Raw genomic sequence first — 72089 nt, forward strand, 5'->3', positions numbered from 1 at the left:
CTTCTGCTTCTTCGATCAGGGGATAGGTTCCAGGTCGGCAGCCTAGGCTAGCAGGGTGGATATTGTTTGAGTTTCTATTGATGATTCATCCGTAGTCGGATGTTGCTCTGATGTATTGTGATGTTGTATTCGTGGGGCATTGTATGTCGCTTGTATGTATCCCCATCTATTATGTAATGTTGATGTAATGATATCCACCTTGCAAAAGCGTCCCAATATGCGGGTCTATCCTTGGAGGGACCTTCGAGTTCCTTTTGGATAGGGTCGCATATTGGGCGTGACAAGTTGGTATCAGAGCCTCGACTGACCCTAGGAGCCCCCTTGATTGATCGTGTAGTTTGGCCGTTGTTGAGTCTAGAAGAAAACTATTTGCGGAGTCTAGTTATATCGGAGAGTAGGAATTCTTTTTACTCCTCAGCCTCTTCGTCGCTCTGGTGAGGAATCTTGATGTAGGTGTTTTGAACTACTCCTCTTCCCCTTCAAATTTTCTTTAGGATCACGCAGTTGGTTTTCCGATCGTTGTTCCTCAGCTCTTTTTATCCGGTGCATTTCTCGTTAAGTCGACTCGAGCCTCTTCATCTTTGAGTTCAATCCCCAGTTGTTTTCTTTTCGCACCCGCCCACCCTTCTTCTTCTCAAAACCGGAGTCTGTAATCGAGTATGCTTTCTACTCGTGTGAAGTCTTTGCCTTCTTTCCTCAATGATTTTAACTGGTGTTTCCTCTTGAAGTTATTCGTCGATTTCCCCTTCCAGGTGCCTTTGTTTTCCCGCCCTCCCACCCTTTTTTCTTCCCGGAGTCTGACTCTCTCTCGACCATCTATTTCATTTGTGCGGAGGTTCTTCAGCCTTCCCCCAATCATTTCAACCGGTGAATTCTCGTCTCGTTCGTCATTCTTCATTCCTTTCTTTTTCCGGTGGATCTTAATTCAAGTTTTTCGGGTTGATCATATTCTTTCCCTCGGCTCAAGTGTTCTCCTTGCTCATTTGCCTCTCGCCAGATTATCATTCCGGAGTGTTCAAGACATCTCAGGAGATTCGTCTGTGTTCCAATTAATTCAAGGTTGTCACCTCATTCAAATAATTCAATTGTTCTGGTGCATCATCTATCTGTTCAACAACCCTTTTTCAACGGTGTTATCTCTTCAGTGGGCCCTAACCCACAGGTCTTTTACGAGGATCTTACCTGACTCTTCTAATTCTCCCGGAGCTATTCTCAATTCTTTTCAAGTGTCACAGCCCTAGAGCTTGCTTGTAACTAGTGGCATTGCATCCATGCATCATGTCTAAATTTCTTTAAATTTGAAATGAGGAAATTGAAAGCCTCGGAAATCATTTTAATAAAGGGGCAAGAAACCCTAAAATTGCAATCAGTAAATCCAAAATGCCCTAGAAATAGCTCTGACAATTTTGGCAAGAGTTATAAATCAAACCAAAATTTTGGGACATTTCTAAAGAATTATTTGGGCTCTGATTTTAAATCAATATTTTATTTGAATTTGGAGTTATATTCATAATATATAATGAATATATTTTCAAATGCCCTGAGATATTTTATGTTTATGAGGAGTAGACCTTAAGTGACATAAAATTATCCAGGGGAGTTTTGGCACTGTTTTCAAATTTGTTTGAATTTGAATTCAGTGGCAATTAAATAGAAAACAGAACAGAAATATAAAAAAAAGAGAAGCCCAGCCACTTACCTGGCGCCTACCTGTGCGGCCTGCTGCAGAAACCGGCCCAGCCCATCTCCACTCCCCCCCCCTGTCGTCTTCCTCCTCGCCAGAAGGACCGAGGCGTGGCGCGCGCCCGAGAGCCCCGGCCACCTCCTGCTTCGCGCTGGAGGCCGCCCTTCGTCCTAATCCGCGCCACGGAGACGCCCAGCACCTTCCCCCTCACTCCCCCAAACCCTCTGGTGCCTCTCCCCTCTCCCACCGAGCTCATTCCCCTCCTCTGCTCTTCCTCCCTCTCATCACCGAACGCGCCTGCCGCCGCTGACTTGCACCACCGCGGCCATGGCCCCTCCCTCGTCCCCTTGAGCAGCCCAGGAGCTCCGCCTCGACCCCCTCTTCCTCCCCACCAAGCCAAGCCCCTCAGGAAGCTCTGCATCGCCTCCACGCCGTCGTCTTCATCCTCGACCGCCGCCGATGGTCGCCGCTCGATTCGCAGCAACGAGGACGCCCCCAAGCTCACCAACCCCTTCGTTCGATCCGCTGTGAGCTGCTGCGTCGATCCCCTCCCTCCCCTGGCACTTTTTCTCCCGCTAACGCCAATATCCACCGGAGCCGAGAGCTCTTCGCCGCCGGCCATGTCGCCGCCGTAGCCACCGTTGCCTAGAGCTGCAACCGAGCATGCGGCCGTGCTCAGTGCAACCCCAGGAGGTCATAACACCCCTCTTTGCCTCCTGTCGTGCTCCCTAACCCCGAAACCCAGTTCACCCGAACGTCGGCGCCGCCGTGAGCTTCATTCCGGTGAGCTCCGGCCACCCCAGCTCGCCCCGGTTGCACCGTTGGATGCGCGGGATCGCCAGCTTTCCGTAGAGCCCAACGGCGCCTCGAATGGTTCCCTGTATCGCAATCCCGAGCCGCCCCGCCGTTTCTGTCGTCGCCGGCGACAAGTCGCCGGCAGGTTTGACCTGATCGACCTGGGGTTTGACCCCCCAGGGTCGCTGACTAGTGGGGCCAGGCCCTGCTAACTTTAGTTAAATATTAATTAAACCTAATTAGCCACTAACACTGACCAGTGGGCCCCGACCCCCCTAATCCTTTAATTAAGCAAATAACCCCCTCTTAACTAACTGTGACACTGACGTGTGGCCCCCACACGTCAGGTTTGACTCTGGGCGACCCAGTTGACCTGCTGACCTCAGCCTTACGCCATGCTGACGCAATATTCCTTTTCTGGAATTTAGTTTATTTTATAGATAATCAGGAAATTCCAGAAAATTGTATAAACTTCTAAAATTCATAGAAATTCAACCGTAACTCCAAATTAAATAATTTATATATGAAAAATTATCAGAAAAATTCAAGGAATCCATCTGTACCATTTTTGTGCATGTTATAACAACTTATAGCTGCTGTATAGCACAAATCAATTAAATGGCATTTGAATAATCACATATGGAGTTTGAATTTGAATCTTGTATTCAAACCAACTTCATTTAATTTGTTGCTAGTTGCATTAGCTCAAAACACATTCATATTGCCATGTCATGAGCATGCATCATATTGTGCATTGCATTGATGTATTTCTTCTTTGTTGCCGGTATCTGTTCCCTCCCGGTAGACGATGTTCCGACGTTGTGATCGTTGACACTGATGAAGACTCAATGTTATCTTCAGAAGTGCCAGGCAAGCAAAACCCCCCTAGTTCATTCCGATAAAATCCCACTCTCTCGCTCCTGCTCTCTTTTACTGCATTAGGACAACATCGATTCATCTGTTACTTGCTGCGGTAGCTGAACCCCTTTATCCTCTGCATGACCTGTCATTGCCACAGTAAATAGATGAAACCCACTAGCATGAGTAGGAGTTGTTTGAGCCCTGTTGTGCCTACTCATTCATGCTTGTTTGTCATGCCTGCTACTGCTTAGAGTTGAGTCAGGTCTGATTCATAAGGGATGAATCAGAGGTGTGTGAATATGTCCTACTGTGTGTGAGCTAAGTGTGTGAACACGATTTGGTAAAGGTAGCGGTGAGAGGCCATGTAGGAGTACATGGTGGGTTGTCTCATTGCAGCCGTCCTCAGGAACTGAGTTCTGTGTTTGTGATCCATGATTCAGCTACTACCACGCATTGGGCCCGAAACCAATGGACCCTCTCGGCTTCTTAATCACCCTTGTCCTCTGTCCAGGAGTTGCAAGTAGTTTCTGGTGTTTGTAGTATGCTGGAGGCCGTGCGCAGCGCTGACCGTAGGGGTGGGCTGTGATGCGGTAGGCACGTGGCACGGTGTACCGGGCGCCCGTTTGGTGTCTCGGGAACCCTGTTCACATCGTTTGGGGCTGTGAGCGAAACTCCGGCCGGATCTCCTCATGGATGGAACCCGAATAGGCGATAAACCTGGACTAGAGACTCGAGTGTTTAGGTAGGTCGTGGCCGACACCCACGTTGGGCTTCCGCTTGAAGGTTGCCGAGTACATGTCGTGTAAACGACGGTAAGTGGTGAGAGCGTGTGTGAAGAAGTACACCCCTGCAGGGTTAACATCATCTATTCGAATAGCCGTGTCCGCGGAAAAGGACTTCTGGGTTGCTTATATCAGTTCATAGACAAGTGAAAGTGGATACTCTAAAATACGCAAGATAAGCGTGAGTGCTATGGATGGCGTTCTCGTAGGGAGACGGGAGCGGATCCATAGTGGTGTATTGATATGGTGAATATGTGGACTCGTGTGCGCCACCTCAAAAGAGTTACTTGCAGTCGTAGTTCAGGATAGCCACCGAGTCAAAGCTGGCTTGCTGCAGTTAAACCCCACCACCCCTTTGTTGATAATGATGCATATGTAGTTAGTTCTGATGTAAGTCTTGCTGGGTACATTTGTACTCACGTTTGCCTATTTTATGTTTTTGCAGAGAGACTTCGGTCTCGCTAGTAGTACCGCGTGGACTTCGACGTTTAGCTTGTTACCTCAGCTACGATCTTGTGCCTCGGCAGGATCTGGTAGATAGTCAGGCTTTTCAGCCTTTTTCATTTATAGTTGTCTGTACTCAGACATGTTAAGCTTCCGCATGTGCTTTGACTGGTATGCTCTGATTGTTGGGTCATGAGACCCATGTTTGTAATATCTTGCTCCTCGGAGCCTATTGAATAAATTACTTGAGTCGTAGAGTCATGTTGTGATGCCATGTTGAATTTGCACATATCGAGCATATTGTGTGTATGTTATTGAAATGCTTGGTATGTGTGGGATCTGACTATCTAGTTGTTTATCCTTAGTAGCCTCTCTTACCGGGAAATGTCTCCTAGTGTTTCCACTGAGCCATGGTAGCTTGCTACTGCTCCGGAACACTTAGGCTGGCCGGCATGTGTCCTTCTTCGTTCCTGTGTCTGTCCCTTCGGGGAAATGTCACGCGATGAATACCGGAGTCCTGCTAGCCCAGTGCTACAGCCTGGATTCACTCGCTGATGACCGACACGTTCGATGCTGGGTCATGGATGCCTGTCTCTGTAAGTTAGTGCCACTTTGGGTTTACGACTAGCCATGTCAGCCCGGGCTCTTTATCATATGGATGCTAGCGACACTGTCATATATGTGTGCCAAAAGGCGCAAACGGTCACGGGCAAAGGTAAGGCGACACCCGTGGGAATACCGTGCGTGAGGCCGCAAAGTGATATGAGGTGTTACATGCTAGATCGATGTGGCATTGAGTCGGGGTCCTGACAGCGTTGGTATCAGAGCTTGACTGCCTGTAGGATTACCAAGCCAAACTGGTCGATGTTGAGTCTAGAAATTCTTTAGTTATATGTAGGGGAATTTATTGTGGGATGGAACATAAGGCTCTTTTTACTCCTTATACCTTATGCCCTTCTGATCTGAGTCATCTTATCTTTCCTACGGGGATTAAGAACTAGGCTATCTCTTCTTTCTGTCAGGATCACGTGTTACTTATCCGTAGACTTATAAGATTGTTGGACTTAAGCCTCGTTTCAGTTCCTATTACTTCCGTATGTTAACTGTTGATCTCGAAACCTTGGTATTGTGCTTCTGAGTGGTTATGCCACCATTTTGTGAATGTCTCAAATCTTTTCTGAGCATTTACAGCCGTTATGCTGTCCGAGTCATCCCAGGTTTCTAAATAGTCTGATGCATTTGCAAAATCCTTTCCCTCTGGTTTCGATGTTCCTTTATGCCAGCTCAATCACACTAATTGTAAGTTGAGGTACTTTATTGCCTCGACATATATGTTGGAATAATTATTATGACCCTAGGTGTTTTAGGGAGTCACCTAGTAATCTAGCAACGTTTTGTGTTCCCAGTGTGAAGATTCTGGCCTTTATTATCGAAAGCATCCTGTGATGACATTTAGTTAGTAGGCATTCTATTCCTGGGTTCTTGAACCCGAGCTTCACCCTACTTACATCATGTTGATAGTGTTGCTAGTTCCTTTAGGATATTAGTAACCTTTGCTATAGTCCTCAAGGTCCGTGGTACATCCTTCTTCCAATTACCATGAACCATTCTTGGCAGGAGTTCTTCTGAACCAAAAGATGACAACAAGAGTGCTCTCGATGAGTTCTCCATGCTATATTGTGACTCTGCCAGCTCAAACTTTCTGCATGGGTTATCCGGAAGAATTATGTTGAACTTGGTTCGACATACTAATCTATGCATCCACAACTCAGAAAGTTATATGTTCCTTTGAGTTGTCCCTCTTTAGTTGTCTACTGACCTTCTCTATCAATTGATAGTCAAGAGTATGCGTGCGTTCGTTTATCGATGCCTATTACTCTTGTGACCCGTCAAGCTATTCTGTCCTGAATGACTTGGAGAAACAAACTCCAGTACCTCTTCCATATCCAGGATTGGGTCAAAGCAGTTGTATTCCACAGATCAAATGCCAATCCAGCTTTTGGTTCTGTTCTACCTTGGAGTATTACCATCTTTTATATCGGGATTGTTATAGGAATCGCACACCATCCTATGAACTCTTGGTACAGTGATACTTCTTGCCATCATTGTTCATTCCTCGGTTCCTGTGTTATTGTAACCGGAATGCCGACAAATGAATCATGGCGTGTGAAATCAATACTACTAGCAACTCTGTTGCTTGGTAGTTAAATGGACGATAACCTCATTCTTAGCGTGTTGGTTTTTGAATCATCCTTCTAAGACTGATCGTGCTACCTAGTCCTTATTTCGGTGCACCCTTCGATTGATGAGTTAGGATCTTGTCAAGTCCTCACTCATTTGATCATATCGTCTTGCCCTCAAAAGCGAGATTGTTCTCGAGCTTAGTAACATACCGGTGGTTCGTGATTTTCCGAATATCTTCTCGAAAGTATCACCAGGTTGTCACCTGACTGTTATGTTGAGCTCGTGATCAAGTTGGTTTATTCCTGTAAACCACCCCTTCTCCAAGAGTCTGTGTTAGATACCCCTGAGCTAGTTGGTTAAGCTAGACAACAACTTGGAGAATTGGAAGATAAAAGCTTGCCTAACTTAGTTCGTTCCAAAGGGATATTCTTGTGTAGTGTGTGTTGAAGATAGATGATATCTTTATTGGTTGATCCTCGTGATCAATTGTTGGATCTATTACCTTACCCCATCTTTGATTTGAGTGTGGGCTATCCTCAAATCAAGTCAGAACCAACGATGTTCGTAATGTTGTCCTACTCGTGGTTTTTCCTCGAGCATACACCGTTATATTCTTGGGTCTGACCAATGCTATCACCGTGTTCACTTAACTATGGAATTCCTTTTAAAGGAAACCCGGATGAATTGTTGTTGAGCCCATTGACAACATCCTTATCTCCTCCATGATTTTGTTGAACATTAAGCTAGTGTTGGAAACTTTTGAAAGCATTCCCTCATTCTAGTTCATGAAGCATATGTTCGGATGTAAGAAGTGACTTCCTCCAGTTCATGTGCATTGGTGAAAGTTGCCACCGTGAATTTGAGAAAGTTAGTTTTGCTTCCTCTGGAATCATCCCAAGTCAGTCATGCATACGTGCGAAGTATTCTGTGGTCTGGAGACTTGCAACCTTCATTCCATATGTGTCCTGAGCACACCAAGCCACCGATTGATTTGTTCAAGGAGAAGAAGTTCCTTCTTAAGAGCATGCCTTATGCAAGGACTTCGATATCCTTGTTGATGGTTTCCCCACCTGAACTCGGTAGTGTTTTATTATAAGACTACCACGTGGTCATGCTTGTCTGGGACAACGTGTTCACATGTTTGTAGCAGAACCAGCTCATGTTTTGGAGCTTACTATCGTAGTTCATTTCCCGAGAATCTCGCAACGTCATCTCGTCGATTTGTGTTGCAAACTTTCATTTTTCTTCCTAGACTCGATGAGTCTGGAATATCCTGACACCAACCAGATCTGAATCTCAGGCAGATATGATGGTTTGGAACATTTTCCAAGAACTATAATATCGGTCCCTCGGAAACCGGTAAAGTGGATGTCGTGGCCAACACATCCAGCCGGAAGACCTGTTATTATAATATCTTGATTGAGGAAGTTGGCCACCTCCCCATAGGGATTTTTTAGGATTTACTCCCTAGTTGTCCCTATGGTTTTCTGTGTTCCGAAGTTCGACCTTTTTACTTGATGTTCTAGATATCAAACCATATCTATGAATGGGTTACACTAGCACATCAAGGAGAACATTAGAAGCGGAATGCTAAATGTCTCTCGGTCGATCATCCAGATTTCGTCCCCTTGGCCTCGCTAAGGTGAAATCTGAGAAGGTGTTATCTCCCTTTGCATCTGCATCCTCCATCACCATTCATCATGGTAGCAAGTTGTGTTGCCAGGATCCTTGACACGGATATTGGTAGAATCTTGATGATTATGGAAATGCTCAAGTTCTTGAGAGCATGCACAAGCGCTAGGTGTTATCATCGACACTAACTGGATTGCTCTCAGTTTCCTCGGCAATGTTATAACCATTCCAATAGTGGAATAACTCTCTATTGTTGAGCCTCTCCCCAATTACCAGAATCATTCCCAGCATTTGCATTTTGTTCCCAGCTTGCACCGCCAATGGGCCATTCTACCATGGGTCTCTTCCATTTCCGGTGATAAGCAAATTCATCCATTACGTTGTCTTCAACAAGGTAATCCACATCATTCAAGTCCGAGTATGCCATTCTACCGATCCCCTCCAAACGATCGCTCGAGAATTGCCTTAGGATGGTTTAAAGGGTTTCAATGATCTCTGAATCAAAGGTAATTCTTTTCGCCACTTAAGGGGATATTTCTACGAGTCACCTTCCCTAAGGTGCATCGTTATGGTATCATGGAAACTCAACTCCTCACTACGTTGACAACCATTCACCGCCCTTTTTAGCGTGGAATTGTTGTCTACCTAGTGAACCCTCGTCATTTGTTCCACTCCATCCCTCTAGATGTCTGTTTTGTGTCTTAGCTCGAGTGGTGTTACTATGCCTCATTCTGCGAGTTGATCCTAAGTTGTTCGAGCTTCGAGAAGATCGATCCTTCTAGAGTCTCCTTCTTCTCTCGTGGTCGTGTTAGCTGGAGTTCTCAGAGCAAGATTCGAGACAATGATGGTGATCGAATCAACGTTCATTTGAAGTGCAACCTGGATCGTGAAGATTATGCTAGTTTGCGTTTCCCCTTCATCTTACCCTACGCTTGAATCTCGAGACGAGATTTTTGTTTAGTGGGGGTGAGTTGTCACAGCCCTAGAGCTTGCTTGTAACTAGTGGCATTGCATCCATGCATCATGTCTAAATTTCTTTAAATTTGAAATGAGGAAATTGAAAGCCTCGGAAATCATTTTAATAAAGGGGCAAGAAACCCTAAAATTGCAATCAGTAAATCCAAAATGCCCTAGAAATAGCTCTGACAATTTTGGCAAGAGTTATAAATCAAACCAAAATTTTGGGACATTTCTAAGGAATTATTTGGGCTCTGATTTTAAATCAATATTTTATTTGAATTTGGAGTTATATTCATAATATATAATGAATATATTTTCAAATGCCCTGAGATATTTTATGTTTATGAGGAGTAGACCTTAAGTGACATAAAATTATCCAGGGGAGTTTTGGCACTGTTTTCAAATTTGTTTGAATTTGAATTCAGTGGCAATTAAATAGAAAACATAACAGAAATATATAAAAAAGAGAGAAGCCCAGCCACTTACCTGGCGCCTACCTGTGCGGCCTGCTGCAGAAACCGGCCCAGCCCATCTCCACTCCCCCCCTGTCGTCTTCCTCCTCGCCAGAAGGACCGAGGCGTGGCGCGCGCCCGAGAGCCCCGGCCACCTCCTGCTTCGCGCTGGAGGCCGCCCTTCGTCCTAATCCGCGCCACGGAGACGCCCAGCACCTTCCCCCTCACTCCCCCAAACCCTCTGGTGCCTCTCCCCTCTCCCACCGAGCTCATTCCCCTCCTCTGCTCTTCCTCCCTCTCATCACCGAACGCGCCTGCCGCCGCTGACTTGCACCACCGCGGCCATGGCCCCTCCCTCGTCCCCTTGAGCAGCCCAGGAGCTCCGCCTCGACCCCCTCTTCCTCCCCACCAAGCCAAGCCCCTCAGGAAGCTCTGCATCGCCTCCACGCCGTCGTCTTCATCCTCGACCGCCGCCGATGGTCGCCGCTCGATTCGCAGCAACGAGGACGCCCCCAAGCTCACCAACCCCTTCGTTCGATCCGCTGTGAGCTGCTGCGTCGATCCCCTCCCTCCCCTGGCACTTTTTCTCCCGCTAACGCCAATATCCACCGGAGCCGAGAGCTCTTCGCCGCCGGCCATGTCGCCGCCGTAGCCACCGTTGCCTAGAGCTGCAACCGAGCATGCGGCCGTGCTCAGTGCAACCCCAGGAGGTCGTAACACCCCTCTTTGCCTCCTGTCGTGCTCCCTAACCCCGAAACCCAGTTCACCCGAACGCCGGCGCCGCCGTGAGCTTCATTCCGGTGAGCTCCGGCCACCCCAGCTCGCCCCGGTTGCACCGTTGGATGCGCGGGATCGCCAGCTTTCCGTAGAGCCCAACGGCGCCTCGAATGGTTCCCTGTATCGCAATCCCGAGCCGCCCCGCCGTTTCTGTCGTCGCCGGCGACAAGTCGCCGGCAGGTTTGACCTGATCGACCTGGGGTTTGACCCCCCAGGGTCGCTGACTAGTGGGGCCAGGCCCTGCTAACTTTAGTTAAATATTAACTAAACCTAATTAGCCACTAACACTGACCAGTGGGCCCCGACCCCCCCTAATCCTTTAATTAAGCAGATAACCCCCTGTTAACTAACTGTGACACTGACATATGGGTCCCACAGGTCAGATTTGACCTGGACAACGCCCGTTGACTTGCTGACGTCACCGTGAAGTCATGCTGACGTAGTAATAGATTTTCTGGATTTATTATTATTCAGGAAATTTCAGAAAATGCCCTAAACTTCAATAATTCATAGAAATTCAACAGTAACTCCAAATTAAATAATTTATATATGAAAAATTATCAGAAAAATTCAAGGAATCCATCTGTACCATTTTCATGCATGTTTGAACAATGTTTGTCCTCTGTTTTGGACAAAACAAATAAAGGGCATTTAAATAATCATATATGGAGTTGGAATTTGAATCATGTATTCAAACCAACTTCATTTAAATCATAGCTAGTGCATTAGCTCAAAACACATTCATATTGCCATGTCATGAGCATGCATCATATTGTGCATTGCATTGATTGTATTTCTTCTTTGTTGCCGGTATCTGTTCCCTCCCGGTAGACGATGTTCCGACGATGTGATCGTTGACACTGATGAAGACTCAATGTTATCTTCAGAAGTGCCAGGCAAGCAAAACCCCCTTGTTCATTCCGATACAATCCTACTCTCTCGCTCCTGCTCTCTTTTACTGCATTAGGACAACAACGATTCATCTGTTACTTGCTGCGGTAGCTGAACCCCTTTATCCTCTGCATGACCTGTCATTGCCACAGTAAATAGATGAAACCCACTAGCATGAGTAGGAGTTGTTTGAGCCCTGTTGTGCCTACTCATTCATGCTTGTTTGTCATGCCTGCTACTGCTTAGAGTTGAGTCAGGTCTGATTCATCGGGGATGAATCAGAGGTGTGTGAACATGTCCTACTGTGTGTGAGCTAAGTGTGTGAATACGATTTGGTAAAGGTAGCGGTGAGAGGCCATGTAGGAGTACATGGTGGGTTGTCTCATTGCAGCCGTCCTCAGGAACTGAGTTCTGTGTTTGTGATCCATGATTCAGCTACTACCACGCATTGGGCCCGAAACCAATGGACCCTCTCGGCTTCTTAATCACCCTTGTCCTCTGTCCAGGAGTTGCAAGTAGTTTCTGGTGTTTGTAGTATGCTGGAGGCCGTGCGCAGCGCTGACCGTAGGGGTGGGCTGTGATGCGGTAGGCACGTGGCACGGTGTACCGGGCGCCCGTTTGGTGTCTCGGGAACCCTGTTCACATCGTTTGGGGCTGTGAGCGAAACTCCGGCCGGATCTCCTCATGGATGGAACCCGAATAGGCGATAAACCTGGACTAGAGACTCGAGTGTTTAGGCAGGCCGTGGCCGACACCCACGTTGGGCTTCCGCTTGAAGGTTGCCGAGTACATGTCGTGTAAACGCGGTAAGTGGTGAGAGCGTGTGTGAAGAAGTACACCCCTGCAGGGTTAACATCATCTATTCGAATAGCCGTGTCCGCGGAAAGGACTTCTGGGTTGCTTATATCAGTTCATAGACAAGTGAAAGTGGATACTCTAAAATACGCAAGATAAGCGTGAGTGCTATGGATGGCGTTCTCGTAGGGAGACGGGAGCGGATCCATAGTGGTGTATTGATATGGTGAATATGTGGACTCGTGTGCGCCACCTCAAAAGAGTTACTTGCAGTCGTAGTTCAGGATAGCCACCGAGTCAAAGCTGGCTTGCTGCAGTTAAACCCCACCATCCCCTTTGTTGATAATGATGCATATGTAGTTAGTTCTGATGTAAGTCTTGCTGGGTACATTTGTACTCACGTTGCCTATTTTATGTTTTTGCAGAGAGACTTCGGTCTCGCTAGTAGTACCGCGTGGACTTCGACGTTTAGCTTGTTACCTCAGCTACGATCTTGTGCCCTCGGCAGGATCTGGTAGATAGTCAGGCTTCTCAGCCTTTTTCATTTATAGATGTCTGTACTCAGACATGTTAAGCTTCCGCTTGTGCTTTGATTTGTATGCTCTGATTGTTGGGTCATGAGACCCATGTTTGTAATATCTCGCTCCTCGGAGCCTATTGAATAAATACTTGAGTCGTAGAGTCATGTTGTGATGCCATGTTGTATTTGCACATATCGAGCATATTGTGTGTATGTTATTGAAATGCTTGGTATGTGTGGGATCTGACTATCTAGTTGTTTATCCTTAGTAGCCTCTCTTACCGGGAAATGTCTCCTAGTGTTTCCACTGAGCCATGGTAGCTTGCTACTGCTCCGGAACACTTAGGCTGGCCGGCATGTGTCCTTCTTCGTTCCTGTGTCTGTCCCTTCGGGGAAATGTCACGCGATGAATACCGGAGTCCTGTTAGCCCGCTACAGCCCGGTTCACCGGAGTCCTGCTAGCCCAGTGCTACAGCCTGGATTCACTCGCTGATGACCGACACGTTCGATGCTGGGTCATGGATGCCTGTCTCTGTAAGTTAGTGCCACTTTGGGTTTACGACTAGCCATGTCAGCCCGGGCTCTTTATCATATGGATGCTAGCGACACTGTCATATATGTGTGCCAAAAGGCGCAAACGGTCCCGGGCAAAGGTAAGGCGACACCCGTGGGAATACCGTGCGTGAGGCCGCAAAGTGATATGAGGTGTTACATGCTAGATCGATGTGGCATTGAGTCGGGGTCCTGACATCAAGTCTGACGTAAGTATGATTTCATCAGTCACATGCCTTTTCCAAGATCGATTTCAAATCATTCCATTATTGGCTCAACCTCTTCATTTTTCATCCTCCCGGAGTATCTTAGTAATTTTGTGGTGTTTCTCATCCTCATTTGAAGATCGAGGAAGAGTTTTTCCTCTAAATCTTGTCTGCTTTCCCGGAGTTTTGTGGTTCTAGCTTCGTGTTATCCCCTCGTATTATTCCGTTTGTCAGATATTCTTTCTTACCATCCGGAGTTTGTCAAGAGTTGATTTATGTTTCTTTTCACCGGAGGCCATAGTTCCAGAAGAATTCTTCGTCCTCACATTTCAGCTATCGTTCTCTATTTATTCCGGTGCTTCGTTCAAGTATTCTTCAATCAGTTCGCGATCTCTTTGTTCTCTTGCATTTTAATCCCCTCAAGCATTTTGGTTCTTCTAATTCTTCCCGGTGAGTCATTCTCTTTTATCAGTCATTTCCGAATTCTAACAGTGGTTCGTTCAAGATTCTTTTTCCTTGATTATCATTTTTAATCCTTTCGTTCTTTTCAATCCTACCGGCGGTTCATGAAGACTTTCACAAGTTTGTGATATGTCACTTCTCAATCATTTTTCAAGAAGAATAAGTAATATGCAAATATCCATTGCTTGTCATCAATTTAATTAAATGAAGGATAAGAATACAATAAATCTTATTCTTATTTCATCCAAGTGAGTAATCCCTTCCTTCAGAGTTTGTTCTTGATGAATAAATTCTAGTTCCAAGTGTTTCATCTTTTCTTTTTCCCGGAGTTCAAATTTCCTCGGTCATTTCGTCGGAACCTCCATCTAAATCATCGCAAGGCTCATCTTATTCTTTCATCCTTCAATTCTTTCTCACCATCCTTTTGTCACCGGAGTTCTTCATGCTGGTTCTTCATGATTTATTTCATCCTTCAAGAGTTCATCAAGATTTTGTTGGAGAAATTCAAGTATCTTTTCTTCTCCGTTCTTTTCACTCAACTCTTTCAATTCTTTCCAGAGTTTTTGTGCCACGTCTTCTTCAAGTATCATTCCATCTTCTCTAGTTCGTGTTCCATTCATCTCCATGTTTCGACCGGAGTGCTGCCTAAATCCTTTCAGTCGTATTCGTTTCTTTTCTCATTCTAACCACTCCGGTTAGAACGAGTGGTTTCATAGTCTATCTGATTCCGTGAGCTTTCGATTCTCGTCATTCTCGTCGTTCCTCTCTTCTTCTTGAGTGCTCTCGATTCTTTGCTTCTTCTATTCAATTCTTGCTTCACCTTATCCCTTTTATCTCCCGTCTCGGTCCTAAGATCTCGGGACGACATCTCTTGTTAGTGGAGGAGTGTTGTAACGCCCCGGATCCGATGCGCCAGGTGTCTGCCAGTTATTCGCCGTCATTGCCATGTCATGTGCTTGTGTGTTGCATTTTATCATGTCATCATGTGCATTTCATTTTGCATACGTGTTCGTCTCATGTATCCGAGCCTTTTCCCCGTTGTCCGTTTTGCAATCCAGCGCTCCCATGTCATCCGGCGTCCCCCTTTTGTCTCTCGTTGTGTGCGGGTATTAAACTTTCTCGGAATGGCCCGAGGCTTGCCAAGTGGCCTTGGTATAGCACCGGTAGACCGCCTGTCAAGTTTCGTGCCATTTGGAGGTCGTTTGATACTCCAACGGTTAACCGGGTAACCGCAAAGCCCTCTTTGAGTTGCAGCCCAACACCCCTTCCAAAGTGGCCCAAAACCCACCTAACTCCCCTCCATGCTCTCGGTCATTCAGTCACGATCGTGTGGGCGAAAACCGCACCTCATTTGGACTCTCCTAGCTCCCTCTACCTATATATTTGCACCTCCCCCGAAATTTTCGCGGATGAAACCCTAAAACTCCCCTCTCTCCGCCGCCGGACACGTCCGCCGACGGCTGGACACGTCCGCCCCGCTCGCTCACGCCCACTCCCGCGCCGCCACGTGGCACGCCGCCACCCGCGCGCCGTCGCCGGCCCACCGAGCCCGTCCCCGGCCCGCGCGGCCCGCGCCCGCTCCGCCGCCCCGCGCGCTCGCGCCGCCCGAGCGCCGCCGTGCCCCGCCTCGCCGGCGACCGCGCCGCCCTCCTGCCCCGCCGCCGAGGCGCCTCGCTGCCGCCCACCTTCGCCGCCGACCGCGCCCGCGCCATCCGCCGCCGCCGCCCGGGCCCCGAGCGCCCGAGCGCGCCACCGCAAGGGCCCCGGCCTCCCCGCCGCCGTGCTCCGTCGTCGCCGCCTCGCCAAAACCGCGGCCGCGCCGCCCGGCCCGACCGAGCGCGCCGCCGACAGCGCCCCGAGCGCCTCCCCGGCCGCGCCTCCTCGCCCCGCCGCCGGCCGGATCCGGCGAGATCCGGGCCGGGGCCGCCTCCTTCGACATCCCTGGTCGCCTCCTTCATCCTCCGGCGAAGCTCCGGCCAGATCCGGCCTGCCTCGGTATCCGTGCCCACGTTGACTTTCCCCGAAGTCCAAATCCACTAAGTCCCTGATAATTTTGCATAATCATGCCATGTTTGACCTGCTGTATCTCTGCATCCGTAGCTCCGTTTCGTGCGTGTAATATGTCAAATTGTTCGCCTCGACGAGTAGATCATTTCATTCCATTGCATCATTTTCATTTTAGCTCATCTTGATGCCCTAAATGCTGTTGGAAGAGTGCATGTTGATGTTAATCTGCTGAAACTGTTATAACTTGCTCATTTGTCATTTTTGCCATGATTGATGTGTGCATCCTATGAGGTTGATGTCTACATGTGTTTTGATCTATGCCATGCCATCTTTCCAGAGGTGCTATCCATGTATTTTTGTGATCAATGTGGTGACTAGCACAAGCATGCAAACTAGGCATCGTGATGTTGCTGATTTTAGTCCCTGTCTGCTATTATTTTCATGCCATGTAAACTTGTTGCTACAGAGAGATCCATGCTTATTTTGAGATACTTCAGTAAGGATGTTTTGAACATGTGGTTATGCTCTATCCATCATGCCCTTGTTTGCAATTATGGAGTAGTCTAGCATGTCATTTTGGTGCTCTACTTTCGCTTCACAATGTTTCATGGCAGATTGTTTACTTGTTATTCAATTTAGCCAAGCTTGCTATAGTTGATCCTTGCATGCTATGGACTTGTTCTTGCCTTGGTTGGTTACCCAAACATGTATTCTTGATGATGCTATGCTTATATTGTCATGCAATGACTTGTGGTGAGTGAATCGAGCTTGTTTAGTAGTGTACTTGATGTTACTGTTTTGCTAGGCTGAATCAATTATTTCGTGATGCTATGTAAACCTGTTGCTACTAATCATTCTATGCATAATCTGAAGATGTTCTATAAACATGTTTTGATCTACATGTCATCCACTAACCATCCATTCCCCTGGTTGCATTTATAGCTTGTTGTAGCTTGTTGTTATCTTGCCTCAAAGTTGCTTCATAATGTTTCTGTCAGCCTGTTAACATTAAGTTCAGTTGCTTCCATGCTTATTGTTAGTGATCCATGCACCCTATGAACTTGCTCTTGCCATGCTTAGCTTCATAAACATGTCTTCTTACTGTTGGGTGCCTTGCCATGCCATGTTTTGCTCTGTGGTGAGTGTAACAAGCTCACCAACATGCCTTCATAATTCTGTTTCTGCCATGTTTGAATCTGTAATATAACTTGCCATGTTTACATGGGAGCCATCATATCTTCTGATCCTTTTTGTCTAATGGTCAGTAAGGGACTATTGTTCTATGTAATTAGTAGATTCATGCCACGCCTTTGTTTTCCATGTTAAGTTCCTGTAACGTATTGTTTGATAGCTCTGAACATTGCAACCTGATGTTATTTCCTGATAAGTCTTTAACTATTATTATTTGCAATCTTCCCATGTCCTTTTGAGCATGTTCTAGTGATTTCTGGAGATAGCTCAGTGTTCATGTTTTGTTATGCTTTACCTGTACTTCATGCCCATGCCTTTTGTTATTATGTTGAGGTCCTGTAGCTTGTTGTTTTGATGCTTGCAATATGCCTACTTGCTGTTTTGGACAGATTGTTGCTATGACTTGTATAGTGTGTGTGTGTTGAACCGTTGCTCCGTTTTGAGTGTGCTCTATATGAAACTTTCTTGTTTTTGCATGTAGCTTCATATTATCATGTTGCATCCTTGTTTGGGTGTGTTTGCTCGATGTTTGGGTGCATTTTGCATCAATGCCATGTTTAACTTGTTTTGCTCATATCTTCTAGGCCGTAGCTCCAAATCTAATGAACTTGATATGTAACTTGACTAGAATCTCGTGTAGATCATCGTGGTGCATCTTAACTTGCTGTTTAACAACTTGAACATAAGGTTTATTCAGATCTGGACCAATTTCGAAATTTGCATATGAGGACTTACCGGATTTGTTATATGTTGTTCCCGGCCTCATTTAAACTTGCCTTGATGTGTTGTTCTTGTTTGCATCATCTCTTGCCATGAGTAGCTTCATGTAGAATTGTCATGCATCATGCTTGTTTGTGTGTCATGCCTTGTTCATGTGTGGTGTGTTTACTATGTCGTGTGCTTCTTTTCGATAGTTCCTGTTTCGTTGCGATCGTGAGGATTCGTTCGTCTACGGTTGGTTCGGCTTCATCCGTTCGTCTTCTTCATGGACTCGTTCTTCTTCCTTGCGGGATTTCAGGCAAGATGACCGCTACCCTGGATCTCACTACTATCATTGCTATGCTAGTTGCTTCGTTCTATCGCTATGTTGCGTTACCTATCTTTTGCTCATCAAGCCTCCCATGTTGCCATGAACCTCTAACCTTTGACACCTTTCCTTTGCAAACCACTGTTTGGCTATGTTACCGCTTTGCTCAGCCCTCTTATAGCGTTGCTAGTTGCAGGTGAAGTTGAAGATTGCTCCATGGTGACCAGGATTTATGTTGGGATATCACAATATCTCTTATATTATTAATGCATCTATATATTTGGTAAAGGGTGGAAGACTCGGTCTTTTGCCTGGTGTTTTGTTCCACTCTTGCCGCCCTAGTTTCCGTCATACCGGTGTTATGTTCCCGGATTTTGCGTTCCTTACGCAGTCGGGTGCTTTATGGGACCCCCTTGACAGTTCGCTTTGAATAAAACTCCTCCAGCAAGGCCCAACCTTGGTTTTACCATTTGCCTCACCTAGCCCTTTTTCCCTTGGGTTTCCGGAGCCCGAGGGTCATCTTTATTTACCCCCCCGGGCCAGTGCTCGTTGTGAGTGTTGGTCCAAACTGTCGGCCGCCGGTGGCCACCAGGGGCAACTCTGGGTTGGCCTACCGGAAGTCTGGACAATCCGGTGTGCCCTGAGAACAAGATATGTGCAGCTCCTATCGGCATTTGTCGGCACAGCGGGAGGCTTTGCTGGTCTTGTTTTACCATTGTCGAAATGTCTTGTAAACCGGGAATCCGAGTCTGATCGGGTCTTCCTAGGAGAAGGTCTATTCCTTCGTTGATCGCGAGAGCTTATCATGGGCTAAGTTGGGACACCCCTGCAGGGTATAATCTTTCGAAAGCCGTGCCTGCGGTTATTGGCAGATGGGAATTTGTTAATGTCCGGTTGTAGACAACTTGACACCAGATCCGAAGTTAAAACGCATCAACCGCGTGTGTAGCCGTGATGGTCTCTTCTCGGCGGAGTCCGGGAAGTGAACACGGTTTCTGGGTTATGTTTGACGTAAGTAGGAGTTCAGGATCACTTCTTGATCATTACTAGTTGACGACCATTCCGCTTGTTCTCTTCTCGCTCTTATTTGCGTATGTTAGCCACCATATCATGCTTAGTCGCTGCTGCAGCCTCACCACTTTACCCCTTCCTTTCCTATTAAGCTTTGCTAGTCTTGATACCCATGGTAATGGGATTGCTGAGTCCTTGTGGCTCACAGATTACTACAATAACAGTTGCAGGTGCAGGTTTATTCGATGATCATGACGCGAGAGCGATGCTTGCTTGCGTTGAGTTCTTCTTCTGCTTCTTCGATCAGGGGATAGGTTCCAGGTCGGCAGCCTGGGCTAGCAGGGTGGATATTGTTTGAGTTTCTGTTTATGATTCATCCGTAGTCGGATGTTGCTCTGATGTATTGTGATGTTTTATTCGTCGGGCATTGTATGCCGCTTGTATGTATCCCCATCTATTATGTAATGTTGATGTAATGATATCCACCTTGCAAAAGCGTCCCAATATGCGGGTCTATCCTTGGAGGGACCTTCGAGTTCCTTTTGGATAGGGTCGCATATTGGGCGTGACAGAGAACCCCGTTCTCCAGGAATTCTGAGATTGGCAGGGCCCAAGATGGAGCCATCACCACGGCGAAGACGGTCACCAGGGTGGGTTTCGGGTCGGCAGCCCCCGAGCCGGGTTGAGCAGCCCCTGGGTAGGGGATGGCGACGGCCGGGTCGAGGGCGATGGTGGCCGGGTCGAGCTGAGCAGCCTCCGGGCCGGGTTCAGCAGCCCCCGGGGCGGGTTCAACAGCCCCTAGGACGGATTCAGCAGTCCCTGGGCTGGGTTGAGATGCGGCCGGGTCGTCTGGAACGTGGATGGACTCGGAGTCCGGAGACGGCTTGACAATTGGCTTGTGCAGGTGCTCGAGGGAGACGCCGGACGGGATGGACTGCCAGGACGAAGCAATCTTGGCGAGTGTGTCGGCCGCTTCGTTCTCCGTGCATGGAACGTGGAGGAACTCGCAGCCTTCGAAGGACCCGGACAACTTCTGGACGAGGAAGCGGTAGCTTGCCATGTTGGAGTCGCGGGCGTCCCACTCGTTGGAGCACTGTTGCACCACCAGATCCGAGTCGCCGTAGCACAGGATGCGTCGGATGCCGAGTTCGTTGGCCAGCTAGAGGCCGTGTACGAGAGCTTCGTACTCGGCGACATTGTTGGAGGCGGCAAAGTGGATCTGGAGCGCATAGCAGAGTCGGTCGCCTTTTGGGGATGACAGCACGATGCCGACCCCTAGGTCGAGTCGCATCTTGGACCCGTCAAAATGCATGCGCCAGTGCCTCGAGTCTGGAGGCGGTGGTAGGTACTGGGTCTCGGTCCAGTCGACGAGGAAGTCGGCCAGGGCCTGAGACTTGATTGTGGTGCACGGTTCGTAGACGATGGTGTGGCCGGCTAGCTCGAGCGCCCACTTGGCGACCCGGCCGGAGGCATCCCGGCACCCGATGATCTCTCCGAGAGGGGTTGTGCTGACCATGGTGATGACGTGCTCTTGGAAGTACTGCTTTAGCTTCTTGGCGGTGAAATACACACTGTAACACATCTTCTGGTAGTGCGGGTAGTTCTGCTTGGAGTTGGAGAGCACCTCGCTCAGGTAGTAGACCGGACGTTGGACGGCTTGGATCTTGCCCTTCTCTGGTCGCTCGACCACCAGCACCGTGGTGACCGACCGTGAGGTCGCGGCTATGTAGAGCAACAACGGCTCCTTGTCGGCGGGCGTGGCCAGGACTGGTGCGGTGGAGAGCATGCGCTTGAGGTCTTGGAAGGCCTCGTCCGCCTGGTCGTTCCATTCGAACGGCGTCGTCTTCTTCATCAGCGGGTACAGGGGGTAGGGCCCTCTCGCCAAGTCGGCTGAGAAACCGGCTGACCGAGGCCAAGCAGCCTGTGAATTTCTGGACATCGCGCAGCCGAGCTGGCTTGCGCATGCGCTCGATGGCCTTGATCTTCTCCGGGTTCGCCTCAATGTCGTGCTCCGAGACGAATGTTTCCTTCAGGTCGTCGTGGAGCGTGAGGTGCTGCTTGTTCTTCATCACGATGTCGTCCACATAAACATGGATATTGCGGCCGAGTTGGCGCAGCAAGCATTTCTGCATGCAGCGCTGGAAGGTGGCGCCGGCGTTCTTCAAGCCGAACGACATGGTGATGTAGCAATACGCTCCAAAGGGCGTGATGAAGGACGTCTTCAGGGCGTCGGCCGGGTCCAGCTTGATCTAGTGGTAGCCGGAGTAAGCGTCTAGGAAGGACAGGAGCTCGCACCCGACGGTCGAGTCGATGACTTGGTCGATCCGCGGGAGGGCGAACAGATCCTTGGGACAGACCTTGTTAAGGCTGGTGTAGTCGATGCACATGCGCCAGGTCTTGTTCTTCTTCAGGACGAGGATTGGGTTCGCCAGCCACTCGGGGTGGAACACTACCATGAAGAAGCCGACCGCCAAAAGCTTGGCGACCTCTTCAACGATGGTTCTTCTCTTCTCTTCGGAGAAATGTCGTAGGGGTTGACGGACAGGTTTGGCGTCCTTGCAGATGTGGAGTTTGTGCTCGGCGTACTTCCTCGGGATACCCAATATGTCCTTGGGGGTCCATGCAAAGATATCCCGATTCTCACGGAGGAAGTCAACGAGCTTGCCTTCCTATTTGCTATCAAGGCGGGTGCCTACGACAAGGTACTTGCTGCAGCTGGGGTATTCCGGGTTCAGCTTCACTTTAATGACTCCTTGGAGGGCTAGAAGGCGGCCTCGTTAGTCGGCTCCTTGGTCGGGATCGACGCGGCCGAGGCCTCGCCTGCCATGGCAACGATCCGATCGAGCTGGCACCGCTCCTCGGCAATGACCAGCGACTCGGCCAGCTTGGCGCCATCTCGGGCGCACTCCAGGGACTTGCGGTAGTCGCCAGTGACGGTGATGAGGCCCTTCGGACCCGGCATCTTCATCTTCAAATACGCGTAGTGGGGGACCGCGATGAATTTGGCGAGCGCGGGTCGGTCCAGTAGTGCGTGCTATGCGCTGGACAGGTCCACCACCTCGAACCATATCGGCGAGCACCAGAAATGGTTGCTGTCGCCGAACAGGATGTCGAGCCAGACCCGGCCAATGGGGGAGCAGGAGAGGCCGGGAACGATGCCGTGGAAGATCGTCCGGGTCGGCTCCAGGTCCTTGGCCTCGAGGCCGAGCTTGGTCATCGAGTCGCGGTAGAGAATGTTGATGCTGCTGCCGCCGTCGATGAGGACTCGAGAAAACTTGCACGTGCGCCGCGCAACAATGGTGGGTTTGAGGACTAGGGCGTAGCCACCCGGATTCGGCATGACGGCCGGGTGGTCTTCCCGGGTCCAGGTGACCGGGAGGTCCGACCAGTGCATGAACTCTGGTTTGGCCGGGATGACGGTGTTCTCCTCCTACCGAAGGAGGCGCTTGCTGCGCTTGTCATTGCTGAGGCCGGTGAAGATGACGTAGGCCGCGTTCTGGTCTGGGTAGGTGTTGTCGCGCATCGTGCCGCTGGCTGGGGGCGGTGGTGGAGGTGGAGGCAGATGTCCCGCGCCTGAAGCCGGAGATGGAGGAGGCGGGACGTCGCCCCGCATGATGCGCTTTGGTGATGCCACACTGCTGAACCGTGTGCGTGGACAACCTTGTGCCGTTGTGGTGCTTGCAGGGGGCGTCGAGCATCTCTCTGAAGCTCATGGCAGGTTGCCACGCCGTCTTGCCGGTCTGCCGGTGCTTGGCTGCTGGGTCCGCCGCGGGCTCGGTGGCCGCGACGAGCCGGCTGTCGTAGCACTGAGCTGGCTGGTCGGCCTTGCGCTTGTTGTTCTGCTGGTGCTGCTGCCGGCTATTCTCACCGGCCGGTTTTGTAGGGGGAACCGGCTTTGCCTTGCGGGCTTCATCTAGTGCCACCTGGATCTTCATGGCGGAGTTGGCGTTGGCGTACTTGTCCGCTGTCACCATGAGCGCGGCCATGGTGGCCGGCTCGGAGCGCAAGAGCTTGTGCTTGAGGAGGGTGCCGTCTCGGCACCCATTGACGAAGTACTGGATTGCTTGGACCTCTTGGACGCCCTCGCAGCTGTTCCGGAGCTCGGTCTAGCATGCGAGGTATTCACGGCCAGTCTCCGTCGGCCCCTGCAGGCACATGGAGAGCTGGCTGGGGCGGTCGGGTCGCTTGTTGGTCCCCGTGAAGTTGCGGACGAAGGCCTGCTCGAAGTCGACCCACGTGTTGACGTTGCTCATTGGCACACTATTCAACCAGGTGCGGGCCGACCGTTGGAGCATGAGTGGTGCGTAGCGCATGGCGAGTCGGAGATTGGCGCCGGTTATGCCAATGGCGGTGGTGTAGTCGGTAAGCCATTCCTCTGGCTTCACGGTCCCGTTGTACTTGGGGGTGTTGTGGGGGAGCATGAACCTCTTTGGGAAGGGCTCTTACCGGATGCGTGGGCTCAAGCACGCCGGCCCAATGTCGCCACTTTCCTCCACCTCCGGGGAGTGAGCGAGCTCGTCGAGGCGGTGGCGAGCGTCAGTGTCGTCCATGGCGCGTGGGACGAGTCGACTGGCGACCAGGCCACAGGGGACCTGGTCGTTCGGAGCCAGACGCCGGCCAGGCTGGCCGGGTCCGCGCTGGTTCTCCACGGTGGGCTCGTCGACCAAGCCACCGACGGCTGTTGGGGCCAGGTCACGCCGAGTCTGGGACCGGCCGGAGTTTGCCTCGCCAGGTGGAGAGGACGCTATGTGTTGAACTTCGCCGGGTCCGCCGACGCGGGAGGAGCCGGATCCCTCCGGCTTGGCGAGCTAGTTGAGGCGGTCTTGCTGCGCGTTGGCCGCGTTGAGGAGGTCGCGCATCCGCCCGATGTGCTCCTTTAGTTCCACGCCCGTGAGTTGATCCAGCTCGACTGCGGCCGCCTGGGAAGTGTGCATGTTCTTCGCTGGGGTCTCGTAGATGGTTGGGATGGTGCCGAGGGCGTGGCCGATCACACCTCCCCGGGCTCGCACGTCGGTGACCCGGCTCAGCTCGGCCGCGGTGGGAGTGAAGTCGTAGGTGGCGTTGCGCTCCAGCTGAGCGGAATCCAGGCGACGCTGTGTGGCGGCGAGCGTCTCGGTTAGGTCCAACATCTGCTGGCACCTTTCCTCGAGCTGGGCTCGGGCCTCAGCGACGTTGGTGGCGTCGATGTTGGTGCCAATGGGGATGCGGAGGCTCTGCATTGCGGCGCGCAGCGGGTTGGACGAGGCAGCCCGCTCTGCTGTGGCCTTGGCCACGGCGGCCTTCCTCGTCTTGCTCGACGAAGAGGAAGCGTCGGTACTGGTGACGAAAACCTCCACATGGACGTCCATTGCCCCGGCAAGAATGCCACCACCGAGGGAGAGGGGAGAGCTAGAGTAGCTGAGTACCTCGTTGGGGTACTTGTCGGCCGCAGTAGCACTGGAGATGCGCAGTGCGGCAAAGGAGGCGGCGAGCGCGTCGACGACTTCGTCCGCCAGCATGACGGGCTCGTCGGAGTCGGAGAGGAGCCCCGTCTGAAGCATGCTCCCGGCCAGCTCCTCGAGCTGCCCCATGGTGGGCGCCAACTGTCGTGGTGGGCGCACAGCAGATGCCATGGGATGGCTAAAGAGAGGAGGAGGCTCGAGGGCACTGGTGGGCTCGAGAGGTGGGTTTGGCATGAGAGAGCATGGGACACAAGACATACCCAGGTTCGGGGCTCTCTGGAGAGATAACACCCCTAGTCCTGCCGAATGTGGTTTATATGTAATAGTACAGAGTTGCTCCTGGAGCTATATGGAAGAAGAAGGAGAACTGGCCAAGGCTTAGTGTGCTCCTTCTCCTCGGGTGTGTTCTACTGGTTGGTGGCTAACTTCTCTATCCTTGCTTACTTGCTTGCCCATATGCGTGAGGGCTCCTAGGGGGTTTTATAGGCCAACCGCCCAGGGGTACAATGGTAACGTCACAAGATTGTGGGGCCGGGTCGTCAGCGTCTGAGGACCCGGGCTGGGTCCTGCCGGGGGCTTGTGGTTCGCTGGGTTACCCTATGTGCGGGCCCTGCATACCTAGGGGGACTGTGTGCTGTCTTGTCGATCGTCAAGGAGTGGCCGAGTCGAGTCATGTACAGTGGCGCTCCGTCAGGTCTCCGCTTGCTGTCGTCAGCAGTGAGAACGGGGGCACTGTTGCCTCCGGCATTAGTGAATGAAGACTCGTCCCATCGCACGGCCTGGATGGGACGGGAGCTGACCCATGGCTAGGTTGTGGAACACGCCACAGGTGGAGCTGGCTTGTCGGGGAAGTCTTGGTCGCGCCGGGTTCGGTTGTCTTGTACTGGATGTCGAGCCCGAGTCGAGGTGCCTGGCCGGTTCGGTGAGTTCGGCCGGGTTGCGGGGCCTGGCCCGGTCGAGTGACTTGAGGGGCAATGCCGGCTCCATTGTTTTTGAAAAGGATCCGGGTTGTGTTGCCTGCCCGGGGTTCATCCCACCGATAGGGGTGTTGGGGAAGCAACCCTAGGTGCGCCCCAACTGGCCGGCGGCTGCCTTAGGGTGCCTGCCCTGGCCGCCCCCCTTCCATATTTGGGCATGGGGGAACGAAAGCGAGGATGGCTGCCTTAGGGTGGCTCCCCCTTCCTTCCCTCCCTTCCTTGGTGCGTGGGAAGGGGTGGAGGGGCGCGCCAGCCCCCTTGTGGGCTAGTGTGCTTCCCCCCTTTGGCCCATAAGGCCCACTCAATACCAGTAGCCTCCCGAAACCCCTTCTGGCACTCCAATAAATACCCGGTACTTTTCGAAACCATTCCGGTGACTGAATATCGTCGTCTTATATATCAATCTTTACCTCCGAAACATTGCGGAGCATATTTATGATCACCCAATTACGTTGTGACAGTTTATAACACACAAGGTATTCCACAAATGTCCGGGAGTTGCATGATCTCATGGTCGAAGGAATATGTATTTGACATTATGAAAGCAGTCGCAATAAACTGAATGATCGTATGCTAAGCTAACAGATGTGTCTTGTCCATCATATCTTTCTCCTAATGATGTTGTCCCGTTATCAAATGACAACTCATGTCCATGGTTAGGAAACCTTAACCATCTTTGATCAATGAGCTAGTCTAGTAGAGGCTCACTAGGGACACGATATTTGTTTATGTTTCCACACATGTAATTAAGTTTTCGGTCAATACAATTCCAGCATGAATAATAAACCTGTATCATGATTAAGGAAATATAATAATAACCATTTTATTATTGTCTCTAGGGCATATTTGCATCAGTCTCCCACTTGCACTAGAGTCGATAATCTAGTTCACATCGCCATGTGATTAACACCCAAAGAGTTCACTAGAGTCAATAATCTAGTTCACATGGCCATGTGATTAACACCCAGAGAGTTCACTAAGGTGTGATCATGTTTTGCTTGTGAGAGAGGTTTTTAGTCAACGGGTCTGCCATATTCAGATCCATAAGTATTTGCAAATATTTATGTCTACAATGCTCTGCATTGAGCTACTCTAGCTAATTACTCCCACGTTCAAGACGTATCCAGATTGAGACTCAGAGTCATGCGGATCAGTGTCAAAGCTTGCATTGACGTAACCCTTTGTGACGAACTCTTTATCACCTCCATAACTGAGAAAGATTTCCTTAGTCCTCTTTAGGTACCTAAGGATAATTTTGACCGCTGTCCAGTAATCTACTCCTTAATCACTATTGTACCCCCTTGCCAAACTCATGGCAAGGCACACAACAGGTCTAGTACATAACATGGCATACTTTATAGAACCTATGGGTGAGGCATAGGGAATGACTTCCATTCTCTCTATATATTCTATCGTGGTCGGGCTTTCAGTCTTACTCAACTTTACACCTTGCAACACAGGCAAGAACTCTTTCTTGACTGATCCATTTTGAACTTCTTCAAAACTTTGCCAAGGTCTGTGCTTTGTGAAAGTCCTATTAAGCATCTCAATCTATCCCTATAGATCTTGATGCCCCATATGTAAGTAGCTTCACCGAGGTCTTTCATTGAAAAAAAATTCTTGTTCAAGTATCCTTTTATGCTATCTAGAAATTCTATATCATTTCCAATCAACAATATGTCATCCACATATAATATCAGAAATGCTATAGAGCTCCCACTCACTTTCTTGTAAATACAGGCTTCACCATAAGTATGTAAAAAACCATATGCTTTGATCACATCATCAAAGTGTATATTCCAACTCCGAGATGCTTGCACCAGTCCATAGATGGATCGTTGGAGCTTGCACACTTTATTAGCACCTTTAGGATCAACGAAACCTTGTGGTTGCATTTTATACAACTCTTCTTTAAGAAACACGTTAAGAGATGCAATTATGACATCCATTTGCCATATTTCATAATCATAATATGAGGCAATCTCTAACATGATTCAGATAGACTTAAGCATCGCTACGGGTGGGAAAGTCTCACCGTAGTCAACCGTTTTAACTTGTCAAAAACCTTTCGCGACAAGTCGAGCTTTGTAGACAGTGATATTACCATGAGTGCTCGTCTTCCTCTTGAAGATCCATTTATTCTCAATGGCCCGCCGATCATCGGGCAAGTCCACCAAAGTCCACACTTTGTTTTCATACATGGATCCTATCTTGGATTTCATGGCCTCAAGCCATTTATCAGAATCTGGGCTCATCATAGCTTCTTCATAGTTCGTAGGTTCGCCATTGTCTTAACAACATGACTTCAAGGACAGGATTACCGTACCACTCTGGTGCGGAACATGTTCTAGTCGACCTATGAAGTTTAGTAGTAACTTGATCCGAAGTTTCATGATCATCATCACTAGCTTCCTATCTAGTTGGTGTAGGCATCAAGGGAACAGTTTTCTCTGATGTGCTACTTTCCACTTCGAGAGTAGGTACAATTATCTCATCAAGTTCCACTTTCTTCCCATTCACTTCTTTCGAGAGAAACTCCTTCTCTAGAAAGCACTCATTCTTGGCAACAAAGATCTTGCCTTAGGATCTGTGGTAGAAGACGTACCCAATAATTTCCTTAGGGTATCCTATGAATATGCACTTCTCCGATTTGGGTTTGAGCTTATCAGGCTGAAGCCTTTTGACATAAGCGTCGCATCCCCAAATTTTAAGAAACGACAGCTTAGGTTTCTTTCCAAACCATAGTTCATATGATGTCATCTCGACGGATTTAGAAGGTGCCCTATTTAACGTGAATGCGGCTGTCTCTAATGCATAACTCCAAAATGATAAAGAAAAATTAGTAAGAGACATCATAGAATGCACCATATCTAATAAAGTACGGTTACGATGTTCTGACACACCATTATGCTATGGTGTTCCAGGAGGCGTGAGTTGTGAAACAATTCCACATTGCTTTAAATGAAGGCGAAACTCGTAACTCAAATAATCGCCTCCGCGATCAAATCGTAGAAACTTTATTTTCTTATTACGATGATTCCCCACTTCACTCAGAAATTCTTTGAACTTTTCAAATGTTTCAGAATTGCGTTTCATCAAGTGGATATACCCGTACCTACTCAAATCATCCGTGAAGCTCAGAAAATAACGATACCTGCCGCATGCTTCAACACTCATCGGACCGCATACATCGATATGTATTATTTCCAATAAGTCGTTAGCTCACTCCAGTGTTCCGGAGAACAAAGTTTTAGTCATCTTACCCATGAGGCATGGTATGCAAGTATCAAATGATTCATAAACAAGTGATTCCAAAAGTCCATCCGCATGGAGTTTCTTCATGCGCTTTACACCAATGACCTAAACGGCAGTGCCAGAAGTATGTTGCACTATCATTATCAACTTTGCATCTTTTGGCATCAATATTATGAATATGTGTATCACTACGATCGAGATTCAACAAGAATAGAATATTCATCAAAGGTGCATGACCATAAAAGATATTACTCATATAAATAGAACAACCATTATTCTTTGACTTAAATGAATAACCATCTCGCATTAAACAAGATCCAGATATAATGTTCATGCTAAACACTGGCATAAAATAACAATTATTGAGGTCTAAAACTAATCCCGAAGGTAGATGCAAAGGTAGTGTGGCGACGTTGATCACATCGACCTTGGAACCATTCCCGATGCACATCATCACCTTGTCCTTAGCCAATCTTCGTTTATTCCATAGCTCCTATTTTGAGTTACTAATCTTAGCAACTAAACCTGTATCAAATACCGAGGGGCTACTACGAGATCCAGTAAGGTACACATCAATAACATGTATATCAAATATACCTTTGTTTACTTTGCTATCCTACTTATCTGCCAATTATTTGGGGCAGTTCCGCTTCTAGTGACCATTCTCTTTGTAGTAGAAGCACTCAGTTTCAGGCTTGGATCTACCTTTGGGCTTCTACACGGGAGAGGCAACTTGTTTGCCATTCCTTTTGAAGTTCCCTTTCTTTCCCTTGCCCTTTTCTTGAAACTAGTGGTCTTATTAACCATCAACACTTGATGCTCTTTCATGATTTCTACCTCCGCCGATTTCAGCATTGCGAAGAGCTTGGAAATTGTTTTAGTCATTCCTTGCATATTTAAGTTCATCACGAAGCTCTAGTAGCTTAGTGATAGTGACTGGAGAATTCTCTCAACCACTATCTTATCTAGAAGATTAACTCCCACTTGATTCAAGTGATTGTAGTACCCAGATATTATGAGCACATGCTCACATGCTGAGCTATTCTCCTCCATCTTGTAGGCAAAGTACTTGTCAGAGGTCTCATACCTCTAAACACGGGCATGAGCCTGAAATGCCAATTTCATCTCTTAGAACATCTCATATGTTCCATGGCGTTCAAAACATCTTTGAAGCCCCGGTTCTAATTCGTAAAGCATGGCGCACTAAACTATCAAGTAGTCATCAGATCGAGCTTGTCAAATGTTCATAATGCCTGTATCAGCTCTTGTAGCAGGTCTGTCACCTAGCGGTGCATCAAGGACATAATTCTTCTGTGCAGCAATAAGGATAATCCTTAGATCATAGACCAAGTCTACATCATTGCTACATCATCTTTCAACTTAGTTTTCTCTAGGAATGCATTGAAAATACAAGGGAACACTAACACGGGCCATTGATCTACAACATAGATATGCAAATACTATCAAGACTAAGTTCATGAAAAATTAAGTTCAATTAATCAAATTATTAATGAACTCCCACTTAAATTAACATCCCTCAAGTTATCTAAGTGATACATGATCCAAATCAACTAACCCATGTCCGATCATCACGTGAGATGGGGTAGTCATCAATGGTGAACATCTCTATGTTGATCATATCTATTATATGACTCACGTTCGACCTTTTGGTCTCTAGTGTTATGAGACCATGTCTGTACATGCTAGCTAGGCTCGTCAAGTTTAACCCAAGTATTCTGCATGTGTAAAACTGGCTTACACCAGTTGTATGTGAACGTAGAGTCTATTACACCTGATCATCACGAGGTCCTTCGAAATGACAAACTTTAGCACAGTGCATACTTAGGGCAAACACTTTTATCTTGAAATTAAGTGAAGGTATCATCTTATAATGCTACCATTGTTAAGCAAAATAAGATGCATAAAGGATAAACATCACATGCAATCAAATATGTGACATGATATGGCCATCATCATGTTGTGCTTTTGATCTCTATCTGCAAAGCATCGGCATGATCTCCATCGTCACCGGCTCGACACCTTGATCTCCATTGTTGCGTCGGAGTCATCTCGCCAACTATTGCTTCTACAACTATTGCTAATGCATAGCGATAAAGTAAAGCAATCACATGGTGCTTACATTTCATACAATAATTAAGAGACAACCCTAAGGCTCCTGCCGGTTGTCAATATTGCAAAACTTGATTTTCACATACAACAACGTATATCACATCCCGTCTTGACCATATCACATCACGTCTTGACCATATCACATCACAACATGCCCTGCAAAAAAAGTTCCTCTACTTTGTTGTTGCATGTTTTCAGTGGCTGCTACAGGCAACTAGCAAGAACCGTTCTTAACTACGCAAAACCACAACGGTGATTATCAAGTTTGTTGTTTTAACCTTCCTGAAGGACCGGCCGTAGTCAAATTTGATTCAACTAAACTAGGAGAAATAGACACCCGCCAGCCACCTTTATGCAAAACAAGTCGCATGTTAGTCGGTGGAACCATGTGCGTGTACATGTAAGGTTGGTCCGAGCCGCTTCATCCCACAATACCACCGAATCAAAATAAGACGTTAGTGGTAAGCAGTTCGACCATCACCGCCCACAACTTATTTGTGTTCTACTCGTACATATCATCTACACATAGACCTGGCTCTTGATGCCACTATTGGGAAAGTTGCATGGAAAACAAAAAAATTCTACAGAAATGCACGATCTATCGATGGAGATGCATAGCTGCAAGAGAGGAGAGTGTGTCTACGTACCCTCGTAGACCATTAAATGGAAGTGTTTATCAACGTGGTTGATGTAGTCGTACACCTTCACGATCCGCCGGATCAAGTACCGAACGTACGACACCTCCATGTTCAGCACACGTTCCGCTCGATGACGTCCTTGTCTTCTTGATCCAGCAAGACAGGCGAACTAGTAGATTAGTTCCGGCAGCACGATGGCGTGGTGACGGTGGTGATGCAACTATTCCGCTGGGCTTCACCAAGAACTATGAAAATATGACCGAGGATGAACTAGAGGGAGAGGGTTGCCGCACACGGCTTGGGGATCATGATGTGTGTTGCCCCTCTCCCTCCTCTCATATATATAGGTGGAAGGGGTTGGGGAAGCAGCCCTAGGTGCGCCCCCAAGTGTCCGGCGGCTGCCCTAGGGCGCCTGCCCTGGCCGCCCCCTTCCATATTTGTGCATGGGGGCAAGGAAAGGGAGGCTGGCTGCCTTAGGGCGCCTCCCCCTTCCTTCCCTCCCTTCCTTGGTGCATGGGCAGGGGTGGAGGGGAGCGCCATCCCCCTTGTGGGTTGGTGTTCTTCCCCCCTTTGGCCCATAAGGCCCACAAGATACCGATGGCATCCCGGAACCCCTTCTAGCACTCCGATAAATACCCGGTACTTTCCAAAACCTTTCCGGTGACCAAATATCATCGTCCTATACATCAATCTTTACCTCCGGACCATTCCAGAGCTCCTCGTCATGTCTGCGATATCCTCCGGGACTCCAAACAACATTCGTTCACCAACTCACATAACTCATATAGTACTATATCGTCAATGAATGTTAAGTGTGTGGACCCTATGGGTTCGAGAATGATGTAGACATGACCGAGACGCCTCTCCGGTCAATAACTAATAGCGGAACCTGGATGCCCATATTGATTCCTCCATATTCTACGAAGATATTTATCGGTCGAACCTTTATGACAACATACATTGTTCCCTTTATCTGTCGGTATGTTACTTGCCCGAGATTCGATCGTCGGTATCTCCATACCTAGTTCAATCTCGTTACTGGCAAGTTTCTTTACTCGTTCCACAGAACATCATTGGCAATCCCAAAGTGCGGGGAATCATCATAGCAATTTCAAAGGTGGAAGTAATAAGTATGGAATGTCGAACCCATAAGGAGCTAAAGGTAAGATCAATATTCTCTCAAGTCCTATCTGCAACTGACAGAACTCTACGTACACCAAACATTTACTTCCAACTAGAAAGGAGAAATAAAACTATGTTGTGGGTATGAAGAGGATAACTTTGCATGGTATCAGAGAGCTAAAATATAAAAGTAGGTGATGTTATCATAAAGTTAGAATATATTACTTAAGTATTATAAATAGCGAGTGTGGAATAATGATGGGTCAGTGTGCGGAATTTTCCTAGGCAATTGTTAACAAGACCGGTAATCACTATTGCAATTTCATATGAGGGAGAGGCATAAGATAACATACTTTCTCTTCTTGGATCATATGCACTTATGATTGGAACTCTAGCAAGCATCCACAACTACTAAATATCATTAAGGTAAAACCCAACCATAGCATTAACATATCAAGTCCCCTTTATCCCATATGCAACAACCCCCTTACTCGGGTTTATGCTTCTGTCACTCAAGCAACCCACTATAAGCGAATCATCAATGTCTTGCAACACCCTACAGCGGGAATCCCTCATGTGTGCGTGGCATGGAAGGCACAGTAGGACAGCACTAAAATAAAACATACAACTCATACCAATCTAGATCATCAATCAACCCAAAGACAAAGGATATCTACTCAAAACTTCATAGGATGGCAACATATCATTGGATCATAATATGTGGCATAAAGCACCATGTTCAAGTAGGGATTACAGCTGGGTGTGGCAGAGTGGACCGCGTAAAAGAGATGAGGATGGTGATGATGATGGTGATGTTGATGAAAACGATCACTGCGGCGATGATTCCCCTTCCGATGTCACTCCGGTGCCATTGAGAGAGAGGAGGAGAGATTCTCCCCCTTGTGCTTCCTCCTCCATGGCCTCCCCCGGTAAGGGAGAGGTTCTCCCTCTGGTCCTTGGCCTTCCTGGAGATGATGGCCCCTCCGAGATCCTCCCCCATGGCCTCCGTTGATGATGGCCCCCTCTGGTAGGGTGCTAGAGAGGGCCTAGCTTGATTTCTCGTGGCAACAGAGGATTGCGGTGGTGGAACTTCCCATCTCTCTTCTGTTCTAGTTTTTTTGGATTTATAGGAGGGGTTGGCGTTGGTTTCACATCAAGGGGCCCATAGGGAGTCCACGAGGTAGGAGCGCCCTTTCGGGGGGGTTAGGGCGCGCCACACCCTAGTGGTGGCCTCGGGAGTCCCCTCCGGTAGATTTTCGTTCCAGTATTTTTTATATTTTCCAAAAATATTCTCCATTGATTTTCAGTGCATTCCAATAACTTTTATTTCTGCACAAAAACAACACCACAGTAGTTCTGCTGAAAACAGCGTCATTCCGGGTTAGTTCTAATCAAATCATACCAAAATCATGTAAAAATATTATAAACATGGCATGAATACTTCATAAATTATAGATACGTTGGAGACATATCCGCATCCCCAAGCTTAGTTCCTACTCGTCCTCGAGTAGGTAAATGATAAAAGAAACAATTTATGAAGTGTGAATGCTAGAGGGTGCATAAGTTTGATCAATGATAGTTTCAATCACTTTTTCTAGCATCATTATATATCATAACAGTAGCACAACTCATAAAACTTCTCATGATCAAGTAACAAGCTATTAACATGTTAGAGTATAGATCATAAACTTTCTTGAAAATTATCAAACTATGTTCTAAGTCATCAACCAATTACAATTCATCTTATTTTCAGGAAGGGTCTATGTAAGAGCTTTGATTTAGCAAACTCCACATACTCAACTATCATGTAATCTTTCACAATTGCTAACACTCATGTGATATTTATGGGTTCAAAGTTTTAATCGGACATAGGGAAAGATAGGGGCTTATAGTTTCGCCTCCCAACCTTTTACCTCAAGGGTAATGTCAACAATAATAATTTATGAAAACCTACATCCAAGTGGATATATATATCTGGATCGCTCCAACACAAAGTGCTTGCCAAAGGAAAAAGTGTAAAAAGGAAATGTGAAAATCACCATGACTCTTGTATAAAGGTAGAAGGTAAAAGTAAAAGATAGGCCCTTCGCAGAGGGAAGCAGAGGTTGTCATGCGCTTTTATGGTTGGATGCACAAAATCTTAATGCAAAAGAACGTCACTTTATATTGCTGCTTGTGATAAGGACCTTTGTTATGCAGCCTGCCGCTTTTATTTCTTCCATATCGCAAGTCCGTATAAAGCTTATTTTCTTCGCATTAATAGATCATACATGTTTAAGGAGCAGTTTTTATTGCTCGCACCGATGACAACTTACTTGAAGGATCTTACTCAATCCATAGGTAGGTATGGCGGAATCTCATGGCAAAACTGTTTTAAGGTATATTTGGAAGCACAAGTAGTATTTCTACTTGGTGCGAAGAATTTGGCTAGCATGAGAGGGAAAGGCAAGCTCAACATGTTGGATGATCCAAGACAATATAACGTCTATTCAGATATAGGAAAACATAACCTATTAAGTTGTCTTCCTTGTCCAACATCAACTTTTTAGCATGTCATATTTTAATGAGTGCTCACAATTACAAAAGATGTCCAAGATAGTATATTTAGTGAAATATATCTTCCTTCAATATTCTTTCATGAATTGTTCAAGTGACCAATACTGCGTTTGCTAACTTAAAATAAATTTACCACCTATACTTATTATGTGTGAAGTCATTACTCCCCATGGTATAAGCATATGAAACATATATAAATTCAGATTTATGATATTCAATTCATTCAACCATTTACACATAGTATATACGTGAAGCAAGTGAGTAAATGACAAACTACTCCAAAAAGATATAAGTGAAGAACACTAAGTAGTCATATAATTAACTAGCCATGGGAGGACTCTCTCTCTCTCATTCAAGATTTCAGATCCATTGATTTATTATTAAAGATTTAAGATCCAAAGGTTTATTCAAACAGCAAGTAAAATGAAAATACGCTCCAAGCAAAACACATATCATGCGACAAATAAAAATATAGCTCCGAGTAAGGTATACCGACGGTTTTGAAGACGAAAGAGGGGATGCCTTCCGGGGCATCCCCAAGCTTAGGTGCTTGAGTCTTCCTTGAACATTACCTTGGGGTACCTTGGGCATCCCCAAGCTTAGGGTCTTTCCACTCCTTATTCTCCTCATATCGATATCTCACCGAAAACTTGAAAACTTCAATCACACAAAACTTAACGGAACTTCGTGACATGGGTTAGTATGATTAAGAGTAAACCAGTCACTTTCCTACTGTCAAGGACAAGATTCATAATTGTTGTCACACAATTCCTACTATACCATATCATTTCTACAATCTATATTGAGAAATATAAGCCGTAGAAACTAGAAAATAAGCAAACTATGCAATGAAAGCAGTATCTGCCAGAAATAGAACAATATGTAATGATCTGAACAGCAACCATAGTTCTGCTACCCCAAAAGCCATATAAATTAGGAAACCCTGAGTAATTTGTGTACCAAGCCGACGAAAAAAGAATCAGATCAAAATAACGTTTCTGTGAATTATCAAAACTAATTTACTTGGCGCAAAAGTTTCTGATTTTCAGCAGGATCAACACAACTATCACCGTAAGCTGTCCTAAAGGTTTAACTTGGCACTTTATTGAAACAAAAGCTATAAAACATGATTACTACATTAGCTTAATCACGTGAACACACAAAAATAGTAATGATAAATATTGGGTTGCCTCCCAACAAGCACTTTTCTTTAATGCCTTTTAGCTAGGCCTGATGATTTCAATGATGCTCATATGAAAGATAAGAATGAAAACATAATGAGAGCATCATGAAGCATATAACTAACACATTCAAGTCTAACCCACTTCCTATTCCTAGGGATTTTGTGAGCAAACAATTTATGGGAAAAAGAATCAACTAGCATAGGAAGGCAAAACAAGTATAACTTCAAAACTTTAAGCACATAGAGGGGAAACTTGATATTATTGCAATTCCAAAAAGCATATATTCCTCCCTCATAATAATTTTCAGTAACATCATGAATGAATTCAACAATATAACCATCACACAAAGCATTCTTTTCATGATCAACAAGCATAGAAATTTTACTACTCTCCACATAAGCAAAATTCTTCTCAGTCGGAATAGTGGGAGCAAACTCAACAAAATAAATGTCATGTGAGGCACAATCCAATTGAAAATTAAAATCATGATGACAAGTTTCATGGTTAACATATTCCCTTATAGCATACATGTCGTCACAGTAACAATCATAGATAGCAACTTTGTTCTCATAATCAATTGGAACCTCTTCTGAAATAGTGGAATCATTACTAACTAAAAAAAGACCTCTCCAAATCCACTTTCATAAATATCATACTAATATTCAACAGTCTCCGAAATAGTGGGATCATTACTTCCTAAAGTTGACCCTCTTCCAAACCCACTTTCGATGATATTCTTATTCATACTCCAAACGATATAAGTGAAGTTCATGGAGCATTCTACAATTAATATAGATTAACCAATATCTAGGCTCAAAATATATAAGTGAAGCACACATAGCATTCTATAAAACCATACTTAAAGATTTAAGTGAAGCACAGAGAGTATTCTATAAAGTCATAATTAAAAGATATAAGTAAAGCACATGAAGCATTCTATAAATCGATGAAGGGCTATCTCATATTAGCATGGTTCTTAAAGAAAAAGAAAAACACAAAGGACACAAATCATGTGAACAAAACAAAAACCAAGGTATACCGATAATTCTTGAAGAAGAAAGATGGGATGCCAACCGGGGCATCCCCAAGCTTAGATGCTTGAGTATCCTTGAAATATTTACTTGGGGTGCCTTGGGCATCCCCAAGCTTGAACTCTTGTCTATCTTTATTCTCCTCACAGCGGTAACTCCTCATTCTTTGAACACTTCATTAACACAAAACTTAACAAAAACTTTGTGAGATCCGTTAGTATAATAAAGCAAATCACAACCTTTAGGTACTATTGTAAATAGTACAATTTTGTTTTAGCATTATATCTACTATATTCTAACTTCACCATGGTTCCTAACCCCAGATACTACCCATAGATTCATCAAAATAAGCGAACAACACATACAAAACAGAATCTGTCAAAAACAGGACAGTCTATAGTAATCTGGAAATTTCGTAAACTTCTATAACTCCAAAAATTCTAAAAAATATGACAATGTAAACAAATTGTATAGAAGTAATGTGCAAGAAGTTTTAGACCCGTTTGACTTTCCAATGAAAAAGTTAAATTCATGCGCTACAGCCAAAGTTTATGTTTTGCACTGCACATAGTAAACAAGCACTCTAATCATCCTAAAACCGTAGCTTGGCATATTATTTTTATAATAGAATGAATATATACAAGGGGATAATTATTTTCTGAGGAACTTCCATGAAAAATTCTACATTGTTTCCATGATCATGAACACAAGTGTTCAAGGTCGACCCTCACTTCTCCAATGCATAACTTTCCAATCACTTCTCTTTTTGAAAAAACTTTTTAGGCATGAGAGGTAAGTAAATTTTTTTGTATTTTCATTTTTTACGTTTCACCCAAAACTAAGCAAAACAAAAAGGAAAAACAAAAACTACTTAGTGAAGAAAGCAAACAAGCACGCACGAGAATATCAACCCCACACTATTGCTCCCCGGCAACGGCGCCAGAAAAGGGCTTGATAATCCCCAAGTGCAGGGAATCATCGGCAATTTCCAAAGGTGGAAGTGATAATTATGGAGTGTCGAACCCACAAGGAGCTAAAGGTAAGATCAATATTCTCTCAAGTCCTATCTACCACTGATACAATTCTACGTACACCAAACGTTTGCTTCCAACTAGAAATGACAAATAAAACTATGTTGTGGCTATGAAGAGGATAACTTTGCATGGTATCATACAGCTAAAATATAAATGTAGGTGTTGTTATCATAAAGTTAGAATATAACACTTAAGTATTATAAATAGTGAGTGTGGAATAATGATGGTTCAGTGTGCAGAATTGTCCTAGGCAATTGTTAACAAGACCGGTAATCACTATTGCAATTCCATATGAGGGAGAGGCACAAGCTAACATACTTTCTCTTCTTGGATCATATGCACTTACGATTGGAACTCTATCAAGCATCCACAACTACTAAAGAACACTCAAGTAGAACCCAACCATAGCATTAACATATCAAGTCCCCTTTATCCCATGCGCAACAACCCCCTTACTCGGGTTTATGCTTCTGTCACTCAAGCAACCCACTATAAGCCAATCATGAATGTATTGCAACACCCTACAGCGGGAATCCCTCATGTGGGTGCGGCACAGAAGGCACAATAGGACAACAGCAAAATAAAACACACAACTCATACCAATCTAGATCATCAATCAACCCAAAGACAAAGGATATCTACTCAAAACATCATAGGATGGCAACACAACATTGGATCATAATATGTGGCATAAAGCACCATGTTCAAGTAGGGATTACAGAGGGGTGCGGGAGAGTGGACCACAGAAAAGAGATGAGGATGGTGATGATGTTGGTGATGTTGATGAAGACAGTCACCGCGGCAATGATTCCCCTCCCGATGGCACTCTGGTGCCACCGATAGAGAGGAGGAGAGATTTTCTCCCATGTGCTTCCTCCTCCATGGCCTCCCCTGTGGTTGGGGAGAGGTTCTCCCTCTGGTCCTTGGCCTTCATGGCGATGATGGCCACTCCGAATTACTCCCCCATGGCCTCCGGTGATGATGGCCCCCTCCGGCAGGGTGCCAGAGAGGGCCTAAATTTATTTCTCATGGCTACAGAGGCTTGCGGTGGCAGAACTTCCCATCTCTCTTTTGTTCTGGGGTTTTTAGGATTTATAGGAGGGCCTGCCATTGGTTTCACATCAAGGGGCCCCATAGGGAGTCCACGAGGTAAGAGCACCCTCCCGTGGGGTAGGGCGCACCCCGCCACCCTCGTGGTGGCCTCTGGACTCCCCTGCGGTAACTTTTCATTCTAGTATTTTTTATATTTTCCAATAATATTCTCCATGGATTTTTAACGCATTCCTAGAACTTTTATTTCTGCACAAAAAAACCACCACGGTAGTTCCGCTGAAAACAACGTTAGTCCGGGTTAGTTCTAATCAAATCATACCAAAATCATGTAAAAATATTATAAACATGGCATGAATACTTCATAAATTATAGATACGTTGGAGACGTATCAATCATCTCGTAAAAAACTCCTTAGTCACTTTTCTTGCAAGCTTCTTGTGATGTGTATTACCGAGAGGGCCCAGAGATACCTCTTCGATACAAGGAGTGACAAATCTCAACCTCAATTCACGCCAACTCAACAGAAACCTTCGGAGATACCTGTAGAGCATATTTATGATCACCCAGTTACATTTTGACATTTGATAACACACAAGGTATTCCTCCGGTATCCGGGAGTTGCATGATCTCATGGTCGGAATATGTATTTGACATTATGAAAGTAGTAGCAACAAACTGAACGATCATATGGTAAGCTAACGGATGGGTCTTGTCCATCACATCATTCTCCTAATGATGTGATCCCGTTATCAAATGACAACTCATGTCTATGGTCAGGAAACCTTAACCATCTCTAATCAACGAGCTAGTCTAGTAGAGGCTCACTATGGACACGGTATTTGTTTATGTATCCACACATGTATTTAAGTTTTTGGTCAATACAATTCCAGCATGAATAATAAACCTTTATCATGATTAAGGAAATATAATAATAACCATTTTATTATTGCCTCTAGGGCATATTTCCATCATCTTGGTGGGTGGCCTTGGGCTTCCCTGTGTGGTGTTGGCCGGCGTGGTGCTGGGCGACGTTGTTGGTCAGCTCTTCTATTGTCTATCTGTCTGCTGCGTTTGCACCGGTCGGCGGTTCCTTGGCAGGCAGATGGCGGCCATGGATGCAGCCTGTTCTCCACGTGGGTTGTAGCCGTGGGCGATCAGGGAGGTCCCCTTGTCTTGCTGTCAATCTGGATGGACGCTTGTCCGTCGGGTTGTTGAGCCTCATGGATTCGCTGTGGCGGCCATGGATGCGGCTTCCTCCCACCCAGGAGGCCGTGGATTGGGGCTGTCTGTCTTTCCTTCCTGACGGGATTTCATCCTCGTTGGTGTTCTTATGGTTCGTGCTCGAGCGATCCTTTGAGTGTCTCTGCTAGGCGGTGCCCAGCGACCTCGCCGGTGGCACACAGGTGCCGTGGCACCATCTTGTCCTCGTGTCACCTTTCGACTGCACCCCACGACATAGGTGGTGCCGTGTCATTGTGGAGTGTCAGAAGCATGTCGTCTTCGATTGTGTCGACAGTACAATGTCTTGGTTGGGTACAGTGGGTGATGCCCTTCGACTTCGCCGGTGGCGCATAGGTGTCGTGGCGCCGTCTCGGCCTTAAATGTCCTTTTGAATGTACCCCACGACATAGGTGGTGTCATGGTGTTGTGTAGTCTTGGTGCATGATGCCTTTCGATGGTGTCGACGGTCCAGTGTCATGACTTGGTGTCGGTTGGCAATTGCCGTTCAACTAAACTAGTGGTGCTTTTGTTTGTGTTGTGTTGTGTTTTCTCCCTTTGTTCTCCCTCAGAGGTGTTTTTTCGGTGCATGTTGTTTTATTTTATCTCTTCTCCTCCTGTGCCCCCTGTATCTCTGGTTCACTTGAACCCATCTTGCAACATGCTGCAAAACCCCATAGGCAAATGAATACAATTCAGGCGGGGGCATTCCTCCCCCGGTGAAAATTAAAAAAAAAACTAAAAACCGATCAAAACACACCCTGAAAAAATAATCATGTTTAGAAATCAACCTACACTAGGTTTTGACCAGATGAAGTGATTTTTACCACGTTGACCGGTGATTAGGCAGTGCCACGTCAGCACGGCTACTGATACGTCTCCAATGTATCTATAATTTTTTATTGTTCCATGCTATTATATTATCTGTTTTGGATGTTTAATAGGCATTTATATGCTATTTTATATTATTTTTGTGACTAACCTATTAACCGAGGGCCCAATGCCAGTTTTTGTTTTTATGCCTATTTTAGAGTTTCGCGGAAAAGGAATACCAAATGAAGTCCAAACGGAATGAAACATTTGTGATGATCTTTCTTGGACCGAAAGAAAACCAGAAGACTTGGAGATGAAGTCGGAGACGCAACGAGGCAGCCACGAGGCAGGAGAGCGTGTCCAGGGGGTGGGGCGCGCCCCCACCCTCGTGGGGCCCTCGTGGCTCCCCTGACCTAGTTCCTTCACCTATATATACTCCGATACCCTGAAAACATCCAGGAGAGCCACAAAACCACTTTTCCACTGCCGCAACCTTCTGTACCAATGAGATCCCATCTAGGGACCTTTTCTGGTGTCCTGCCAGAGGGGGATTTGATCACGGAGGCTTCTACATCAACACCATTACCCCTCCGATGAAGCGTGAGTAGTTTACAATAGACCTTCGGGTCCATAGTTATTATCTAGATGGCTTCTTCTCTCTCTTTGATTCTCAATAGCATGTTCTCCTCGATGTTCTTGGAGATCTATTCAATGTAATACTCTTTTGTGGTGTGTTTGTCGAGATCCGATGAGTTGTGGATTTATGATTAAGATTATCTATGAATATTATTAGGTTCTTCTCTAAATTCTTATATGTGTGATTTGATATCTTTGCAAGTCTCTTCGAATTATCGGTTTAGTTTGGCCTACTAGATTGATCTTTCTTGCAATGGGAGAAGTGCTTAACTTTGGGTTCAATCTTGCGGTGTCCTTTCCTAGTGACTGTAGGGGAAGCAAGGCACGTATTGTATTGTTGCCATCAAGGATAAAAAGATGGGATTTTCATCATATTGCTTGAGTTAATTCCTCTACATCATGTCATCTTGCTTAATGCATTACTCTGTTCTTTATGAACTTAATACTCTAGATGCATGCTGGATAGCGGTCGATGTGTGGAGTAATAGTAGCAGATGCAGGCAGGAGTCGGTCTACTTGACACGGACGTGATGCTTATGTTCATGATCATTGCCTTAGATATCATCATAACTATGCGCTCTTCTATCAATTAATCGGCAGTAATTTGTTCACCCACCATAATATTTGCTATCTTGAGAGAAGCCACTAGTGAAACCTATGGCCCCTGGGTCTCTTTTCCATTATATTGAATCTCGTTTACATCTTGCTAGTTTCCTATCTACTATTTTGCACTCTTTTACTTTCCAATCTATAAACCAAAAATACCAAAAATATTTACTTTACCGTTTATCTATCTCTATCAGATCTCACTTTTGCAAGTGACCGTGAAGGGATTGACAACCCCTTTATCGCATTGGGTTCAAGTTGTTGATTGTTGGTGCAGGTATTCGGTGACTTGTGTGTTGTCTCCTACTGGAATGATACCTTGTTCTCAAAACTGAGGGAAATACTTGCGCTACTTTGTTGCATCACCCTTTCCTCTTCAAAGGAAAACCAACGCAGACTCAAGAGGTAGCAAGAAGGATTTCTGGCGCCTTTGCCGGGGATATTTACGCCAATTCAAGTCAAGATTTGTCTCCCATCAACTTGCCAATTTCTGGCACCGTTGCCAAGGAGATCTACGCCAAGTCAAGCCATACCAAGTACCCATCTTAAACTCTTCTCTCTTGTGTTACATTATTTGCCATTCGCCTCTCGTTTTCCTCTTCCCCACCTTTAAAATGGTTTTCGAAAAGATTTGCCTTTTCTTCGCCTCTCTTCCATTTGCCTTCTTCCCATATGTATTTTTTGTGTTTCCATGTGCCTTCTATTTGCTTGCCTCTTTGCTTGCTAAAAATCTATTGATATGGATCCACTTAATGTGTTCTACTTGGATCATCTTCGATCTATATGTGCTCGTGCTGAAACCCCAACAAGTTTAGTTGAGGGAAAATCTTTAGATGAGCATGCTCATTTTGGGCGTCACCGTTTGTCTAAGAAAGGCAGACTATTATGGAATCAAATAAACAGTTTGTTGTGCTATGCTTGGAATCTTTGTGAAATTTATGATTTTACTTGTTGCTCTAAGAACCCTAAAAAACAGCTTCCCTACCTATGTGTCGTGGAATTAACACGTCAGATGTCCTTAGTGTGAGGACTTAGTCGTGAGGCCAACGCATCTATGTGGTAGCTTGAGAGGGGTTGAGCATAATCGAGAGACACAACACAAGACAAGGGTTTAGACAGCTTCGAGCCCCGGGGAAACATCATCCGGTAACAACCCTACATGATGTTTGAGGCTAGATCTCATTATCATGATGAGGGAGTCGCCGTAAACCGGCTCTCCTCTAGTTGTGTCTAGCCCTAGAGATTGTTTCTTGCTTGTCCCACTTTGGGGAGCCCTGCCCCTCCTTATATAAGTTAAAGGGGCGGGTTACATGTAGAGTCCATCTCGGACTAAGACTTAAACTATTTTGACTTCCCTTCCTGGGCTTCATAACGTCTACCAGTTTAACATGGTCTGCCGGTTTAACATTGTCTGCCGGTTTAACATTGACTTAACACCTGCCGGTGCTACCATCTGTCTTAACTCTGCCGGTTTAACACTCGCCGGTTTACCGTCTATCTTAGCCATCTATCTTAACTGTCTCCCGGTTTAACACCGCCCCGGTTTACCAAATCCTAGCCGGATTATGACTCCGGCCGGGTCATACCGCGGGGTATATCCCCGACATTAGCTCCCAGTTTAATTTGGATTTATCCGTGTTAAACTGATCATGAGCATCTTTAAATCCTTGTCATTTCCTTCTAGAAAATCCGGTTTAACAGGTCAGCTTCATAATCAATTTGCGGACATTGGTGTCACAACCCTAGATTAATGCTTGTAGTTAGTGGCTTTGCGTCCATGCATCATGTTTAATTTTCATGAAACTTGAAATGGGGATTGATCCAAGCCCTAGCACCAAATGAAATTCAAATAGGTTCAACCTAAAATAATTTTCAACGAACCCAAAGTGCCTTTGAAAATGTTCATGACTTCTGATTAAGGTTAAAACCTCTGTCAAAATGATGAATATATTTCTAGGTCATCTCTGGATTTTTGATTTAAATCATTATGTATTTGTATTTGAGCATTTAATTACTATAAATATTTAAAATGCTCAAATAATTCTGAAACTAAATGTGGGCCACTGGATTAATCCACGAAGTGTCCACAAATTATTTCAGGGTTTTATAAAATGCTTTAGTATTTTTACTAAAGCCAAAACAGTTGCAGAAAAATAGAAAACAGAATTTAATAGAAACAACAGAGAGAGAGAGATAGTACCTGGGCCACTTACCTGTGCGGCCCAGGAGCCGGCCCAGCCCACCACCTGGCCCGTGCCAGTCATCACCTACCTCTGCCAGTAGGCAGAGGAGGGAGACAGCGCACGCACGCGCGAGGCGCCACGCCTCCTCCCTGCTCGCCTGCCTCACCAAGGCGCCTCGAAGCCCCTCCTCGGCGCCGCTCTGGACCCCCCTGGACCCCTCTGCTTCTCCCTCTCCCCCCCCCCCCCCCGAACGCTCTCCCCCTCCTCTGTTCTTTCCGCCCGAACACCTCCGTCACCGCCGCTCATCACCACCGCGGACACCGCCATCCCGGCGACGCCCTGAGATGCCCAAGAGCTCCGCCTAGTACCCCTCTTCCTCCTCATCGATCTGTGCAACGCCGGACGCCCCCGAGCGCCTCCACGCCATCGTCTTCAACCTCCCGACGCCGGAGATCTCCATCGCCGCGCCGACTGCTCCGGCCTCTCCCAGAGCTCGCCGTCTGCACCAACCGACTCCCCGTGAGCTCCTCTTCCTCCTTCCCCTTTCCATTCTCGCTCTCAAGCACCACAGCAACCGCACTGAGCTCGGCCGCACTCGCCGCCGCTACCGCACGTCGCCGTCGTGGCCACCGCCACGTTGGATCGATTCCGAGCACGTCATCGTCTCCGCCGCACTCGCACGAGCCCGTAGCACTTCCCACGCGCCTCGCCGTGCCCCCTAGCATCGCAGCCGACCTCGCCCGAACTCCGACGATCGCCAAGGTCATCCCCGGCGACGTGTCCGGCCACCCCAGCACCTCCCACCGCCACCACTCGACGCGCGCGAGCTCCAGCTCCACGTAGCCGCTCTCCGTCGTCGATTTGGCCGCCGGAGGAGGAGACCAGCACCTCTCCGCCGTCCCTGGCCCTGCCGGCGACGAGCCCCGGGTCAACTCCAGCGAGTTTGACCTGGTTTGACCCCTGTTTGACCTCCTGTAGGTCAATGACAGGTGGGCCCCGCCCTGCTAATTAACATAGGTTAAGACTAACTAAATTTAGTTAGTTTAGTTAACCACTGACACGTGGGGCCCAGTGGTCAGTTTGACCTGGGCCACCCGTTGACCTGCTGACCTCAGCCTTGCGTCATGCTGACGCAGTAAGTATTTTCTGGAATTAAAATAAATCAAAATGATTTATTTATTTCAGAAAATATTCCAAACTTCTAAAATTCATAGAAATTCAACCGTAGCTCCAAATGAAACAAGTTATATATGAAAAATGATCAGAAAAATCCAATCTATCCATCTGCACTGGTTTCATGCATGTTTAAGCAACTTAACCTTGCTGTTCATATCAAAACATGATAATGCACTGTATGAATTCATAGTTTGAGTTTGAATTTGAATCTTTGGTTCAAATAAGATCAAACCTTTCTGTTCTTAGCTGCACTAGCCCAAATCACAGCATATTGCCATGTCATGATCATGCATCATATTGTGCATTGCATTGATTGTGTTTCTTCTTTGTTTGTCGGTGGTTGTTCCCTCTCGATAGACGTGTTCCGACGATGAGTTCGATGACACCGATGAAGAAACTATATTATCTTCAGAAGTGCCAGGCAAGCAAAACCCCCTTGTTCATTCCGATACAATCCCACTCTCTCGCTCCTGCTCTCTTTTAATGCATTAGGACAACAGCGATTCAACTGTTACATGCTGCGGTAGTTGAACCCCTTTCCTCTGCATGACCTGTCATTGCCACAGTAAATAGATGAAACCCACTAGCATGAGTAGGAGTTCTTTGAGCCCTGATGTGCCTACTCATTCATGCTTGTTTGTCATGCCTGCTATTGCTTAGAGTTGTGTTAGGTCTGATTCATCAGGGATGAATTGGAGGTGTGTGAACATGTCCTACTGTTGAGAGATAAGTGTGTGAACACGATTTGGTAAAGGTAGAGGTGAGAGGCCATGTAGGAGTACATGGTGGGTTGTCTCATTGAAGCCGTCCTCAGGAACTGAGTTCTGTGTTTGTGATCCATGAACAGCTACTACCACGCATTGGAATGCTTAAGTGCCCCTCTCGACTTATTAATCAACCTGATCTCTGTCCAGGAGTTGTAACTAGTTTCTGGTGTTTGTAGGTAGTGTTAGTAGTCTACCAAGTGGCACCCGGTATAGGTGGGCTTGGGACAGACTAGGCACAGTGGCCCGGTGTACCAAGTGGCACCCGGATGGTGGACTTGGGAACCCTGCACACATCGTTTGGGGCCGTGAGCGACACCCCGGCCGGATCTCCTTGCGGATGGAACCCGAATAGGCGATAAACCTGGACGAGAGACTTGTGTGGTTAGTCAGGTCGTGGCCGACACCCTCGCTGGGCTTCCGCTTGAAGGTTGCCGAGTACCTGTCGTGTAAACAGCGGTAAGTGGTGAGAGCGTGTGTGAAGAAGTACACCCCTGCAGGGTTAACATTATCTATTCGAATAGCCGTGTCCGCGGTAAAGGACTTCTGGGTTGCCTATACAGTTCATAGACAAGTGAAAGTGGATACTCTAAAATACGCAAGATAAGCGTGAGTGCTATGGATGGCGTTCTCGTAGGGAGACGGGAGCGGATCCATAGTGGTGTATTGATATGGTGAATATGTGGACTCGTGTGCGCCACCTCAAAAGAGTTACTTGCAGTCGTAGTTCAGGATAGCCACCGAGTCAAAGCTGGCTTGTTGCAGTTAAACCCCACCAACCATTTGTTGATAATGATGCATATGTAGTTAGTTCTGATGTAAGTCTTGCTGGGTACATTTGTACTCACGTTGCTTAATTTATGTTTTTGCAGAGAGACTTCACTCTCGCTAATAGTTCCACGTGGACTTCGACGTTTAGCTTGTTACCTCAGCTACGATCTTGTGCCCTCGGCAGGATCTGGTAGATAGTCAGGCTTCTCAGCCTTTTTCATTTATAGTTGTCTGTACTCAGACATGTTAAGCTTCCGCGTGTGCTTTGACTTGTATGCTCTGAATGTTGGGTCATGAGACCCATGTTTGTAATATCTTGCTCCTCGGAGCCTATTGAATAAAATACTTGAGTCGTAGAGTCATGTTGTGATGCCATGTTGTATTTGCACATATCGAGCATATTGTGTGTATGTTATTGAAATGCTTGGTATGTGTGGGATCGGACAATCTAGTTGTTTATCCTTAGTAGCCTCTCTTACCGGGAAATGTCTCCTAGTGCTTCCACTGAGCCATGGTAGCTTGCTACTGCTCCGGAACACTTAGGCTGGCCGGCATGTGTCCTTCTTCGTTCCTGTGTCTGTCCCTTCGGGGAAATGTCACGCGATGAATACCGGAGTCCTGTTAGCCCGCTACAGCCCGGTTCACCGGAGTCCTGCTAGCCCAATGCTACAGTCTGGATTCACTCGCTGATGACCGACACGTTCGATGCTGGGTCATGGATGCCTGTCCCTGTAAGTTTGTGCCACTTTGGATTTACGACTAGCCATGTAAGCCCGGGTTCCTTATCATATGGATGCTAGCGACACTATCATATACGTGTGCCAAAAGGCGCAAACGGTCCCGGGCAAAGGTAAGGCGACACCCGTGGGAATACCGTGCGTGAGGCCACAAAGTGATATGAGGTGTTACATGCTAGATCGATGTGGCAATGAGTCGGGGTCCTGACAATTGGTTTCTCATAGAAAATATATTGTGAAAAATAACTCCTTTCATTTAGCTCCCAACGCTTAAAAACAATATTGGTCCTTGAAATACTCATCTGATCTTCAACCGGTTTAAGGACATAGAACTTGCCGGTTTATTATTGCCAAGATCACCAGTTTATAAATATTGATAGCACCGGGTCATACTTGTAGTTAACATCCAGCTTGAAAATATACCTCTTATATGCCTATCACTTGTAGCCCCCAAGTCTTAAGAAGGTAGCATAGCAACAACTTAAGACTTGCTTCAATATAAATATCACAATCTTGAAGAAATCTAGGTTGTTCATCTCAGTCACTACTCAGAATTGAGTATTCCACATATGTAGCCCCCAAGTGCCGGGTTGTCATGCTTGCAGCAACTTGAGACTTGTAATTGCCTGATGCTCATAAAAATTTCAGCCAGCGTAGCCCCCAAGGGCCAGGTCATTATGCAATAATGAGCAGGGACTTTGTAAATATAATCTTGTAAACTTTGAACAGCAACGTGTAGCCCCCAAGGGCCGGCTCAGTAAGATAATATTGAGCTGGGACTTTGATATATACTTCAATGAAAATAACATCATATGATGTAACCCCCATCATGGGGCTTGAATTCACGTCCACAAGGTTAAGAGCCTTGTGCTTACCAACTGAGCAGTGGACCCTTTAATATAATGGATAAAAAGTTGTGTACCTTGAATTTTTGACAGGAGAAATTGGTAGCCCCCAAGGGCCGACTCATTATAATGTGATGAGTCGGGTCTTCAATAAGATGAGCAAAAAATGACTTTGCATTAGCCCCCAAGTGTCATGGTGCATGCTTGCAGTGGCATGAGACTTGCATATTTGATGTAATCTCAACTTGAATAATGTAGCCCCAAGTGCCGGGTCGTAAGCCTGCAGCGACTTAGGACTATTCCTTCAATTGTAGAATAAATCATATCTATTGATAATATGATAGTCATTGCACTAAAGCGACTTTAAAACCTTAATCATAATACTGGTTATTGATAACCATAATAAAAATCCAGCCATGTTGGCTATTTGAATAATATACCCAATGATTTATAAGCGCATAATTCCAATGGCGCAATCCAAATATATACTGGCGACTTATAGTCCAAAGCCAGGCCGGGTTAATAAACACCGGATTATAAGTGATTATGCACTGACAACTTGATAACTAGAAGCCACACCGGGTTAAGAAACACCGGGTTGATGCAATGACATATAGTCTGACCGGGTCAGTAAACACCGATTTAACTTAGAACTTGATCAAAAAAGAGATAACACTTTGCAAAAAGCAAAAGCAAATAAAACTTGTAGTCGAGGCTTTTCGAGGGCTGCCAGGCCCAAATTCGAGGCTTTTCGTGGGCTGCCAGGCCGCTAAGTTAAACCATTTGACAAAGCCTTTTAAGATGGGCCTCCAACTAACCAATCGTCGTTTTAACTTTGACAAGTTCAGGGTCTATATAAGAGTAACTTTTCAAACGTTTGGTGGGTCATGCCAGGATTACTTGGATAGGAGTGGCTTACTTGATGAAGGCAGGTTAACCCGGGGTTTTAGGTGAATACAGTAGGCTTCCAAGCCATGGGTCGATACCCAATTACAAGGGGCCTTTCAAACTCTTTGTTACTTTACACAAAGAGCCCCCAAGTAACTTTGTGAGCTGTGCTCAATGGGTGCCTATGTTTGAGTTGTGCGTAGCAACAAGACTCTCTTTGGCCCCTTGGGTGTGAAGCTCCCAAGCTATGTTGTGGCGTTATAGCCGGATTAATGGACAGGACTCCGCTTTGCCAGCAGAAGCCCCCATGTGATATAATTCTAAGCTGTGCTCGTCGGGTGCCTATGTTTGAGTTGTGATGTGCAACAAACTCTCTTTGGCTCCTGATGATAATATTGTCTTGATAGCCGCATCAAGAGGGTAGTAACACCATGCTCTCTTTGGTGAATACACCTATGTTTGAATAGGAAGCCCCCAAGTAATCATATGAACATGAGCCCATAAGGCAGGATACCCATGTTTGAACCGCGCGTCAGGGCAGCAGGTCCTCTTTGGCAACCTTTAACTTTTTGCAAGAGATAAATTCTTCTTGAACCGAGATTTTGAACCGGATATTGAGAGCATCGGAGCTTTTGCAAGAGATAGTTTCCTCTTAAACCGGATTTGAACCAGATACCAAGGGCTTCAGTGCTGTGTGGGAGACGGGATTTCCCTTAAACCGGACTATAAACCGGAAGCATCATTGTGAGACGGAATATTTCTGACGGCCTTTAAATTTTTATCAATATAACAGTAGCCTCCGGGACCGGGTTATCTTTCCCTTCAACATCCTGGGCCACTTGAATTTGCTGAAACTGGCAAGACTTGCTGAGTCATATCATCGTAGCCCCCGAGTCTTAAGATGACTCAAGGAGTTGTCTTGAGATTCTCCATACTTGACCACAGTAGAAGGTATATATCATTGGTGTTGATAACGCGATGTAAATCCACAGAAGGTTGAGGTGACTACGGCGGGTTATAAATGATCCCGTATGAGCCGTGTCAACAACTCGGCCAATGGTTCCTTCCAACTGACTGTTTGAAGTTTAACCAGACTGTAGTGGCAGCAATTTGTGCGTATGTCCATTGAACCATCCAGCGCAGATAGTGGCTAATGATAATTTGCCTCCAATTTGTCGGAAGAAAACCGGGCTACCCAAGCAGCGACTGACTTTTTATTCAATAAATAGCTCATGCAAACAAATGCGGCCCGATGTGTTGATGTAGACCAGGCCTCGGGGCGGCGATTTACGCACGTCCATTGATAACAAGCAGGCATGATCCCAGCAAGCCGATGTGGACCAGACCGCAAGGGCAGCAGCTTGTGTGCGTCCATTCATCATATGATACATCCCGGATTATCACCAGGCGGGAAATTATCAACCCGTGATCCGTATCCGTGGTATAAACCACATTTGTAGTGAATAATGGTCCTGTATATAAAAAATACAACAGGGCAAAGTAGTTGTTTGTCGAAGGAAATCAACATGTACTTAACAAAATATGTAAGATAAATATCACCTGATTTGTAGGTGACAGATGATCATGATATGGCGTCCGTAGATAACCAAGAACTTTTGTGTTGATCCTTTCAATGGCCTTGCCAGAGTTTCGCCATAGTTTGTATAATCTTCACTCCAAGAAATTGGGGCATATTTATCCTTGGGAACGCCTCGTATATCTTCTGATATGATCAAGAAGATTTTTTTAGCACTTAACCACTTTGACTTTTCCTTTGTTTCCTTCTTTCCATCCAGAGCGAGCGCAGAGGAAACATGGCTCCTTCTCTGGCAGAGCGAACAGTGAGAGCCCGCGGGGCTGGAACTGGTCGCGGCAGAGGCGGCCCGGGGCAGAACCTTCGCGGGCGCGGGGCGGTCTAGGCTACAGCAGTGGGGGTAGCGAGGCTACGATGAGGCGGCAAGGTCGGTCCAAGGCGGCAGCTCAAACCAACAGGGCCTCACCGGGCTTTGACCCGGCAGTGACTCAGTTGGGACATTGAAACAACAGCTGTAACAGCGCACAACAGCAGCTTGTAGAACATGAAGATCGAGGCAGCCGGCGATTTGTGAAGGTAGCACGGCGACTCGGCGTGAGATTGCAACAGGGGCTGCTCAAAACGAGGTAACGGTGGCTTAGCGTGACGCAAGGCGCAGCGGCTCAGGGAGGCCCCCAGTGAGATGGAGCACGACAGCTAGGTGGCAAGGCGGCAGCGACGACAACGTCCGGCGGTTTAGGGCGAAGGAGGCCGAACAAAGGACCGCACAAGGCCATGCGAACAGAGGCGAGATTCGGCGGTAGACCGGTGAAGCGACTCATCGCAAAGAAAACCGGAGCAGAGGGCGCCTGCGGCATGGAACCTGGCGATTCCCGCTCGGAGTTGTGCAAGCATAGCAGCGAGGCGGAGGAATGCAGTCGACGCGGCACAGAGGCACATAAACCAGCGGCCAGGACGGAGGCGCGCAGGCCAGAAGTGCAGCGGCAGAGACGGCAGGGTCTAGGTCGGTTTAAGGTGCAACAGAGGTTGTCATGAATTGGGAGGCGGAGACCGGCAACAACTCGGCTCGCCGGCTCGACAGCGACCAACGACTTGGTAACGGAGTCATGCGACCAGCGGAGTAGCCAGAGCACTGTCTGATCCACCACTACAGATTGCCCCTCGATCCGCATTATTTGATCCATCACTACAGGCCAGCAAGCGGCCGGTACGGGCGGCTCTCGGGCGGAGGCAGAGTAACCCGGCAATGGCAGCTTGTGGCAAGGCGGCTCACCGGGGATCAGAACGGCTCGCAGGCCATGACTTGATGATTTGCGGAAGTAGAGGCAGGGCTGTAGCAGATGAGTCATTCCGGATCGTGACCGTCTTTTTTTGTTTACTTCAACATGCAAAAAGCAAAGGCAGTGCCCAGTAGAGGTATCGACCTTGGTCTTCACGTAGCATCAATCAAGTCTGGAATCCATGCGTGGAGCTTTGCACATAACAGCAACACCGATGGTAGTAGTTGTAATAATACCATTAATTCCGTTGGGGTAACTTGATCGCATCAATCTCCCTCAAAAATCTGACCGTATCATTACGATGAACTCCCCGGACAGAAGTGGAGACCGCTACGGCGGCTCAGCATAGACGGCGAATAATCAAGCTGATGATGAGTGCGTTCGAAATAGCAGTGACCTTGGAGAGGCAAAAGGTGAACCGGGGTAGTGGCGGCTTGGAAGACGGTGGCTCACGGACAACCATAGCAAGGGCGGCTACTTGCGACCACGCAGCGGAGGAGGTGCCTCGAAGCTATTTCCATGCAGCGGAGCAGGGCTGGCTCGCGGTAGGGGGCGAAGTGATGACGCGGAAGGAGTTGGGCCGGTGAGGCGCGCTGAACCGGCAACGCTTTACGGCGCAGGCTGTTTGAGGCAGAGGTGATCGCAATGGAGACTCGGCAGTGCGGCAGAAGCGACAATCGGGGCGGCTCACAGCGAAGACAAGTGGCGAGTAAGCGGGGTGAACCGGTGTGTGGGCGACTCAGGGCGATCGGCGGAGGCACACTAGCGAGCGGTTGACCCGGCAAGGGGCGACGGCGGTTTACTGCGACTTGCGGCAGAAGTGGGTGCCGAGCGGGTCAAGGCCGTGTTGGCCCCAGGTCTTGATTCTTATACTGGGTTTGACTTGGACATACATTAACTTGATATGCCTTCTGCAGTCACCGGGATCTGCTCGTTTTTACGGATCACATGAGGTGGCAGCTTTGTTTGGCGAGTCTCGATCTTGGCGACTCGGAGGTGTAGACAACCCGGCACGAGACCCTGGACGACTTGGCAACAAAACAGAGTCCGGTTTTGTGGCAGATTTGACCCGTGCACGTCCGGGTTATGGTACAGTTGCAGCGACTTAACAGCTCAGCGGGCTTAGCGGCTGGTTTTACTCGGATACGAGCTGATTTGATGTGATGGCTTGATGGATCAGTAGATGCAGCGCTCGACAACCATTGAAAGATTCGAAAATATATGAACTATCGTACTCCAGTAGCACTGCCTCTGCGTAAGTAGTATTTCTGGTAGATGAACATGTTCGTTTTCACGCACAGAGAATATCACAAGCATCCACGAGTTGATGCCTTGGGACCTGTAGCATGTCTGATCCGCAAAATAGACTATAGTAGAAACCATCTCGGTGATTTGTAGATCTGACGGTCTTGCAGCAAAAATTTCATCCGGTCCAATGAATCGCCTGGTCGCGCATGGCAGCATACCCAGATACAACCCTAACTCTTGATCCAATCTAGTATATGCCATTCCAACTGTCGGTCGGCGACGTAGACCCTTCCATGCCAACAGCAGAAAACTTCGCAGCGAACAACGCCGGCTCTGCATCATCGGGATGATCACGAGCTTCTCGAACCCTAGGAAACAAATCCCTCCATGAACTCAACACCGCCGTGCGCAGGCCCCATGGTGGGCGCCAACTGTCGTGGAATTAATACGTCAGATGTCCTTAATGTGAGGACTTAGTCATGAGGCTAACGCATCTATGCGGTAGCTTCAAAGGGGTTGAGCGGAATCGAGAGACGCAACACAAGACAATGGTTTAGACAGCTTCGGGCCCCGAGAAACATCATCCGGTAACAACCCTACATGTTGTTTGAGGCTAGATCTCATTATCATCACGAGGGAGTCGCCGTAAACCGCCTCTCCTCTAGTTGTGTCTAGCCCTAGAGATTGTTTCTTGCTTGTCCCACTTTGGGGAGCCCTGCCCCTCCTTATATAAGTTAAAGGGGCGGGTTACATGTAGAGTCCATCTCGGACTAAGACTTAAACTATTTTGACTTCCCTTCCTGGGCTTCATAACGTCTACCGGTTTAACATGGTCTGCCGGTTTAACATTGTCTGCCGGTTTAACATTGACTTAACACCTGCCGGTGCTACCATCTGTCTTAACTCTGCCGGTTTAACACTCGTCGGTTTACCGTCTATCTTAGCCATCTATCTTAACTGTCTCCCGGTTTAACACCGCCCTGGTTTACCAAATCCCAGCCGGATTATGACTCCAGCCGGGTCATACCGCGGGGTATATCCCCGACACTATGTGAGTTTAATGATGATGAAATCTTATCTTCTTATGCAAAGGGTGTTTATAGTTACTATGATAACAAACAAATTGAAGAATTTGTTGCGTTTAAGGGTGCTTACGAAGTTGCTTCTTTGATTGGAAAGTATGATATTACTCTCTACAAATCTGAAAATTTTGACATACTTAAATATTGCTATGAAAACTATGCTCATAATATCTATGTCAAAGAATTTATTGAAAGAATGACCGTTGCTTTGGAAGAAAATAATGATATGCATGAATCTATAGATAATTATGATTCTGATGATTTGATTGAAATATCCCTTGATGAACATGATTCTTGCTATTCTTGTGGCCATGATGCCAATATTTATGGAGATGAATTTGCTATAGTCCCTTATGTTAAACATGAGATTGTTGTTATTGCACCCATACTTGATAGTTCCTTCGATGAAAAGCATGACTGCAATGATGTTATTATAAATTCTATTAATGTCAATTGTGCTATTAATATGCAAAACCCTAAGCTTGGGGATGCTAGTTTTGCTATGTCTATTATTTGTTGCAATGATCATGATTGGGGTGATTCTTTTTATGATCATGAAAATTTATTTAAGCCCCATGATGAAAATGAGATTGATAATAGTGTTTGCAATATTACTGAAAGTGGGTTTGGAAGAGTGTAGACTTTAGATCCCACATATTTGGGGAATGTTCAATCTTATGAATTTTTTGATAAAAGTGGGTTTGGAGAGGTCATAACTTTAGTTAATGTTAATCCCACTATTTTGGAAGAGTGTCAAATTCGCATGGGTGTGGAGCGTGTTGAAAATATTTTATGTGATAGCTATTTTGTTGAATTAGATTGTGATACCACTTGTAATCATTATGAGAGAGGAAAATATGGTCGTAGAAGTTTTCAGGTTACTAAATTATCTCTCGTTATGTTGAGATTGCTATTGTTTCTTTCCACTTCCTTGCATATGCTAGTTTTTGCTTGCTATGATAATTTGTTTGCTAATAAGATGCCTATGCATAGGAAGTATGTTAGACTTAGATGTGTTTGTCACGTGTTTTATGATGCTCTCTTTGTGCTTCAATTCTTGTCTTTCATGTGAGTATCATTGAAATCCCTATGCCTAGCTAAGGGCGTTAAACGATAGCGCTTGTTGGGAGGCAAACCAATTTTATTTTTGTTCTTTGCTTTTTGCTCCTGTTTAGTAATAAATAATTCATCTAGCCTCTAGTTAGATGTGATTTTAAGTTTGAATTAGTGTTTGTGCCAATTAGAACCTTTGGGAAGACTTGGGTGAAAGTTGATTTGATCTTGCTGAAAAAAGCAGAAACTTTAGCACTCACGAGATTAGTTGTCATTTTTTTACAGAAGAGCATTTTTGAGTTGATTCTTTTTGAAGAAGATTAATAGAAAAATTCCTGACTCCACCAATTTATTTCAGAATTTTTGGAGTTACAGAAGTATTCGAGAGTTACAGATTACTACAAATTGTTCTGTTTTTGACAGACTCTGTTTTTCGCGTGTTGTTTGCTTATTTTGATGAATCTATGAGTAATATCAGGGGGTATGAACCATGGAGAAGTTGAAATACAGTAGATATTTTGTTTTGACCTGAAACTGTAGGGTATGAACCCCACAGCAATTTTCATTTATTCCAAACACAAGATTACAAATGTACAGATCTTACAAGGTCCAATATAAATGAAGAATGAGTTCACAACAATACCTTAAAGTGGTGATTTATTTATGATTGTTTTGAGATATGAAGATGGTGATATTAGAGTCATGCTAGTAGAGTAGTTGTGAATTTGAGAGATACTTGTGTTAAAGTTTGTGATTCCCGTAGCATGCACGTATGGTGAACTGTTATGTGATGAATTTGGAGCATGATTTATTTATTGATTGTCTTCCTTATGAGTGGCGGTCGGGGACGAGCGATGGTCTTTTCCTACCAATCTATCCCGCTAGGAGCATGCACGTAGTACTTCGTTTTGATAACTAATATATTTTTGCAATAAGTATGTGAGTTCTTTACGACTAATGTTGAGTCCATGGATTATACACACTCTCACCCTTCACCATTGCTAGCCTCTCTTGTGTCGTGCAAATTTCGCAGATACCTTACACCCACCATATACCTTCCTCAAAACAGCCACCATACCTACCTATTATGGCATTTCCATAGCTATTCCGAGATATATTGTCATGCAACTTTCCACCGTTCTGTTTATTATGACACACACCATCATTATCATATTGCCTTGCATGATCATGTAGCTAACATCGTATTTGTGGCAAAGCCACCGTTCATAGTTTGTTCATACATGTCACTCTTGAATCATTGCACATCCCGGTACACCGCCGGAGGCATTCACATAGAGTCATATTTTGTTTTAATCATTGAGTTGTAATTCTTGAGTTGTAAGTAAATGATCTTCATTATTATTGCATTGTCCCATGTGAGGCAAGGATGATGGAGACTATGATTCCCCCACAAGTCAGGATGAGACTCCGGACGAAAAAAAGAGAGAAAAAGAAGAGGCCATAAAAAAAGAGAGAAGGCCCAAATAAAATAAAATGAGAGAAAAAGAGAGAAGGGGCAATGTTACTATCCTTTTTCCACACTTGTGCTTCAAAGTAGCACCATGATCTTCATGATAGAGAGTCTCCTATGTTGTCACTTTCATATACTAGTGGGAATTTTCATTATAGAACTTGGATTGTATATTCCAATGATGGGCTTCCTTAAAATGCCCTGGGTCTTCGTGAGCAAGCAAATTGGATGCACACCCACTTAGTTTCTTTTTGAGCTTTCATACGCTTATAGCTCTAGTGCATCCGTTGCATGGCAATCCCTACTCACTCACATTGATATTTATTGATGGACATCTCCATAGCCCATTGATACCCCAGTTGATGTGAGACTATCTTCTCCTTTTTTTCTCCACAACCACTATTCTATTCCACCTATAGTGTTATATCCATGGCTCACGCTCATGTATTGCGTGAAGATTGAAAAAGTTTGAGAACATCAGAAGTATGAAACAATTGTTTGGCTTGTCATCGGGGTTGTGCATGATTTAAATATTTTGTGTGATGAAGATAGAGCATAGCCAGACTATATGATTTTGTAGGGATAGCTTTCTTTGGCCATGTTATTTTGAGAAGACATGATTGCTTTGTTAGTATGCTTGAAGTATTACTGTTTTTATGTCAATATTAAACTTTTCTTTTGAATCTTTTGGATATGAACATTCATGCCACAATAAAGAAAATTACATGGATAAATATGTTAGGTAGCATTCCACATCAAAAATTCTGTTTTTATCATTTACCTACTCGAGGACGAGCAGGAATTAAGCTTGGGGATGCTTGATACGTTGATAACCCGCAAGTATACGGGATCAACTGTAGCCTCTTTCGATAAGTAAGAGTGTTGAACCCAACGAGGAGCTAAAGGTAGAACAAATATTCTCTCAAGCCCTATCTGCCATTGATATGACTCTACGCACGCTTAGTGTTTGCTTTACCTAGAACAAGTATGAAACTAGAAGTACTTTGTAGGTGTGATAGGATAAGTTTGCAAGATAATAAAGAACACATAAATATAAACTAGGGGCTGTTTAGATAAAGAAGCAATAAAGTAAATATTAGTAGAGAGCTTTTTGTTACGAGAAAGTTATTTATCCAAGGCAATCGATAAATAGACCGGTAATCACTATTGCAATTTTATTTGAGGGAGAGGCATAAGCTAACATACTTTCTCTTCTTGGATCATATGCAGTTATGACTGGAACTCTAGCAAGCATCCGCAACTACTAAAGATCATTAAGGTAAAACCCAACCATAGCATTAAAGTATCAAGTCCCCTTTATCCCATACGCAAACAACCTACTTGGTCGGGTCTGTGCTTCTGTTCACTCATGCCACCCACCATAAGCAAATCATGAACATATTGCAAACCCTACAGCGGGAATCCCTCACGCTTGTGCGACATGGAGAGCACCATAGGACAGCACCAATAATAAAACATGCAACTCCAACCAATCACGATCATCAATTAACCCATAGGACAAAACAGATCTACTCAAACATCATAAGATAGTGATACATCGTTGGGAAATAATATATAGCGTTGAGCACCATGTTCAAGTAAAGGTTACAGTGATTTGCGGGAGAATGGACCACTAGATATAGATGGGGGGAGGGTGATGGAGATGTTGGTGAAGATGATGGAGGTGTTGGTGAAGTCGCGGTGATGATGATGGCCCCCGACGGTGTTCCGGCGCCACCGGAAGCAAGGGGAGAGAGCCCCCCTTCTCTTCTTCTTCCTTGACCTTCTCCCTAGATGGGAGAAGGGTTTCCCCTCTGGTTCTTGGCTCCCATGGCATGGGAGGGGCGAGAGCCCCTCCGAGATTGGATCTATCTCTCTGTCTCTCTCTGTTTCTCCGTTCTCAGATTCTGCCCCTTCACCGTTTCTTTTATATCCAGAGATCCGTAACTCCGATTGGGGTGAATCTTTCGCACAGATCTTTCTCATAAAATTAGCTTTCTTGCGGTAAAAGAAGAGCATCAACCGCCTTACAGGGGGCCAGGAGAGTCCAGGGCGCGCCTGCCTCCCTGAAGCGCACCCCCCTATCTCCTAGTCCCCTCGGGCACCGTCTCGCGTTGATTTTACTTCCCAAAAATCACAAATATTCCAAAATAATTCTTCGTCCGTTTTTATCCCGTTTGCACTCCGTTTGATATGGGGTTTCTACGAAACATAAAACATGCAACAGATAGGAACTGGCACTAGGCACTGGATCAATATGGTAGTCCCAAAAAATAGTATAAAAAGTTGCCAAAAGTATATGAAAGTTGTAGAATATTAGATGGGAAAATCAAAAATTATAGATACGACGGAGACGTATCATACGTCTCCAATGTATCTATAATTTTTGATTGTTCCATGTTATTATATTATCTGTTTTGGATGTTTAATAGGCATTTATATGCTATTTTATATTATTTTTGGGACTAACCTATTAACCGAGGGCCCAGTGCCAATTTCTGTTTTTTTGCCTATTTTAGAGTTTTGCACAAAAGGAATACCAAACAGAGTCCAAATGGAATGAAACCTTCGCGATGATATTTCTTGGACCAAAAGCAAACCAGGAAACTTGGAGATGAAGTTGGAGACGCAATGAGGCAGCCATGAGGCAGGAGGGCGTGCCGAGGGGGTAGAGCATGCCCCCCACCCTCTTGGGCCCCTCGTGGCTCCCCTGACCTAGTTCCTTCGCCTATATATACTCTTATACCCTGAAAACATCCAGGAGAGTCACGAAACCACTTTTCCACCACCGCAACCTTCTGTTCCCATGAGATCCCATCTAGGGACCTTTTCCGGCATCCTGCCAGAGGAGAATTCGATCACGGAGGCTTCTACATCAACACCATTACCCCTTCGATGAAGCGTGAGTAGTTTACAACAGACCTTCGGGTCCATAGTTATTATCTAGATGGCTTCTTCTCTCTCTTTGATTCTCAATACCATGTTCTCCTCGATGTTCTTGGAGATCTATTCAATGTAATACTCTTTTGTGGTGTGTTTGCCGAGATCCGATGAGTTGTGGATTTATGATTAAGATTATCTATGAATATTATTAGGTTCTTCTCTAAATTCTTATATGCATGATTTGATATCTTTGCAAGTCTCTTCGAATTATTGGTTTAGTTTGGCCTACTAGATTGATCTTTCTTGCAATGGGAGAAGTGCTTAACTTTGGGTTCAATCTTGCGGTGTCCTTTCCTAGTGACAGTAGGGGCAGCAAGGCACGTATTGTATTGTTGCCATCGAGGATAAAAATATGGGGTTTCATCATATTACTTGAGTTCATTCCTCTACATCATTTCTTCTTGCTTAATTCGTTAATCCATTCTTTATTAACTTAATACTCTAGATGCATGCTGGATAGCGATCGATGTGTGGTGTAATAGTAGTAGATGCAGGCAGGAGTCGGTCTACTTGACATGGACGTGATGCCTATGTTCATGACCATTGCCTTAGACATCGTCATAACTATGCGCCCTTCTATCAATTGCTCGGCAGTAATTTTTTCACCCACCGTAATATTTGCTATCTTGAGAGAAGCCACTAGTGAAACCTATGGCCCCCGGTCTATTTTCCATTATATTGAATCTCGTTTACATCTTGCTATTTTCCGATCTACTATCTTTTACTTTCCGATCTATAAACCAAAAATACTAAAAATATTTACTTTACCATTTATCTATCTCTATTGGATCTCACTTTTGCATGTGACCGTGAAGGGATTGACAACCCCTTTATCGCGTTGGGTGCTAGTTGTTCATTGTTTGTGCAGGTATTTGGTGACTTGTGCGTTGTCCTACTGGATTGATACCTTGGTTCTCAAAACTGAGGGAAATGCTTACGCTACTTTGCTGCATTACCCTTTCCTCTTCAAGGGAAAACCAACATAAGCTCAAGAGATAGCAGCTACAAGTCAGCAAACCAAGACGAGTCATTGTGATAGTAAATGTTAGGCAGCTCGATCTAGTTCATTTCATCTCACCGATGCTATCTCAATTACAAAGGGATGTTTGGCTTGTGAAAGACAAAAATGGAAAAGACAGAAGAGCCGGTGTTGTTGCCATACCGTGCCTGATCCTCTGGATACCTCCCCTTTGTGACAACGATGGCTGACGGTGTCATGGACTAGGGGTGCTAATCATGTCGGACACCAATCATGGGTTGGGCCGAGGATCCCCAGACAACCGACAGGTGGGCCACGTCCGCCATGCCCCATGACATACTCAAGATGGAATCTCTAAAGACTTGGCACATACTTCAAGACATATTTGAACCATCAGCATGTTTATCCCTTGATGTAAGTAACCTACATGTAACCCTAAGTACCCCAAGTGCCTATGTAAGCCGAGGGATTTTAGACCGTAGGAAGAGATACATTCACATACGATTTTGAGGTAGATAATCCTATACTTTGTACCCCATCCACCATCAATACACCAGAAGCAGGATGTAGGGTTTTACCTCTTCGAGAGGGCCTAAACCTGGGTAAAACATCGTGACACTGTTTTCCATGTTACCATCTAGTCAAGATCACCAACTCGGGACCCCTACCCAAGATCCGTCGGATTCAACCCTGACATTGGAAGCCGATGCAGGTCCCGCTGTGTGGTCAAGACGTCTCGATGGCTCACCTTTGGATCAATGACAACGTAAGTTGTGGGAAGACCTTTTTCCCTACACAGCTCTTTGTCTTCGACAGAAGCATGCTCTATGCCAATTCGTCTGGCCACCTCGACCAGATTGAGAATTTTTCCCTCCAAGACATACTATCAAGTTTGGAAACCTGGAATACACTCCGGATGCCCGCGGTGAACTTGTGTTTCCATGCTGGGTGTCGGACCAGTCCAAATACCTCACCGACGCTTTCATGCCGATCTCATATTCAATCTCGGATCAGGACCACGGCGCGGATCACACCTTGGATCTGGTCTCGAGCCTATAACTGAACATTATCCCAACGGATCAGATGTCAAGTTCGACTGACTGAGTCCTCAAGGCCAAATACGTATCCAATATATCTATAATTTTTTATTGTTCCATGCTATTATATTATCAACCTTGGATGTTTTGTATGCATTATTATGCTATATTATATCATTTTTGGGACTAACCTATTAACCTAGTGCCCAGTGCCTGTTGTTGTTTTTTTCCTTGTTTTGTCTTTACAGAAATCAATACCAAGCGGAATGAAACTTTTTGATGATTTTTCCTCGACTAGAAGACACCCTAGAAGCTTCGGAAGGAGGCCAGAAGAGCCATGAGGAGACGACAAGCTCGGCGGGTGCGCCTAGGGGGGCTGCTACTTCTTGAGCTTGCGTTGGTTTTTCCATTGAAGAGGAAAGGGTGATGTAGCAAAGTAGAGATAAGTATTTCCCTCAGTTAGAGAATCAAGGTATCAATCTAGTAGGAGGTACAAGCAAGTCTCCAATCTATGCACCTGCACAAAGAATCAAACACTTGCACCCAACATGATAAATGGGTTGTCAATCCCTTCAAGGTCAATTGCAAAGGTGAGATCGGATAGAGATAGGTATAAAAGATTGCTAGAAAGTAAAATAAAAGTAAAGTAAATAAAGTGCAGCAAGGTATTATTGGTATTTTTGGTTTATAGGTCTAAAAATATATGATGGAAAATAGACCCGGGGGCCATAGATTTCACTAGAGGCTTCACTCTTGATGGCAAATAATACGGTGGGTGAACAAATTACTGTCAAGCAATTGATAGAAAAGCGCAAAGTTACGACGATATCCAAGGCAATGATTATGCATATAGGCATCACGTCCGTGTCAAGTAGACTGAAACGATTCTGCATCTACTACTATTACTCCACACATCGACCGCTATCCAGCATGCATCTAGAGTGTTAAGTTCATAAAGAACAGAGTAACGCCTTAAGTAAAGATGACATGACATAGAGGTATAAACTGAAGCAATATGATGAAAACCCCAGCATAATTCGAAGAGAAATACAAAGGTATAAAATCATGCATAAAAGAATTCAGAGGAGAGTAAAATAATATTCATAGATAATCTGATCATAAATCCACAATTCATAGGATCTCGACAAACACACCGCAAAAGAAGATTACATCGGATAGATCTCCAAGAGCATCGAGGAGAACATGGTATTGAGAATCAAAGAGAGAGAAGAAGCCGTCTAGCTACTAGTTATGAACCTGTAGGTCTGAGGTAAACTACTCACGCTTCACCGGAAGGGCAATAGGGTTGATGTAGATGCCCTCTTTGATCGAATCTCCCTCTGGCAGATTGCCAGAAAAAGCCCCAAGATAGGATCTCACGGGAACAGAAGATTGCGGCCGTGGAAAAGTATTTTCGTGGCTCTCTCTGAGGGTTCTAGAATATATGTGAATATATAGGCCAAGGAAGGAGGTCAGGAGGTCTTCGAGGGGGCCACAAGCCCTAGGGGCACCCCCCTAGGGTGCGCCCCCTGGCTTGCCGCCTCCTCGAGGGTCTTCTAACTTGGACTACAAGTCTTGTAGGTGTCTTCTGGTCCAAGAAAAATCATCACGAAAGTTTTATTCCGTTTGGACTCCATTTGATATTCCTTTTCTGCGAAACTCAAAAACAAGGAAAAAAACAGAAACTGGCACTGGGCTCTAGGTTAATAGGTTAGTGCCAAAAATAATATAAAATAACATATGAATGCATATAAAACATCCAAAACAGATAATATAATAGCATGGAACAATAAAAAATTATAGATACGTTCGAGACGTATCAAGCATCCCCAATCTTAATTCCTACTCGTCCTCGAGTAGGTAAATGATAAAAACAGAATTGTTGATGTGGAATGCTACCTAACATATCTATCCATGTATTTTTCTTTATTTTGGCATGAATATTCAGATCCATAAGATTCAAAACAAAAGTTTAATATTGACATAAAAACAATAATACTTCAAGCATACTAATACAACAATCATGTCTTCTCAAAATAACATGGCCAAAGAAAGTAATCCCTACAAAATCATATAGTCTGGCTATGCTCCATCTTCATCACACAAAGTATTAAATCATGCACAACCCCGACGACAAGCCAAGCAATTGTTTCATACTTTTGATGTTCTCAAACTTTTTCAACTTTCACACAATACGTGAGCGTGAGCCATGGATATATCACTATAGGTGGAATAAAATATGGTGGTTGTGGAGAAGACAAAAAGAAGGAGATTGTCTCACATCAACTAGGCGTATCAATGGGCTATGGAGATGCACATCAATAGATATCAATGTGAGTGAGTAGGGACTGCCATGCAACGGATGCACTAGAGCTAAGTGTATGAAAGCTCAAAAATAAACTAAGTGGGTGTGCATCCAACTCGCTTGCTCACGAAGACCTAGGGCAATTCAAGGAAACCCATCATTGGAATATACAAGCCAAGTTCTATAATGAAAAATTCCCACTAGTATATGAAAGTGACAAAATAGGAGACTCTTTATCATGAAGATCATGGTGCTACTTGAAGCACAAGTGTGGAAAAAGAATAGTAGCATTGCCACTTCTCTCTTTTCTCTCATTTTTTATTTTGGGCTCTTTGGCCTCTTTTTTTCCCCTTTCTTTTCTCTCGTTTTTTATTTTTCCTCCGGAGTCTCATCCCGACTTGTGGTGGAATCATAGTCTCCATCAACATTTCCTCACATGGGCCAATGCTCTAATAATGATGATCATCACACTTTTATTTACTTACAACTCAAGAATTACAACTCGATACTTAGAACAAAATATGACCCTATATGAATGCCTTCGGCGGTGTACGGGGATGTGCAATGACTCAAGAGTGACATGCATAAAATATATGAATGGTGGCTTTGCCACAAATATGATGTCAACTACATGATCATGCAAAGCAATATGACAATGATGAAGCGTGTCATAATAAACGAAACAGTGGAAGTTGCATGGAAATATATCTTGGAATGGCTATGGAAATGCCATAATAGATAGGTATGGTGGCTGTTTTGAGGAAGGTATATGGCGGGTGCAATGCATCGGCGAACGGTACTAGAGAGGCTAGCAATGGTGGAAGGGTGAGAGTGCGTATAATCCATGGACTCAACATTAGTCATCGAGAGCTCACATACTTATTGCAAAAGTCTATTAGCTATCAAAATAGAGTACTACATCCATGCTCCTAGGGGGATAGATTGGTAGGAAAAGACCATCGCTTGTCCCCGACCGCCACTCATAAGGAAGACAATAAATAAATAAATCGTGCTCCAACTTCATCACATAACGGTTCACGATACGTGCATGCTACGGGAATCACAAACTTTAACACAAGCTGTCGGTGTACTAAAGTAGGGGTGCTCCTTTGTACCCCTTATTTGTGCACGGGTAGTCAGAGCCGCGCCCACGGCCACACTTAAGCAGGGCAGAGACAGGAAATCAAAGCCGCAAGATGGTCAACGCAACGCCAAGGCAGGGACGCAAAGAGCAAGAGGGCGAGGTAGACTCCCCCGGCAATACCCTTGCCATGGCAGCCTCCGTAGCCATGGCAAGAACCTTGCCGGGGCAGCTTACCCGACGCCAGCAGAGCGCGCCCCCTTGAGCCCCAGTTTTTCCAACACCACCAACCACGTTGTGACCAAGGCTCGGGAGGCGCCACCATGATGGCTTGCAGATCTTTGTGAAGACAAGGAACACCACAAATGAGAAGGGGATTAGAAGATGATGAACCTCGGCGAGATCCTTTCCGAGCGGACCCATAAGACCCCCGGCAAGATCCTTGCCGGGGACGTATGCAACGCCACGGCAATACCCTTGCCGGGGCACTGGCAAGGCCCTTGCCGAGGAATCCGCGGGGCCATAGCCAGGCCCGCACCTGCCAACTTTTTACCACCGCTCCCATGCAGCGGCCAGCCCACCAGCTAAGCAGGCACCTGCGTGTCGATGTGAGGTTTCCAGGCCAACTCAGCGCATGCCTACGTGGTGGCATGCAAATCTTCGTGAAGGCCCTACCACCGCGCCACCTCAGCAGTCTGCCAGCCTACATGGCACTAACCGCCTCGCTGGCCCGGGCGTGTGTCGAAGCAGGGCAACGCGGCGGTAAAGCAAGGGGACACATTAGAGGCGCATTAAATGCGCCTTGTCCCGTAATGACTAAGCGATAAGCTTAGCCACAGTGCACCGATGCCACCTCCTGTGTGCCACTGTGGCAATCCCCTTGGCTATAAAAGGAGGCCCAAGGCATCCAGGAGGAGGATTCAGACCCTTGGACAAGTTACACTCGTTGTAGCTAGCTCAAGAACTCAAAGAACACAGGTATACACACAAAAGCAGGACTAAGGTATTACGCATCCTCGCGGTCCGAACCTGGGTAAACGACCTAAGTGTTTATGCTGATTGTTGATCCTGCTCTCCTCACAACCCAGCACCCCCGTGACTATAGTAGGGATTCTTGTGATCCCATAGGTGTTGTTTTCCATCGACATCTTTGGCGCGCCAGGTAGGGGGCGCAGTTGTGAGAATGTGGTTTAGTAGCTAGTCGAACAGCCCCTCATCGCCATGGATTCCAAGGAAGAAGGCGACCAAGCGAGAAGCTCCGTCAGCAGGTGCAGCAAGCGTTCGCACGACGACAAGAAAGCTAAGTCATGCAAAACTTTGAGTAATTCCCTTTCATATAAGGTTATTTTCCTCGGATATCTTTCCTTTATAAGAAACATGCACGCAGTGGGACCCTTCCCTTATTTGCAATGCCCTTGGACTGTTTCGAGTCCGCTCAACAGATCGAGTGGCTGCGTCGAGAACGGCAGGGTGGCCTTTCGTTGTTGGCAACACTCTCGTTTCTATCTCGAGTCCACTCGATAGTTCAAGCGGCCGCGCTGAGAACGATGAGGTGGTTCGCACGGCAGCAAGCACGCCCTGTCGGCCACTAAAGGATCCGTCCTTCAAAGCGCCGCAGTTTGGGTTCACGCACCGGCAAGCCTGCCCAGTTGGCGTAGGGTGGACATACAAGGGGGGTTGAACAGGGAAATAACATGCATCAATTTAAAATACTGTAGAGTTATATTACACCAATTGTTGCTGCAGTTCTAACTAAAGATACGAATTGTCTTAGTAGTGAACCCACTTCGGCAACAAGGAACGCAGGCCCTCTACCCTCTGAATTTCGCCGACGCGGCTGATGATGGGCTCGATGCGCTCCTTGAGCACCGAGAGGTCTGCATCGCCCGGCAAGCTATCTAGCACAGCGTCGAAGTCAAGTTAGGGGTTCTAGTATGCCAGCTTGGTGAGGACCTTGGTCATAGCGTCCCGGCAAAGTGCCCGGGCCTCGCTGGCCAGGGAGCTCGCCTGGTTGGAGTCGAATCATTCCAGGTCTCCAAGAACACCCTCGAAGAACAGGGTCAGCTTGGCGTTGGGGCTCGTGCTTGGTTCCGGGGCGTACCTCACTTCCATCATCCCCATGTCGGCCAACTGCTTGGTGATCCTGTTGGCGACATTGGTGAGGTGGCTGATCCAGAGGTCCTCACCATTCACAAAATCTGTGTGGTTGGCGGCGTCGTTCTTCCGCAGCTACCTCTCCTCCGCCAGGCTCTTGGTCAGGGCTCCCTCCCGGGCTTTGGCCTCCATGAGCGTCTTCTCAAGACACTCCAGCTTCAGCTTCAGGTCCTTGATGGAGTCGTTGGCATAGGAGAGCTGCTCGACCTTGGCGAGGTTTTCGTCCTGCGCCACCGTCAAGGCGCAGCTGGCCGTGTCTCTCTCCCTCACCAGCTGGTCGGCCCTGGTCTTCAGGCCATCCCGCTCCGCCTCTAGCTCCTTCACCTTGTTGCCATGGGACAGAGCTTGGGCATCGAGCTCTTCCTTGTGCTTATGCTCCAATTCACGAGTCCGCGCTGCGGCAAGCTTCTCGACCTCCTCGTCCTTGCCGCGGAGTGCGGCGGCAAGCATCGCCTCACGGGCGATGAGGTCCTCCTCCTGGGAGTCTAGCGCAGCCTGGAGCTGGGACCGGATGGCCTCGGCCTTGGAGGCCTCCTCCCTCGCGTCTTCCTGGGTCTTCTCGATATCGGCCTGCTTCAGGACAAGCTCCAGCTCGCACTGCGCCAGCTGGCCTTGGGCGGCCTTCAGCTCCTCGTGGGCCTGGTGGAACCAGGCATGCGCCTCAGCAATGCGCTTCCTGATGTCCACCTATGCCTGGCCCACCACCGCTTCCCTGGATTTCGCCTTGTCGAGGCAGGCGCGGTGGAGCGCCTGCAGCTTCCAGAAGCTGGCGCCGATGGCCCGAAGAAGCTGCTCCTCCTGGGTGCCACCGCCACCGGTACTCGGTTCCTCGATGACCTCAAGCCCAGTGGCGGCGAGCACTTCGTCATCGAACACCTCCCCCTCGGTCGGTGCCCTAGTGCTCGCCGTCTCTGGGAGGTGGACGAACAAGTCGTCGCCCACCTTCAGGTATTTGCCTGAGCCGGAGGCAACGGACGAGGACGGTTGGTCGTCAACCACCTCATCCTCGGCAGCGGCCTTACCGACCTCCCCCTCGGCAGTGCCCTTGCCAGCCTCCTCCTCGGCCGTGCCCTTCCCGACCTCCTCGGCGGCACCCTCACCGGTCTCTCCGGCAAGCCCCCTGGCAGCATCTTCAGCCACGGTCTCGGTGGCCTCCTTGGCGGCGACTTTCTCAGCCTTGGCCACGATATCCGCAGCGACATCTTTGATGATGGTGTCGGGGTCCTCCTGGTCCGCCGGGAGGCGGGGATCTGGATGCCGAAAGAGGGAGTGAGGCAGGGCCAAAATAAAAAAAGAAGAAGAGCAAGGGAAAACAGATGACTCACCCATGCCGGGCTGAGAAGAAGTGGCCCCCTCCCCACCAACATCTGTTGCCGGGACAGGGCCGCCAGCGCCCAAGTCCACCTTCTCCTCCTCCATGCGCGTGGGATCGATGTCTGGCGCCTGATACGTCCATTTTGCATCATGCTTTGATGACAATATTTATTGCATTATGGGTTGTTATTCCACGTTACGTCACAATACTTATGGCTATTCTCTCTTATTTTACAAGGTTTACATAAAGAGGGATAATGCCGGCAGCTGGAATTCTGGGCTGGAAAAGGAGCAAATATTGAAGGACCATTCTGCGCAACTCCAAAAGTCCTGAAACTCCATGGAATGTCTTAAAATAAATAAAGAAAAATCGTCACTAAAGATGAAGGCCAGGGGGCCCACACCCTGCTCACGAGGGTGGGGGCGCGCCCTCCCCCCTGGGCGCGCCCCCTACCTCGTGGGCCCCCTGGTGGCTCTCCGACGCCCATATTCTCCTATATGAAGTCTTTTAATGAGAAAAAAATAGAAGGCAACCTTTCGGGACGAGACTCCGCCGCCACGAGGTGGAACCTTGGCGGAACCAATCTAGGGCTCCGGCAGAGCTGTTCTGCCGGGGACACTTCCCTACGGGAGGGGCAAATCATCACCATCGTCATCACCAACGCTACTCTCATCGGGAGAGGGCAATCTCCATCAACATATTCACCAGCACCATCTCATCTCAAAACCCTAGTTCATATCTTGTATCCTATTCTTGTCTCCAAGTCCGGGATTGGTGCTAGTAGGTTGCTAGTAGTGTTGATTACTCCTTGTAGTTGATGCTAGTTGGTTTATTTGGTGGAAGATCATATGTTCAGATCCTTTATGCACATTATTACCCCTCTGATTATGAACATGAATATGCTTTGTGAGTAGTTACGTTTGTTCCTGAGGACAAGGGAGAAGTCTTGCTATTAGTAGTCATGTGAATTTGGTATTCGTTCGATATTTTGATAAGATGTATGTTGTCTAACCTCTAGTGGTGTTATGTGAACGTCGATTACATAACACTTCACCATTATTTGGGACTAGAGGAAGGCATTGGGAAGTAATAAGTAGATGATGGGTTGCTAGAGTGACAGAAGCTTAAACCCTAGTTTATGCGTTGCTTCGTAAGGGGCTGATTTGGATCCATATGTTTCATGTATGGTTAGGTTTACCTTAATACTTTTGTTGTAGTTGCGGATGCTTGAAATAGAGGTTAATCATAAGTGGGATGCTTGTTCAAGTAAGAACAACACCCAAGCACCGGTCCACCCACATATCAAATTATCAAAGTACCGAACGCGAATCATATGAGCGTGATGAAAACTAGCTTGACGATATTCCCATGTGTCCTTGGGAGCGCTTTTCCTATTATAAGAGTTTGTCCAGGCTTGTCCTTTGCCACAAAAAGGATTGGGCCACCTTGCTGCACTTTATTTACTTTTGTTACTTGTTGCTTGTTACAATCTATCTTATCACAAAACTATCTGTTACCACTTATTTCAGTACTTGCAGAGAATACCTTGCTGAAAATCGCTTATCATTTCCTTCTGCTCCTCGTTGGGTTCGACACTCTTACTTTTCGAAAGGACTACGAGAGATCCCCTCTACTTGTGGGTCATCAAGACTCTTTTCTGGCGCCGTTGCCGGGGAGTGAAGCGCCTTTGGTAGGTGGAATATGGTAAGGAAAAATTTATTTAGTGTGCTGAAATTTTTTGTCACTTGTTACTATGGAAAGTAATTGTCTGAGGGGCTTGTTCGGGGTATCTTCACCCCGTCCAGTAGAGCAAAAGTTGCTCCTCAACCTACTCAACCTACTGCACCTATTGAGAATGAAACTCCTTTTGAGATTCCTTCGGGTTTGATGGAAAAACTGCTTGCAAACACTTTTAGAGGAGATGGAACAAAGCATCCTGATGAACATCTACGCTATGTGGATGATGTTTGTGGACTATTTAAGCTTGCAGGTATACCCGATGATGTTGTTAAGAAGAAGGCTTTCCCTTTATCTTTGAAGGGATACGCACTGACATGGTATATGCTATGTGATGATATGAGATCATGGAACTATAAAAGATTGAAATTGGAATTTCATCACAAGTATTACCCTATGCATCTTGTTCATCGTGATCGCAATTATATATATAATTTTTGGCCTCGCAAAGGAGAAAGCATCGCTCAAGCTTGGGGGAGGCTTAAATCAATGTTATATTCATGCCCCAATCATGAGCTCGCAAGAGAAGTGATTATGCAAAGTTTTTATGCTCGGCTTTCTGATAACAATCGCACCATG

This window comes from Triticum aestivum, chromosome 5B (genome assembly GCF_018294505.1).
Source record: "Triticum aestivum cultivar Chinese Spring chromosome 5B, IWGSC CS RefSeq v2.1, whole genome shotgun sequence".
NCBI lineage: Eukaryota > Viridiplantae > Streptophyta > Magnoliopsida > Poales > Poaceae > Triticum > Triticum aestivum.